The sequence below is a fragment of the Rhododendron vialii genome, chromosome 2a (assembly GCF_030253575.1).
Source record: "Rhododendron vialii isolate Sample 1 chromosome 2a, ASM3025357v1".
Classification (NCBI taxonomy): domain Eukaryota; kingdom Viridiplantae; phylum Streptophyta; class Magnoliopsida; order Ericales; family Ericaceae; genus Rhododendron; species Rhododendron vialii.
The window spans coordinates 31,030,202-31,101,622 of NC_080558.1; the positions used below are offsets into that span (position 1 = coordinate 31,030,202).

Sequence of the window (71,421 nt, forward strand, 5' to 3'; positions counted from 1 at the left end):
TGGACAAAAATGTGTACCCTGGAACCAGGCTCTCCCCAAAAAAGTGGTTGGAAGGCTCCCCACCGACAGTCCCCTCTTGTCCCAAACCAGGATCTGAGCGGGGAACTTGGGTGTCGGGTAGGACCTTTTCGGAAATACCACCAAGTTTCATGAGACTTGGTGGGTTTGCCTAATTAAATGGCACCTTGACACAGCAACTGCATTTTCAGGTTTTGCACAACATATATTTGAAAGCATCTTTGATTGTTGCCCATACCTTGTCTGACTATTTAGGATACGATGTTCTGTATTGGGCAAAAACATAGTACATACCATGTTCCATATCTTTGCAAAAGAGGTTACTTGGGTTTAGTTCTGAATTCAGTAGCGTATTAATCATCTTATCATTGAGTCAGCTGATGGCTATTGTACACCGTCTCTGCGCTAAAGCAGTCCTAAAACCAACTTGTGTAGACTATAAATACTTATCTGTTAACTCCAGAAAGAGTAGCTGAAAATAACCTATCTTACTTGGCTCTTCCTCTCTACATGCTTCTTAGTTGAACTACGGCACAAAAGTAAAACTTTAGGCTAGCAATGATCTAGATGTAAAAGAACAGGCCTTGAGATTAATATCTGGTATGCGATGGAAAATTCACACCACCCCCGTCTGAATCACCTTCTCAATGTGATGAGAGAGAAAACAACACAATTTCTTTGTCAACTGTCTAGAGATGATTTGCTGCTAGAAGTGAGAAACAAGCCATGGTGAAGAGAAGCATTAGGTTTTGCGACACTGAATCTGCTGAGCTGGGAGATGATGTCGGTTCTGAGCCGTAGACCGTTGGTACAGAGGGGGTGGTGTAAGGATTAATCGGTGTGGTTGTGCTGTAACTGAAAACATGGATACTTTATCAGTTAGCTTGAATTCTAACCAGAAAACTAATAATAAAAGTGGTTTGTAGAAGTAACCTGGGTGGTGGCGGCGACGAAGGAATCGTTGTTGGCGGTGTTGGCGTCGAAGTAGTTGCTCTCGGTGTTGCATAATGACAGTTTCCAGAACCTGCAATAGTGCCGAGACCAACCTTCAGAAATTAAAGCTAAATCATATTATTGATGCTTAGTACATGCAAGAAGTCATGCATGTAAGAAGTCATGCTAAATCATATTATTGATAGACAATTTTGAAATAGAGTTAATCTGAAAATCTTGGTGAAAATGCAGAGAGGCTAAAGCCCAATTGCACAATTTAGGTAGAACTCTTCATTACCTGTTTTCTGCTTCGAGTGTTCAGAGAACACAAAAAACTAATTTTGGTAATTTGTTAACTATTTCAGCAAACATCAACAATATGTTTTTAGTTGTCTGTTACTCCACTATTTCAGGAAACGCTACCTACTTGTTTGGCGAACAGTGATGTACTCCTGTACTCCTGTTTTCATTTTGCGGAGAACACAAAAGTACTGTTTTGCGAAAATTGTTTCCGCACAAAAGCTAAAACAGTAAACACTGAGTGCTTCTGAACTTCTCATTGGTTTTCCTTCCGAAACAACAAAAATTTTAAAATGAAGAAAATAATAGGACATAGATGTTTGGTTGGAATTTTTGTGGATATGCATATCTTACTTGGATCAGTGTAGGTGAGCTGTGCTACCCCACCGAAAACGCAGCTAGTTGGAACTGGATTCTTCTGGTAGTAATCATTGAATGCATACGAAGCATGATTTCGGATAGTGTTTGGATTGTAACAGCTTTGCCCTGCCTGAATTGCTGAACAATCTGCACCTCCATAGCCACAAGCATAGTCAAGACCCACCTGCAAAGCAGTTTCTGAAGCAGTAGGGCTTGCGACACACCAAGCCCCTCCTGATGTTGTAGGCGTGGTGGTGGTGGTGGTGGTCGGAGGCGGTGGAGCCATGGTTGGTATGGTAGTGGTTGGTGGAGGCAATGTGGTGATTAGTGGCGGTGGTGGACTTGCCGGAAGTATTATGGGTGTTGCTGTAGTTGGAGGAGTTGGGTTGATAATGGGTATAGTGTCCAGTTGGGTAGAAGCAGATATTGAAGGTGTGAATATTACTGGAAGTTGTTCATACTCTAGCTTTTTGCTTTGATGAATTGCTTCAAGAGGCGGTTTTACTGCAATGCTTGGATCTGAAGACATTCCAAAATCAGGGTAAGTTATTCATTCCTTTCTGTACATGCAAAGGTTTGCATTGATTCCATTTTATCATGCCAATGCCTGATATATTTAACAAATCGCACTTTTCATATTTATCATATCGATTTACAGTTTAGAAAGGAAATTCAAAATCGGAGTTAGATATTCTTTCCTTTCTTGACATGCAAAGTTTGTTTGATCCCTTTAACAAATAGCGCTTTACAGATTCATGCTATGTTTGGATCTTGGATTTGTTGAAGGGAGAGGAAGATGGAAAAAACAAAATATGCCTATTCTTCCTTTTCATTTTATGAACACAACCAAGCGGAGGAAAAAAATTCTAAAAAAAATCTAAACCCTTTCACTTAATGTTCTTTTCCCTTTGTAACACGCATCCAATTTTCAAATTTCATTCAGTGTTAGTTGTTAGCTGTATCGGCTTGTTAGGTAGAAAGATATAGAGTCCGGATATGGGCAATGGCCACATATAAATATCCAGGTGGTGTATATCTTTTGTTTGTTTGCATAAGTTTTGACCCGCTAACAAACGAGTTGTATAAGTTTATAGTATCAACAGAGAAGTCATGGGAAGTAAGTGTGGATATGTTTCAGGTTTATAATAAAAATGCTTTCATACTAATCTGAAATGTACCTCCAGATCATTGATATAGGGGAAAGCATTTAGGAACCATTGGATAGAATGAAAATGCAAAATTGTCATGTGAAAGATTAAAGAAACTCAATTTAGCCATGGAAATTGATCACTCATGAAAAATGTACGTGCAAGAAATGTTTAGGTAAGAAAAAAGACTATTTTTGGGAGGATTGTAAAACGAATCAAGCTATTCGAGCTTGAATTTTGCTCAACTCATGAAAAGCTGGTTTGAAATTTGAACACATTTTCAACCTCATGAATTCAAGAGTTTGGTTCGAATAAGCTTGCTAAGCTCTTATGCACATAAAAATAACAAGCTAAGCTCAAACACAACTTGTTAAGTTTTTTCAAGTCAAGCTTGAATTGCGCTACGCAGCTCAGTTCTAGTCTTTTACATCTGTAGTGTTTATCTTAGGGAGCAAGAATTGCAAGATCGACTTATTTTAGAATAAAATAGTAGATATAATTGTTGATTCATTTAATATGAAGAATAGCAAATCTTTTTGGGCTGGTTAGCCTTCAAACGTGATCAAGAAATTACCTGAACTAAGGAAAATAGACAAGAGGAAGAAGAATGTAAAACTCTGAAGAACTCTATCACCCATCTCCAAGAGCCACTTCAAGATCTAGTCCTGCAGTTTCTCAATCTAGCTAGAGCAATAGTAGAGCATGGGGTGGGGGGTTTCTCAATCAAGAGAAGCACCAATTGTTTTGCTTCAAAGAAGTTGTTTCAACTTTCAATAAAATGTGTATATATACATGCATATAGAAAACGATTGAAGAATCAGAGCTTTCTTGGGTTGAAGATGAAAGGAACAGACAGAAGGAATATGAGAAAACTTGAGAAAAGAGGCAGCGGGTTAGTTGAAAACTGCAAGCAAGAGGAGGTACCAAAACAGACGGAGGGGGAAAAAGTGCATGAAGAGGAAAAGGGAAAAGATTTAGTGATGTTTGGAATCTAAATCTGGTGTTTGCTCTCATCAACTGATAGTTAATTTAAACAGTCATGTTGTGGCATTTTCCTTTCTCTTTTTCGCTTACCTTTCCCCTATTCATATACTTAACTCAAAAATAGAAGTTGGAGAGAGAGAGGGAGAGAGAGATGGATTTTGTTCCTAGTACTTTCATGGTCTGAAACCAAAAGTTAAAAGTTACTAGTTGGGGATGCCATGTTGAAGTCATCACCGTCTCTCAGGATGATTCCAAAAATTTTGATTATGTGATTGTGGATATATACATTGCTAACCTTAACAACCTTTTAAATAGATAATCAAAAGATGATGCGATAACTTTTGATTATCCGTTTTTTATTATTCTACTGGGAATGCTTACAATAGTATAATCAAACTTAGTAACCTCCTTAGAAATTATCAAATTTTGAATTTTGGATAACCAAAACTCACAACCATTTGCCAATAATCCAAAATAATGGATCCCACATATTCTCAATCAAATATACTCATCATTACACAAAAACTTCTCACTTCTCTCTCTCTCTCTCTCTCTCTCAACAATGTTTTCAAAAAAATTATATTACTAAAAATTATTCTTTCCACAAAAATTGTTCTTTTTTTGAAAAACTGTTTTGTTTTTAAAACTATTTTTTTTCAAAACTGTAGTTACACAAAAAAAAAAAAAAACTATTTTTTAAAATTATTTTCTTTGTCTCGGGCTGGCTCATCGATCCTTAAGTGCCATCAACTATGGTGCCTCAACTGCGACCTCGGGTCAAGCAAGATTAGCCGCTGAGTTTAAGCATATCAATAAGCGGAGAAAAAGAAACTTACAAGGATTCCCCTAGTAACGGCGAGCGAACTGGAAATAGCCCAGCTTGAAAATCGGGCAATCTCATTATTCGAATTGTAATCTGGAGAAGTGTTCTCAGCAACAGACCGAGCCCAAGTCCCCTGGAAGGGGGCACCAAAGAGGGTGAGAGCCCTATCATGCTCGGACCCTATTGCACCACGAGGCGATGTTGGCGAGTCAAATTGTTTGGGAATGCAGCCCCCAATCGGGTGGTAAATTCTGTCTAAGGCTAAATATTGGCAAGAGACCGATAGCAAACAAGTACCACAAGGGAAAGATGAAAAGGACTTTGAAAAGAAAGTCAAAGAGTGCTTCAAAATTGTCGGGAGGGAAGCGAATAGGGCCGACGATGCGCACCGATTGAATGTGGAATGGGCTAAAACCCAGTCTGCTGATCAACTCGAGGTGTGGACCGGTGCGGATTGGGACAGAGGCCAAAGCCTAGGAAGTCGTTAAGCCTATGGAGACGCTTTCGCGAAGAAGATTTTAGAAGGGACCCGAGCGAAAGCACATCTTAAGGGAAGAGCACATCCAGGAAGATTTCCGACACAGGGATGTTCCCCGAGGCCCATCAACAAGGAAAAGCACATCAAGGTGCAACGGTATAATCAAATTTAGGAACCTCTTTAGAAATAATTAAATTTTGGATTTTGATTAACCAAAACGAGCAATCTATCTAGTATCTATAGGTAATAGGTGTGGAAATTCTCTAAAAAAATTGGGGAGGGAGAGTGTATTTGGAAGAAAGGAAATCAAAACTTTTCATCATGGCATAATTAATGATTTTGTTTACATTTTTTACGTAAGAAAATTTTAAAATCAGCCCAATTGGCTGACAATAAGAAGTATAAATGTGTATTAAAAAGTGTAAAAAAATATATAGAAATATGTGTTTTCCTTATCCCTTTATGTGCTTATTGTCAACCTACTGGGCTGACAATAGAAAGATCAATCATTGGTACGGAAATTGTTTTAAGTACCATACCCTACTATTATTTAATTTTAAATACTTTTCTATTTATTAAAAACAATGCTTCCCATATCGGATTAGTCCATTTCTATATAAAGTTGGTATTTTATTGAGAAAGATTAGTAACCCTATTTTCAAATTAGATATGATTTGGTGAGTCAATATTATTTTTTTCTCATTTACTTTGAAGAGGCAAAATGTCATTAGAGACATATATATCCAATTGGATCGAAAGTCCAAGCCAAGAATTATATGGTACATGTACTTCTATGACCATTGGTACATACTCACGATATCCAGTCGATTGGTACATTGATTGACCATAATTCGATAGATAAATAATTTCTACAATCTTATATTTGTTCATATTTTGATGTGTCAATGACAATAAATCAAATAAAGCTTAGATGATAAGTTACGTACTTATTAGAATTTAAAAATGATAAGGAAAATAGTAATGTGTTACTATATATTATGAACAGTATAATTTAAAGTTAACTAATTGAGTTTCCATTGCAGATGATTCGGTAAATCATCAACTTTTTGAAACTTGAATTTAGTTAATTAAATATCTTTTTTTCTAAATTTACTGATTGAAATTTGTTTGAAAACTATGAGATTTAGGCTCCGTTTGTTTCGATGTAAAATGTTTTACAATGTAAACTATTTTTCATGTAAAATGTTTTTTCAGAAAATAAACTCCAAACTTTTATTTTCCGGTGTTTGGTTTGCACTTGAAAATATTTTCAGAAATTAACAAAATAGTATAGAGAGAAAGATGGGGAGCTTAAACAGTGGAGAGATATGAGATTATTGGAATTGAACATGGGTCAGGACTGACGATCGAGGAAACTGAGCAGTGAGAATTGCAGTAGAAGGCAGCGGGTTCATTCCGAAAAATAACTTACGGAAGATTTAAGGGTAAGTCATTTTCATCCAATTGATGGAAAATGTTTTACATGTAAAATATTTTCCTTATTTTTTACACAACCAAACACCGAAAAATAGATAAAATATTTTACCGAAAAATATTTTACGTCCAAACAATCGGAGCTTAATTCACCATCTCTTTGTCTAGCTTGAACGCTTTCCTAAGTTAATGGTTTAGTTTGAAATTTAAAGTTAATTAAGGAGTAATTAATTATCCGACCTTCTCTTGACCCTCCCCAGTCCCCCATCATACCCACCCAAAACGAAGTACCACCCGCCACTGCCGCCGCCGATTCTACCCAAATGTGTGGCTGTGTGCAAATTGCAGAGATGGGTTGCTTGTGTAAAATATGTGGCTAATCTAATGGTTTCAATTTTCAACTAAGGGTATAAACTGTTTATACTTGTATAATACTGGTTTGATTTTTAGCTATGTTTGGGTTTGGTATCTAGGTAAACAGAAAAAAGGTTTGAGCTTTTTGCTTGTTACGATTGATTTTCGGAAGCGAGTTTGTAAAACAACACGACGTGGATTGAAGCGTTTTTGTTTTGATTTGGAAGGGTTTTTTCAGCGATTTTCTCAAAGTGTTTTGGAGGAATGGAGACAGCTGTGAGATGAACTGATGAAGTTTGTTTATTTGTGAATGGTTAGGGCTTTTTAAAGGGAGTTAGATCTGGCTGAGGTTATGATAAGTTTTTTCAGTCAATTGGGTTTGGAGTTGGGGTTTGCCCGAGATGGGGTTTGAAGGAGTTGGGGTTTCGCTGAGATGGGCCTGGCCGGAGTTGCGGTCGGCCAGACATGGAGTAGCCGGAGTGGGAAGGGGAGTAGGCTGTCGTGAGGGAGGGAGAGAGAGAGAGATTAGGTGTGAGTGAGATAGAGGGGAGAGAGTAAAATCTTATCTTAGCCATTGATTTCAATGGTTGAGATTGAGTATCAAAATAGGTGTGAGCGGAACCGGCTCCTATATACATGTAGCACCGAAAAATGGGATTTCAATGGTTGAGATTGAGTATCAAAATAGGTGTGAGCGGAACCGGCTCCTATATACATGTAGCACCGAAAAATGGGACTACAACATAACTCCTCCGGTAGGGCATTTATACCGCGATTAGTCCCTCGTCAATTTCGCATTCCCATTCCGAGATTATCGTAAGAGATTTTGATCGTCATCTAGTATCTTAGTGTTGTAACGAAAACCATTCCATTCGAAATTTGGGCTCCCTAATTTGCTCCCTAATTTCCTGAAACCCTAAACGGTGACAAATACATACCAGTACAGTCCAGCTGTCAACCATTGTTGCGAAATTCGTAGAATCCGATCGGCACATGCATACTTACGTGGGATAAAGTTTGAGAATGAATATTTAAAAACTCCAAAAGAGAGTGTGGATAGCAAAAAAATGTGTGAATGTCAATTCCCTTACATTTATATGTATGTATATAAATATCTCAAGATCCAATTTGATTAATTCACGGTTTCAAAAAAAAAAAAAACATGGATGAAACTATATATTACAATTTAAATTTTTTGAATACGTGTCCTGACCATTAAACCACAATTTGGAGCCAAAACATACGGTTTAACTTGGTTCGGTCCAGTTTCGTGGTTCACTGAAATTTTGTGTAGCACTACCATTAATTCACAAAATTTTAATGCAAAAATAACAAAAGCGAAAATAATTTGAATAACAAAAACAACGCTGCTACTTGCACAGCAAAGGTTGCACAGCAGCCTTGCACAGATCAATTTTGCGTCCGTCTCGGGTCTCGCAAGCTTCAAAGTTAGATGATTCGTAAACACCTTTTTCGATATCGGATTGAGGTGATTTTTTACAGGGACCATAAACGAAGTATTTTGAACAAAATGAGCGACTCCGATCATCTTTGCGAGACCCGAGACGGGCGCAAAATTGGTCTGTGCACGGCTGCTGTGCAGCCTTTGCTGTGCAAGCAGACTTTCTGAAACTGTTAGGACTCCCCAATAATTTTTCCCAGGGAGAGCATATGTCTTGTCTTTCCCTGGGATAAGTGAATACGAACAGTGCACACAATTCGTGTTTGGCCGCCGAGAAAGACGAAGAAGAAACTATCACCATGAGAGCCGTTGTTCAGCGAGTTGCCGCAGCCAGCGTTGAGGTCATTACTTCAATTCAACCAATTTACTGAATTCCCCCCCCCCGCCCCCCCCCCCCCCCCCCCCCCCCCCCCCCCCCCCCCCGTTCTCTCTCTCTCTCTCTGCACATAGTACTATACTACGTATATGTTTGCTTCATCGATTAAAGAAAGAGATGCAGGTGGAAGGGCGAATCGTATCGGCTATCGGGGCGGGGCTTCTCGTCCTGGTTGGTCTCCACGAGTCGGACGTTGATTCTGATGCCGACTACATTTGCCGAAAAGTACTCAACATGAGATTATTCCCAAATGAAAAAACAGGAAAGAACTGGGACCAGAATGTAAGTCCCCACATCTCTTTCTATAACTTTTTAGTATTTCTCGTTTTAATGGTCAATTTAACTCTCTTTTTTGTTGACCATATTCCCCGGTCAGTGGCGGAGTCAGGATTTTGATCGGGCCCGAATTAATAAATATATTTTTTTTCAGAATGTATACTTATTATATCATAAAGTTTTTGTTTTTCAATTCATTACATTTGTACATTGAAATGATTCTAGATGCAATTAAAATATACCAAACATTTTGTTTTTTTCTTTAGGCAACATAACCTGTCACGTGATTATTTTTATTTATGAAAGAAATTGAAAAATGAGAATGTAAAATAACCGATTTTTTATCAAATCAAGAAAAAATTATTAAGATTATAAGTAGCTATATACGAATAATTATCAATAATATTCAAAATTAGGTATATACCAAATAAAAATTTTAAAACTCGGGGCTAGGAGGGGGTCTGGGGGCCGGGGCCACCCTGGGCCCCAACATAGCGCCGCCACTGCCCCCAATTAAACTGTATGACATGGGCAAAACATGCAGCTTATCCTATATGCATTTGCAGGTAATGCAGAGGAGTTATGGTGTTCTATTGGGTACGTAGAAATCGTAAAAATTGAGTTGGTATTATGAATGCCATTTGTTGTTATGAAATATCCATATCTTTCTTCTTTATTTGGCTTTTATGTTTCATGAAATTGCTTATAGAAGTTCTTTTCCATCCCGAAGGTGAGGAAAAGGGGTGCACGAAAAAAATTTCCTAACATTTTCAAGCACTTTCTTAATCTCAACACTTTCTCGATCCATGTAAGGCTAATGACTGTCACTTGGTTTGTCATTAGCTTTTCTCTATAAAACACATCAAAACTGTAAAGAGAAAAGGAAATGCTAGTTATGGTGCAAATTTTGGCCATTTGGCTTTGAGGGGCAAGAAAAAAGCGTCTAAGAACATGTAAAAACTGATAGCAATTGTAGGAAAAAAGTGTCTTCGTACTCTCCTATTTTGAGGTTTTCCTCAATCCTGACCTTAAGTAGTGGGATAAAAGAAGTAGAAGGAGAGTAGGCTAGGGGGAGAGAGTACAACTGTACAAGATGGCAAATAGAGAGAAGGGCATATCTCATTCCAACAAAACCAAATGAAAATAGATTGCGGAGTCAGTTAAATGTTTCACGGTACCTCACCATATATACTAATTTTAAGTGGCGTAATCTCTTTTGTTTCAAATATCCACTTTTTTCTCTGTTATGTTTCAGAATTGTCCAACTTCTGCAAACTCTACAAAAGATGGGTTTTTATGTGCAAATTTTGAAAAGAGAAACACAGGCAATTCTCCAAAGTATTGTTCTTTTTCCATAATCCATATGAAATTTGAGCATTATAGGCTTTATCAATGAGGATCAGGAGAGGAGCTTTTCTGTCTTCAATCTTTTATGTATCGACTCTGAATTATTCGATTTTCTTTCCACTATTTCCAGGGTTTTGGACATGGTCTTTTATCTTTCATTGCTGCCGGCTTGCGTTATTTAGATTCTTAAGACACAACCCTCTTCCCATACTGTAATGCCAAATCAACCAACTCTAGTGTTTCCTTTAGCTATGTTTGTTCCAGAAGATAATGCTTTGTTAGTCACTTGTATCAGAAATGTAGAAAATGGACCCTCTCTCTTTGTTTCGGGCTTTCAAGTCTTTATCTTTATTTACTTGTGATGAAATTGACCATAGATCACTTCCCCCTTTTATTCGAGAGTATTTAATCCCGCCAAATTTTGGAATGGGGGTGAGAAGATTTTTGAAGTAGGAGTCAAGTAGGAGTGAATAAGAAAATTAGAAGATTTCAATCAGTACGATAATTAAACATAAACAAGGGGAAATGCTATTGACATCCAAATGGTGGTCGTTTATCTTCAAGGAGCCCAGAAATTTGCTTGGGAACCTTTGAAAAGTGCTTGGATTGAACTCCCGTATTTTAACATTTCCCACAATCCTCACCTTAAGGACCACCTATTGGGATTTGGATTTAAACAAAAAGAAAATCCTTTTTACTTTTGAAAGAAGTCGAATTTGGGTACATATTGGGTGTAGAGTTGGAGTGGGATGAAAGAAGTAGATATCACATTTAAACCAAAATTCGAACCGAGTAAAAAAAGACTATATGGTGCGTTTAAGGTCACAGTCACAGGGTACCTTACCTTATAGTGTCTTTTTTGTTAACATTATTTCTTTTCTTTTAAGATTAAAGCATCCAATTTCTTTGTCTTTTAAAAGGCACAGACTTCTTCTCCCTCTACCCACCCAACTCCGTGTCGTATTACAAGAACTCAACTCCTCCAAACTTCAAACGGAAAAAAAGAAGTGGGATGTTTTACTCCCCCTTAAAAGAGAAACACAATCAAATGTTCAGGAGTATTATTTTTGTCTTTGTGGAATCTGAGTATGTACAGGCTTTAGACATGGGAATCAGGAAGAGGGGCTGTTTGGTTTATATTCCTTGAATCGTCATTGTATACCTAATCTTAATTTGTTTATTTCATCCACGTACTTTTTTCCCAGCTATAGTCAGGGGGTTTTCTCCCTTTCATTCTGCCAAATGGCATTATTGTAATCATTCGTGCTCTTGGAGCACCGCCACTTGGTTCTCCAGGGACCTTGTCCACCACACTTTTGTGTGGCCCACAGAAATGTGGTGGACAAGGCCCCTGGAGAACCATGTGGCAGTGTTCTAGGAACAAAGAACAATTTTTCCTTCACAACCCACTCGCGATGCCACGTCAACGAACTCTGGTGTTGGTTGTCACATGTATGAGAAATGTAGAAAATGGAAGACATAAAGTAGGCAAGTCAGCTACAATCAGGAAGTGAAAACTTTTTTTGGTAGCGGTCGTCTAATACAATTTGATGGCAGAGACAAGGTGGGACACCAGAAGTCCTCTACCATGGTCCATTTCTTGGTCTCCTCCTTAACATTATCAAAAGATATAACTACCGTATATTTTTCTTTACATCTCACAAGATCTTCCCGTTTTCTTGTTCTCTCCAACTTAACCAATAATAATACTTCTGACTTCCACTTCCATTCCTGTCTCGTTCTTTTACCTTTTCCGTTATTATGCTTTTGGATTGCTACTTATCATAGTATGTAGATTACTGATAATGCCACTAGGTTCCTTTCAAACAACCGCTATAGAGTGAACCATATAATTGGAAATGGATTTTGAAATCTAAACTGTTGTTTTCGATCATACCACTCTCACATTTTTTTTTTTTTTGGGGAGTCGGAGAAATTACTGTGGCAGCATTGTGTGGTTCTAATGAATAATGATATGTGGATGCTTCAGTGAGTCAGTTTACATTGTACGGGATATTGAAGGGTAACAAGCCAGATTTTCATGTGGCAATGTCACCTGAAAGAGCAAAGCCCTTCTATGCTTCTCTAGTTGACAAATTCCGAAGATCCTACAACCCGGATGCAGTAAAAGGTAAATTTTTCCTGTTTCGTGATGATTTTCTCATTTGGTTCTTTCAATCAACTGTACAACAATCAATGTTAAATTCAGTGCCAGTTATTTTCTTTGTACTATTGTGAACTTATTATTCCTGAACTGCTGGATGCTTATCTTAAGATTTCGTGCAGTGAAAAGTAGCAAACTAGAAGTCCATTGAGCTGTTAATGTTTTTGTGATATACTATTTGACTATTTAAATTCAAGAATAGAAATAATGCATTTCTTGTATTCCTTCTCCTAAACAGTTGCGATTAGGATTTTGCATTGAAGTGCTAGGACCATGAATATTGAATCTTACAGCTGTTGATGTCTCTGGGATTTTTTTTCTTATGTGGTCTTGTTTTTGCGAGTGAGCTTCAGGATCGTTATGGACAATACCACTCGGCAAGTACATTGTTTTAAAAACTACTGGGATACTTCTCTTAGAAATGGAGAAGCAGTTCAAATTAGAATCACCTTACTCCTTACCAGAAATACCTAGCAAGTTTAGTGTTTTGTCCAACCAACAATGTTTCAACCTTCTGCATGTGGGTCTTTTAGTCTGTTCACAACACCAATGTACAATCACATTACTGTAAGATTCTTTACCTGTTCTTCCAAGACTTAGTTGAGACAATATCTCATTTTGTCAGATGTTAGTTCGTCTAACATATAAAATTGTATGATCTACTCCTATTATGCTGCCAAACACAAAGTGATGAATTTACAGATGAGTGCAAAGGAGATTATTAACCCTAGAGTCTTTAATTTTCCTCAACGTAGAAGCCTTAGTCTGAACATCCCCTTTGATCTGATTGAACAACACTGTAGGAGATCTTTGCACTTCTCTGAATGTAATGTTCTCCTGCCAAAGATAATAAACCATATCTAACCATGCAAGTTTCCTGAAAATGCTGTGCAAGTTTTTGGGAAAAAATTGCCAATCAACCAGTTAATTTCTTCATACTGAAAATGGCTAGGCTTGGAAATGCTGCATGCTTGACTAACCAAAAGCTACACGGATCTGGGGAGTATTCAAGGATTAAATGTGGCAGATTTTCATGGTATGGTCACACAGAATACGAGTAGAATCACTAGTAATACCTTGACCTCATTTGTTCAATTTGTTCTAGTTGCTTTCACCTGCCCCATGCCCCCACCCTACAAAGAGGTCCTGATTTATTTGTATTGTTCTTGGTCTTGGAACAGAAATTGTGTGTAGTTGAATCAAATAAGGCTTCTGGACTTGTTATTAAAACATCTATAAATGTGCTATGTATGCCTTACTTCCAGAGTAGTGTCAAAATTCTTCTGGAGTTTTATGTTGTTTACTCTTGCTTTTCTTGTGTGCCTTTCCAGTATTTCTGGTCATTTGTACTTTTAATTGGTACTCTTTTCCTTGTTACTTTCCCATCTGTTTTTTCTTCTTGGGTTTACAGTGTTTAAGGCTCCGTTTGTTTGGATGTAAAATATTTCCTGTAAAATGTTTTACTCGTTTTCCATTGTTTGGTTGAAAAAAAAAGTGCCAAAAATATTTTACATGTAAAACATTCTCCCTCACATGGGCGAAAATGTTTTCCTCCAAAAAATCCCATAAGTCATTTTTGGGACTCATGTTCGTCGTTGCCCCATCCCCCTATGGGCCCAACCCTGTCTCAAACCAATGTACCCTGATCATCTCCATACATGTCTATAGGCTATAACTATGCATAGACAGTGTATATATACATATGTTTGAGCCAGTGTTCCGTAAATATGCTTTTAGAGAAATTGAGGTTACCAAGTCCAATTTTGGTTCAGAGGGAAAAAAATTCTCTTCGTTTTTTACATTACTATTTTTGAAGTGCTAACCAAACACCGGAAAATAAAAATAAAAATATTTTTTTTGTAAAAATGTTTTAAATTGAAACAAACGGAGCCTAAATGTTGAATTGTGATAAAGATAGTGGTGCTATTTCAATTGGATTTAGTTCCTCAGCAAATTGGTTGTCTACAATGACGTTATTGATGATTATTCTCACTTCCTCTTCTTTGTTTACAGCCTTCTTTTCTCTACTATTATTTCTTCGCTCCATGGTCCATACATCTACTATTGTTTATCAATATACTGGGAAATGTATTTTCTATTCTATCACGTATTTAACTGCCTTTCCTGGTGCCCAATTTTTACCCACAGATGGCATATTTGGAGCGATGATGAAGGTGAGGTGCCCTACGAGTTTTTCGGGGGTGGTTGTAGTTCTTTATATCCAAGTTGTGTATCTCAGCAATAATTGCATGTGTTTTTTTTTTTTTTTTTTAATGGTGGAAAGGTCAATTTGGTCAATGATGGTCCTGTGACAATGCAGCTTGACTCTTCACAAACATCTAGGTGAGTACGTTCGAAGGAAAAACTAGGCCAGTGGATTTGAACTTCTACGCTATTCCTTGACTTTTTCCCTATCAGAATGCTCTGGCTCAAGTACCGGTAGTCCACAACTGACAGCTTATTGCACCATTTCAGGACTACAAATGATGCCATTGGAGAACCCTAAATTGGTACCCTTCAGTGTAAGATGGGACGCCTTGGAAATGAAGCTGTTATTTACAGAAGGTCCTTTGGCCTTTTCAAACAAAGAATTATGATTTGTGGAAAGACGTGAGATTACTTTGCTGAATTCGCTACATTCAAATCTAATTGATTTGTGGTGTCCATCTGAGTCATTCGCGCTGTTGATAGTCTCAAGAATTAGGAAAAAACTTTTTTTTCTTTTTTTGCCCGATGGCATAAGAATGTTCATTCAATGGTTTTTTCATGTATATTCTGAGTATGACATGGGATACTACAGATGGGACCATGAGAGCTCCAAGCAATGCCTCATGGACAATCAAGAAAACTTTCAGATTGAGGCCCGATGCACAGCCTTGATCAAGTATGTAGTTGGAGATGGACACAATTTATTTGTAGCTTGATAATTGGCATATCCTCTAGGTCGTCTTCACCAAAAATATGGGGATATCATTGTCTTCTTCACCAGGAAATTTTCAAATTGTTTGGTTTCCCGGTCATGTGCCGAGATGGCCATAATTGAATGGAGTGCTATCTTAGGCTGTTTGTTGGGGGATCACCACTGATGGCCAATCATCACCACTTATCAGATGTCCATACTCTGTTGGTGTTTGGAACCACTTGGAGAATGACAGATAGAACTGCCTTCAATCTTCCCAATGAAGATGTATGGGGTATACAAAACAGAAGTGTGGATTTTAAGAGTTCAATTTTCCAGCTTTCCAGGGCTGCAGTCCTCTACAAAATCTGGTGTGAGCGGAGCCAATAAAAGAAAAATAAAAACATCTGGTGTGAAAGAAACAGAAGAATCTTTCAAAAACAAAGTCTTATACTATGGAGATCATAACCAGATTAGGTTTGCTACTGATTTGAGTGCCTGCAAGCATATGGAGGCATGTGAAAAAGCTGATGCAAAAAGGCTTAGGCTTGTCCATTTCAATTGGAATGCTTCTTTCATTGTTCTTCCCTGCAACTAGCTCCACGGTTTTGAGGTAGTTGGGCTTTGTTTCTTAGTTCCTCCTGGTTGTAGTTCCTGGCATAAACCAGAGTGCTTTGCTTTGGTTGGTCTTGTTTTCCAAGGTATGCTCTTTGATCCTATATTGGTTGGTTATCAATGAAAGGATATATTACCAAAAAAAAACACATAACTGCAGCCCTACTTTTAGTTTGTTGGAATGCATCATGTATCACGTCCTACACAACACCTGTGCCAAAACAGAAACTTGTTTTCATGTTCACCGGCCCCTGCTTGCAATATGGTTTCCCTTTTGTTCATCTCAAGTCAAAATGGAATCAACCGGCAATAGCTTTTCTCCTCCTATGATTTAGTTGACAGGATGGTTGCTGCTGTAAACAATGCTTCTTTTCCAAAAGGCAAAATTTCCACCCGCCTGCACCATGATGTGTTAGATTACAACTGAATGCGAAAGCGAAAAGGACAAAAGAAAAAAGATACCAAGTAACAACACAGAGATTAGCGTCAAGAGGCTATAAAACCGCAGTTGCCAACTAAAAACTTCTCCATCAAACAGAAAAATATAGAACAAGGAACCTTTCTGCGGACATGAATGAGACAGCATACTATGTATCATATGCGATAGTTGTAACAATATAAATGATATAAAGATCCCGTGTCCTCATTTTGTGAATGAACTAGTTCTGGCTAGAGAAGAAATCTATGAAATGAGGACATATATGATTTTTCCGTTCATTTCAACAATCAAGAAATAAGAGACGTAGTATATCAACTTTATGCATAAAGAAGAAATTTCCCATATGTAACGTCCTACTATGCCAGCAATATCCCCAAACTTCTCCTTCGTTTTATGATTGGCACTTGGCATCCTCAAAAGTTTTGCCTTGAACCTAACGTTAAGAGTTGAAGTTCTAGGGATGGACAAAAGAAGCTGAAGGACAAGATTCAAAGTTAAAAATGGCACAGGAAAAATACTTCTTTAGAAATATCGATCAAAACCAAGTAAGCTCAAGTTATGTCAAGTACTCTTCTCTTGGCACTAAGAATGCATTCGTAGGTAATCCGTATACTAGCATACTCATGGAAACAAGTTTTTTTATTTTTTTAATCTGTCGTGGGATGAAGTTAGCTAGTATACTTTTGATGAAATCAACTAATATTACAGAAGGCAAGTAAGAAGCCGTTCTACAAAGACAAGTTTAAATGCTAACAGAACCTATCTAAAAACATAATCGAATCTTACTCGTCAATTCTTCTAAGATTCACAAAAGCAGAAATTATGTTCTTGCAAACTTCAGCCATGGAGCTGTCTCTGACATCTTCCTTAGACTTATAGCTGGCATCAGCAGAAGGTTGGAATGATAATGATAAATATGCCTGAAAGAAAATTTCAGATTCTAACGGAGTCAAGAGTATGGAAAATGAAGTGCTCAAAATGACCTGAGGAAACTCAGTAGAGCATAGATGTTTGTACAAAACTCAAACTATGAGGAAACTTCTTTTTCCTTTTTAGATAAGGGAGACTTGGATGAAATTATTGAAATTCATGTTTTAATTAGCTAAGCTTAAAGGTAAGACATTAGCATCTATGATCCATACCCCAAAAGAGACTGTAAAAAACCTTAGGTTATTTCTTCTACATTTATTTAGTAATTTGGACTGAAGGCATCAAGAGACGGATCCAATAGTCACAATAAACAAAATACTGTTCGCAGAGAATAGGAAGAAGAAAAAAAAGGTCAAGCAAGATCATTTCTGTGGACATACAAAGTACAAAAGCAGACTATTTGCTAACAATCACCTGAAACGTGTGTGCCAAAAGCAATTGTGCTACTTCTATACTGATTTTCTTTATGATACTCTTCACACTGTTGATATTTGAAAAGCACTTCAAAACTCCATCAAAAGTTGCATCTTCTATAGGCTCGCTTGACCTCCGCGTGAGGACTGAAGGCTGCAATTTCAAGATAAAATGAATACTAAATCTATCTTTAGAGGGAAGAGTAAGCTTTCCTACATCAAAATTACTCCCGTCTGGTATTTACAGAAGCCTCTTTTCTACGATTTTCTTTGCATGCATAAATGGATCCCCTTTCTTTACTATTCTTTTTTGTTTTTTTTTTTGAACGGCACTATTCTTTTTTGTTACTTTATTACCAGACTAATAGAGTTGGAGGCAACTTATGTAGATATCCATAGCTCACTTGACTGGCAGTAAATCAGCTGGATAAGAAATAACAAAGTCATGGAATGAACACTAAGAGCTATTCTCGAGTGGTTAGTTGACAAACAAAATTGCAACGCAGAAAACTATTGAGGCTCCAGGGAGACCCATTGACCAGTAGAATACATGTAGAGTCAAGAGTGTCAAAAGCAAAGTTTGGTTTGCTCGACTGCCCCAAAGACTTTTACCATGACCCCTGTAGTGGCTCCGGAAATAGGGCTCGGACCACTCACCAAGCCACAATGCACCGAGCTAGTCCAAGAAGACCCCCGCTCCACATCCAGCATAGGGTCCAGGGATCCCGCCATGTCCCCTTGGAACGTCGCTCGGTTGAAAGAGACCGCACAGGGTATGTTGCTATCTAGGGGGCGTGGAGCGTTCCCAACTCCCCTCGAGGCCGCTTGAAGAAGACAGATACTCTGGGAGGGCCCCATACAGTTACGCCGGGAGAATAATCATTGGGGTCTAACCTAGCCATGTGCTCCGTAACTGCCTTATACCCTACTTCGTGTATGACGTCACCCGAGGCGGTTACCCGAGCGTATCCTCCACACGCTAGCTTAGAGGCCAAGCAAAGCAAGGTCTATAAATACAAAAAGACTCTAACCTAGAGAGGTATGCCATTCTACCCTAACCCTAGACCTATACACTTCTCCCTACATCTAACTTGATCATCGGAGGGTCACTGGGCTTCCACAGCCCTAGTGACTTGTTGCAGGTCATGCGGAGCAGCGAAGGAAGGAACCGGAACCGACCCACGATCAAGATCCCGATAAACTGAACCCCTACAATTGGCGACTCTGCTGGGAAACTAATCGCCTTCTCAGCGTTCCATTTCTTCTCCTTCCCAAGCTCCGTTCAAAATTCCTGAACCAAGATGGTGGAGGTTCCAGATCCACCCCTCAGCGATACGACCCTCGGACTCGGACCCCTCGGAGATCCTCACCTGGGCTCCGACAAAGCCAACATCCTGGGCACAGTGTTCTAAAAGGCGGGATTAATTGCCGATTAATGGGCGATTAATCGAAAATTTGGGCTGACCGATGAGATTAATGGCTAAAAGGTTGAATTAGGCGGCTAGAAGATTAATCAGACTTTGGCGGCGATTAATCGCCGCTTAATTGGTCGGCGTGTAGGCGGCGATAGGCGATTAATCGATTCATGGGCGATTAATCGGCTAATGGGCGATTAGGCAAGGTAAATATGAATTTTTAGAAAACGAAGGGGGTAACTGTTATACTCATACCAGGTTATTTAGGGCTTCGAATTACTGTGTTAGGGCTCTCATTCGATCTGCCTCTCATCGATCTGGGTCTGGGAAGAAACCCAGCCATCGCCTACTGCCGACGCCAGTACATCAACGATCGCCTCTCATCACCGACACCGGTCATCGCCGACGCTAGTCATCACCAACGCCTTTCATCACCATTCACCGCCACTGCACCTCATTGTTGACTGTTGTAACTCTCGATCCCTCTCTCTTGATCCCCCTCTCTCTTTGTAATCTCTCTCTTTGTGTGTAATTTATCCCTCTCTCTCTCTCTCTCTCTCTCTCTATGTAAATTCTTGATCCCCCCCTATGTAGTGTGTAGTATTTTTTTTTACAAAATTTAACACTTGAGTCTGAGTAGCAAAGTAGTGTAGTATTGAAAATTTATGGTTTGGACCGTTTGGTGTAGGCCGTAGCCGTGTAGACCGGTAGACGTGTAGTAACTAGTAAGTATTGATGGTAGAGAAGATATATCACATCAACTAGAAAAACTGTGATTATTGATGGTAGGGAGGTTGTAGAATATTTTAAAAAAAACCCGACTAATTGCTAAAAGGCGATTAATGGCCGATTAATAGGTCTCGAAGCTTGAAGGTGGTCGGCCGCCGACCTAGCGCCGAGCGCTTTTTCGAACATTGCCTGGGCAAGCACCACGTTTCCATTGGGGTCGAAGCCGGCACATCGACGCCAGACGCCGGGCCGTCCTCCGAACTCCACACTACATCCGTCACCTATAGCGGAAGAAAAACGACCTCACGACGGTTGTAGAGCAGAACCAGCACGTTAGGGACGAGCTGGCAGAGATCAAGCACCTCCTCCAGATCTCTCCACCTCACTCCGTCGGAAGCCGTGGAGCGGGCCCCTTGGTGGAACACAGATCACGGCCCTCAACAAAAGATCGCCTCGACCCACCAGAGGAGGCATGCCGCACTAAAAAGAAAGAACGGCGCGGGGAGCGCTTCCGTTCCCCTAACCCAAATCCTAAAGGACACTAGGAAGCGATCCACCTTTGAGAGGCTTGGAGCCGAAAGCGTCTCCGCCTCCTCCACCTTAGAAACAACAAGAGGCACATCGAGCCCACCCCTAGTTTCACGAAAATCACAAGGGAGGATAATAGCCTCATGGAGATCCAAACCAAGGGGTACAGCGAACGCCTAAAAAATGGACGTGAAAAAAGCCCGATCATCAAGCACCCCAAAAATGGTCATGACAAAAGCCCGATCACCGAGTGCCTCGAGCACCACTCTCGAGATAGCTATATATCCAATAGACAAAAGGACCAGCACGAACACTCCCCCCAGAAGTCAGGGAGTGTTCCACCGAAGCGAAAAGATTACGAAAAATTGGACCATCTCACTCCAAAGAAGTGTTCCGCAACTGAGCGTCAGACGGTCTTGACCGTTTGATCCAACCTCATCGCAACGCCCGTCTTGAGAGACTCACGACCTCTCCATTTACGAAAGCGATCGATTCAGTCACCCCCCCCCCGAAAGGATTCACCCAACCCAAGTTTACCTAGTACGACGACAAGTCCGAAGCTTACACTCACTTGGTACACTACAAGCACGTTATGTCCCTATTCTTCCGGAACGAGCCCTCAGACGACACTTTCCTGTGCAAAGTATTTCCCGCAAGCCTCGGGAACCTGGGCCTTACATGGTTCAACCAACTTCCTTCTCGGTCCATTTCCTCGTTCGATTCCCTTTGCGACGCCTTCATGGCTCAGTTTGTCACCATCAATAAGCATAAGCATGAAAAGGAAATTGACTCTCTCCTCGCCTTACGCAAACAGACTGATGAGATGCTCCGCCTGTACGCTGGTCGCTACTGAGAGCTCTTTAACGAAATTGAGGGATGCGACGAAGTTATTTCGGCCCAAGGGTTTAAGCTCGGTTTCACCACGCAGGACGAGCAGGTGTACAATGACCTGGCTCAAAACAAACCAAGATCCATGAAAGAGCTCATGACCCGTATCGAAAGGTGGTGCCAGCTAATTGAGTCCAAGGCAGAGCGGGAAATCGGGAAGCCGGTGAGCCTAAAAGTCCCTGTCGTCTCAGTAGCCGTCGCAGCCGCCGTGCACGCCCCGACCTCCAAAAAGCAGGTCAATAACATAAAACAATCACCGAAGCGGGGACCGAAGCCGAGTGATTTCAACGCCGAAAAAATAGTCTTCACCGTCTCCATCTACCGAATCATTGACCAAGTTAAGGACCAGCCTTTCTTCTTCTTCCCGAACCAGAAGCTTGGCACTGAGAACGAGAAGATTGAGAACCCAATTGTCTGATGCAGCTACCACAACGAGCAAAGCCACTTCACCACCGCTTGCAAGCCCTTCAAGGCTTACTTGGAGCAACATATAGTGGGTGGCCACCTCGGTAACCTCATTGACCATGAAAAAACCAGGGCTTGGGCCCAGCAAGTCGAGACCCAGACTGAAGAAGTTCAAACGATTCACGTTATCCACGGTCCCCTAGACACCGAGGCCACACCTATCATCCGTGCCGAGCTTAATGATGCTTCATCATCTAAACAAGTCATGATGGTAGGTCCCGTGCCAAAGCGAGGATTGGAGCATGTGCATTGGAGTGTCACAATCTCGCTCTATTTCGTTTGGTACTATCGACAAATCCAGCTTCGAGCTCGACGTCCTTGTCCACAAAGTCCTCAATATCGAGCTTGGACCGAGCTGGATGGACAAGATCGTCAACTACCTACGGGATGATATCCTCCCCTTTGACAAAAAGGAAGCTCACCGACTTCGCAACAAGGCTGCTCTCTATTGGTTGAACCCCAATGGCAAGCTACCGACGGTCCTTCACCGGCCCGTACTTGGTGGCACATCCGCATCAGGAGCTTGGAATCATCGAAGAGCTTCACGCTGGCGACAATGGTTGTCAGTCGGGTGGTCGTTCCCTCACACACCGAGCCATCACTAAAGGTTATTAGTGGCCCACAATGAAGCACGACTTGGAGAAGTACGTTAAACGGTGGAAGTGCCAGATGTTTTCTCCCATCATCCATTAGCCTGCCCGAGACCTCAATCCTCTCACCAGTCCGTGGCCATTCTCGCAGTGGGGAATGAACATCGTTGGAAAACTCCCAGCTGCTCCCGGCGGATTCAAACTTCTCCTAACTGCCACCGACTACTTCTCCAAGTGGGTCGAGGCCAAGCCCATGGTTACCATCGAGGAAGTCAATGTCATTCGTTTCGTTTGGCGGAAATCATTTTCCGCTTTGGCGTATCCTTCACTATCATCACTGACAACGGGAAACAGTTCATCGGGCAAAAATACCGGGCCCTCCTCGACGAGTACGGCATCAAATGGGACACATCCTTTCTGGCATACCCCCAGGGCAACGGACAAGCCGAGGCCACCCAACAAGGCTATCTCCACCGGACTTAAGCGCCGACTCAAATCTCGACGGGGCAAGTGGGCCGAAGAATTACCGAGGGTACTCTGGGGCTACCGAACTACCCCACGACGCTCCACCAGTCGCACCCCTTTCTCCCTGGCATTTGGAATGGAGACCGTCATTCCCCTCCACGTCGGGCTTCCCACGATCCGGACCAAAAAACTTTGACAAGGTGGTTAATAACGGCACAATCGCCTCGGACCTCGACTTGGCAGAAGAGGAGCGCGAAAAAGTGTGAATCAAGCTCGCTTCGTATCAACAAGAGGTTGCCAGAGGATACAACCGAAGCATCCGCCTCCGATTGTTCAAGCCCGACGACCTTGTTCGAAAAAAAGTGGTCGAGACGTCCAAGAAAAGGAAGCTTATGCCCAACTGGGAGGGTCCATTCCACGTCCTCAAACACTTAGGCTCAGGAAATTACAAGCTCGAAAAACTGGATGGCAGTCCTATTGCGAAGTCCTGGAACGCTAATAACCTCAAGAAGTTCTATGGTTAACAGTTGCCTCAGTGCAAAGCCCGTCGGCACCCCCTATGTTTCTTTGCTTTCTTTATTTTTCAAAAAACTCCCATTGTAATGGTAGTATTTGGGCAAGTATCAATGAAAAACTATCTTTTCTTTTCTAGCACTTGTTCTTACTTTTACTGTTATTTACTCTACATCACTCGGTTTACTCTCGCACAAACCGTTTTATCACGACTTTCGGCACTTGGCCCTCCGAAAGGTAAAAAACCTTCTAGCGCATTTCCCACCAAGTCGTCCCGACCAACATGGTCGTTCGGGCTTTCGATAGATTGTCCTAAGGATACTCGATCTTTTTCCCGAGTCCCTTACCACAATCTATCATAAAGCCTCTCACTGCTCGGATAAGCTGCATCCCGAATCCCTGGCCGACGCCAGCCCTATGCGGGACCCCAGCACTTATCCCCTAGCAGACTTGACCTAGCGTGTGACGTTGCTTGTCAATTACCATACTTCGAGCAGCCCCGTCGGATAGCCAAGGCAACCTAACCCAAAGCAGAGGCTCGGGAAATTTAAATTTTTTTTCATCTAAATGCTTCGGCTTAGCTCGCTCAGTTCCAATCAAGCCCGCCCGAAGAAAGGGCACCAAAAATATTTTTCTTCAAAAAGCTCCTATTCTGCTTTGGTTCCAACCTTGCCAGCATATATGGCAAGCCCGCCCGAAGTAGGGGGCACTGAAAATTCAATTCTTTCACACTTTTGATCCGCTAATTCTGCTTCGAATAATACTTCGGTTAATACTTGTTTACATGACTCTCAAGCTTACCCGAAGCAGGGGGCACAGGCATACTCTAACAAGGAACAAAAGTATTCACAAGCATTTCGAAACAACACACAGCAACTGGGAATAAAGGCATCTATGTGCAATAATGCAAAACAAGGCATAAGGTACCAATTAAAACCTACCGAGGATAAGGTTCGGGCCCATTGTTCAGCCCCAGTCCAACTCAACTACTACAATGATCCGGCTTAGGCCAATCGTTCGGCGCCAGTCACACCCAAATTAATTACACAACTCTGGAACGGCAAAATCAAAATGTACAGAGCTGTCCAGTTAAGAGTTTGATTGGAATCTAAGTGTTTCTCAGAAAAGAGGGAACGGGAGTCATTCTAAGCGTCGGGAGCAACATCAGTGTTAGGGTCGGCTTGATCCGCAGGGTTGGCTTGGTCCTCGGGATTTGGCACCACCCCGTCCTCTTCCTCGGGCAACACAAACTCCTCAGGGGGTGGCTTGGGGATAACGCGAAGCTCTGAGTCCTCGGGAAGTTCAAGTCTGTTCAACAGCAGCTCATAGCCATACCTAAATCCGTCTCGAAAGCAGCCCCCGTGCAATTCAGCATCAAACTCCCAAACCTATTTCTTGTATTCCACCGCGGCTTCATCAAATCCCTCGTTGTAGCCCTTGTTCCCTACAGCCTCGACCGTAGCTCTCAGAGCATTCAGAGCCTCCTCGGCATTCCTGGCTCGGTTCTCCGTAGTTTGCCTCTCTTGCTCGGCCTTCCAGAAGTCTGCCCGGTAAAGATCACAAGCTTTCCGAGCCACCTTCAGATCCTCCTCAGAAAGGAGTATTGGCTTTCCCTGGTATGAGCCCATTTCTCTGTTTGGGAAGAAATCCCTAGTCAGACCTCCTTGCCAAGGCATTCTTTAGCTCTTGAATCTCCGAGCCTTGTTCCTTGTACCTGTCGTGGATAGCCAAAGCCCAAGCGCCAGCCTGCTATCAGGAATGGTAAAAACATTACAAAAAGCTCTGCATTTGCCAGAAGGAAAAAACGAGGGGATAGGGGAACGTACATTGAGAAGTGATTGCACTAGCTCCCCCACTAGATTTTTGGTGCTCCCAATGACAAGCTTGGCATCCCTCGGAAGCATACAGGCTCGGAGTACCCCATAAGCCGTCCCGATGTTCCGAGACGCGCTGTCAGCATGATGGATCAAGCGACCACTGTAATGACGGAACTCGGGGGCCCAGGGGACGTCCCTCGCCCGAGCCATGCTCTCAGCCTCGGACTCCTTCCCGACGGACCCCCCGTCTTGCTCCTCCTCTGCACCTTTCATGATTTTGATTGTTTCCTTGTCGTTTTGTCTACTAGTATCCCCCAGCTCGGTCCTTGTCCTCTTCACTGCTGGCTCCTTCAGCGAAATGGGAGCGGCCACCGAGGTTCCTGAGCCTATTGCCCCAGTCCGAGAACTGACGCCTTGTCCCCTCGGCCTCTGCCTTAAGTCTCGTACCACTCTCGCAAGCCGCATCGTCATTTCTCCGCTCAATCAGGTCCGCTCAGGAGTCTCTCGGTCCACCTCCTTGTGAATCCTGCCTAGGGGGGAGAGTTGCTCGCCTCGGCTTCCGCTCCACCGAGTCCCCTTCCTCGTCCTTCTCTCCCTCTTCCTCTCCGTCGGCCTGCCCTTGGAACCCCCTGCTGTCTCGGTTTCTTCTCAAGTAGCACGTGTACATCGGGACGTAACCTTGCAAGTCCGGGGAGAGTCGGTTTGCGAGAGGGATGGCGTAAGCAGCATTAATCAAGTCTCGGCTCGCCCTTTCCCGAAACCTTTGCACGACCCCTTCGCCTGCAAGGGATCACCGAAAAAAGGAATCAACATGTGCGCAAGGGAGAGTAAGTAATATGCAATTCTTGAAAGAGGGAAATCAACTAACCAGGTGTACCGGTCTCAAACTGAACGATCGTGGCCGTATCAAGATTCTCACCGGGCCCAAACATTAAATTCACGCTCACTGAGACATAAATACTTGCCCACTCTTCGGAATCGGGCAGATGGTCGATCAGGAACTCATCGTACCCCGACCAACAGGACAGGTACCAGCGATCGTAGTCTCGGTGAACCCCGACCTGGTAAACTCCGAAGAGCTCCTCTGAACTGAACGTCAGGTTGTATTGCCTCCTCAGCTCTATGACGCTCGTTATGACCTGGTAGGAGTTAATCGAGAGCTGGGAAGAGGTGAGAGTTAGGGTTTGAAGTATGCGGCGCACAAACTGGTGAAGGGGGAATTTGATCCCGCCCTCTGTAATGACCATAAGGGAGAAAATTAGCTCCCCCATACGGTGCAACAATTGGCGAGGATCGGTGATGGGAAGTCGCCGAACCTGTACGTCCGGTGGAATGCTATAAATCCTCACAAATTCCTCATAAGCGCCCGGTGCACCGCTGAAGAATTGATTCTGATACGGGAACGGCCTCACCGGCCTCTTGCGCCCCTGAACCTCTTCCTGAGAGTTCGCAAATGGCCCTGGCTCATGATCGAAAGTTCTTAGAGTTTCCATATCCAGAGGATCGAACGCCATGACCGGGCATGGGATGCTCAACGGGTCGAGGGCTCTATATAATCGATCGAAGTGTGGTAGAACGCTCGCATCCGAAGGACTTCTCGTATTAACTCGTCGGCAGCGGGAGAAGAAGCCAAGCTATTGGAACTGTCCGAGGAGATATCAATGATCATCCGCCCCAACCTAGCAAAAGGGATATGCGACCTATTAGCTACATGCTTAGGGGGTTAAAAGATCTAACGCTCGGGATGAACTGGGCATCACTCCTCGGATCCCTTAGGTCACAGGCAATAATAGGATATCCTTCCTCGAGAAGAACACCTGGGGCCGGGAATTATCTCAATGGCCTCAAGGAGAAGATACACGTCAGAAAGAACATGAACAGTGCAATGAATAGTGCTAACCATGTTTAAGACGATGGCAAACTGCGTTTCCGCCTCATCGCGCCCAAAAAACAGCGTAAAACGCAAGAAAATGTCCAAAAACTAGAGATTAATGCAAAGAGATCAACATACCTGGGATTCGTGAGAAGATCCGTTGCCAAAACACTCCAAAATTCGATCTGAAGACGAAGAACAGCGACAACAGCAACAGAGCGAAGAGAGAGAAGGGAACTGTGCCTCCCTCTCCACCTACCCTTTTATAGGGGAGGATTTGAAGGGGCGTGGGGGAAACGAAGCGACGCTCCCCAAACCGTTAGATCTCCAACACGTGGCAGCAATCGGACGGTCCACACCGAAAAACCTGCATAAAAGTCGGAGTGCCTCTTACAGAGCCACTGGGTGGCTGACACATGTCCCCAACGCGACATATTGTACCAATCAACTGACACGGCACGTGCCGAGGCACTTGCCACCGTACGAAAGCCTCGCGATGATCGACATGTGGCTCCTAGGGCTGGGGCTATGCTCCTGGCAAGCACCGAAGCCGCTTTACGCTTTGGTTAAGGGCTGCAAGAGGTCTCCATCAATACGGCAGAGAATGGGCACTATCAACTCCCCTGAGCTTGAGGAAGGCGCTCAAGCGAGTTGAGGGGCTATTGTAGTGGCTTCGGAAATGGGCTCCAACCACTCACTGAGCCAAAATGCACCGAGCGAGTCCAAGAAGACCCCCGCTCCACATCGAGCATAGGGTCCCCCATGTCCCCTTGGAACATCGCTCGGTTGAAGGAGACCGCACGGGGTATGTCGCTATCTAGGGGGCGCAGAGCGTTCCCGACTCCGACTCCCCAAGGCCGCTTGAAGGAAGAAGGTTACTCTGGGAGGGCCCCATGCAGTTACGCCAGGAGAATAATCATTGGGGTCTGACCTGGCCATGTGCTCCGTAACCACCTTATCCCCTACATCGTGTATGATGTCACTCGATGCGGTTACCCGAACGTATTCTCCACGTGCTAGCTTGGAAGCCAAGCAAAGCAAGGTCTATAAATACAAAAGGACTCTAACCTAGAGAGGTATGCCATTCTACCCTAACCCTAGACCTATATACTTCTCCCTACATCTAACTTGATTGTCGGAGGGTCACTGGGCTTCCACAGCCCTAGTGACTTATTGCAGGTCAGGCAGTGGGCGAGCGGAGCAGAGGAGGAAGGAACCGGAACTGACCCACGATCAAGATCCCGATAAACCGAACCCCTACAACCCCCTGTAAGCTAATGTACATGATACTCAAGTAGATTCCTGTCAATACAACTCTAATGGGAACTTCGCAATGTTAAACCCATGCAAAAATTGAAGTGTAAGGAATTGGTAGGAAAATAAGTAGAATATTACCATCAGCATGAAATGAAAAAAAAAAAACCAATTAAAAGCTCTCCAATATTTCTATCTCATAAAATGGAAAAGGAACTAATCCACAATCTCTTTCTCCACTGCAATGTGGTAGTCCCACTCGAAGAGCTTAATATATCTAGAGCAACAGAACGCAAATTCATGTCCTTGAAAATTTTAGTTCATAAGGTGATCAAAGTATCCATCCCCTCTTGAATAATGATAAGTACACATCTAATCACAATGCGAAAGGATATATCCATCCCCTCTTGAAAAATGATAAGTACTAATGTGCCTCGCTCTTTGGAGGAAGTGGACATGTACAAATGGCTGCATTTAAGAACCATTATGAAATGAACGAGGAAGATACAATGAATGGAGCGTAGGACTCCACTCTCCTAAACTCAAATTCCAGGGGATTTTCTAATACTTCACTTTGGAAGCAACAGGAAAACATCATGGAGAAACTTTCAAGCCTTGAAGACATCACAAATCTACTGCCTTTTGTAGTGATCTGAATTTGCATGGGTTTGTTGTGAAAAATCAAAAGACCACTTACTTTAGCAATATACTTCTGAAAATACTGCAGAAGTATTTCCATCTTCCATTGGGGTTCATTAAAGACCTGCAAAACATTCCAAAGGTCAGCCAAGGGAAAGGGGGGGAAAGGTAAAAAGAACCCTGAGTAGCATAAGCAAGGCTTTCCACAAGCAACAGTTTGAAAAGCAAGTAGACAGTCATGCCACTGTAAACTAAAAACATATGCATTTCTTGGGAAGCTGGATGGAGCAACAATAGGTATTGCTAATGTAATTGTGCAACTTCCAAGGGTGAATGTTAAATATCAGATTACAACCATTTTAAGGAACAATAGAAGTGATTGAATGTTGATATAAGATGTCCCCAAACTGTCCAAATCTGGTTATGTTCAATTGCATAAGAAAATAGCAGAGTTGGTATGGCCCACAGCTTTCGTATAGGAGTGAATTTAGTTTAATCCCTTTAAACTAATGCTAGTTGGCAATCGCAGAGTGATTATCATGGGAAGATAATTGACAAAAGAACATGGATAAGAAATGACAGCTCTTGAGCAAAACTATAATATGCAAGTAACAACGAAATACTCTATTATAGGAAATGTTAACACAGCACCTACGCAAAGATACCCATAACACATCTGCGCGCGCGCACTCACACATAGACTTTCACCTGGAAAAATGGGGAAATTGCATCTCTGTTGTAAGTAAGTTCATCTTGAATAATTTCCACCACAGGGGTCCTGCACCATATCCAGTAGCTTTCACATTTCTTATCTTGACAGTCATATACGCAGGTGAAGAAAAATTCAATTATCATTTTCCAGTGCATACATGTGAACACGGGCACAAGTGCACAACCACAGAGAGAGAGAGAGAGAGAGAGAGAGAGAGAGAGAGAGAGAGAGAGAGAGAGAGAGAGAGATTTCCCATAAAACAAGTAAATACCTCACACCGTCAGCTCTGGTAGTAAGACCTTGAATATCTGCTTTCTTCCTTGATGTATCCAGCTCCATGGCCTAAAGGGTCCAATCTGGTTATGGTTAATGCTCAAAACTACAGATTCTTGGTACCTTTGAGCAAGAACGGTTTATTGACTCTTACCATCAGCAGAAATTTCTGCAAAGCTCTCAATAAACACTTTCTTACTTCAGGAAAAGAAATTGCACCAGCAGTATCAAGTGATTTGAATAGCTCCGCTGATGAGCTTTTTGGTAATGTCATGTAATCACTGTGTTCAGCATGAAGATGAGACATTTCACAGATAATTGATAGGCAGCCCTTAATTAAATCTTTGTAACTTATCCTTCTAGACCCCTGCAAAATAAGTTTCATAAAGAAATGCTTATTCAGAGGTATAACAAACATTTTTCATTTCAATGTATGACAATTACGAGGGAGATACTGTAATAGCAACCAATCTATAGGAAACAAAAGAGTAAAATTCATCAAAATTCAAGTATGCAAAACATAATAGCATACCAGAATCGTGTTGAGCAATGACACCCTGAGGAGGTTCCAATCCATATTTTCTGCAACAAAACAGAGAATTGCTGAACCCAGAGACCAAATAGAAAAGGAATTGATGACTTGACCAACCAACTTACCTTTAAACACAGAATTCCGAGGAACAAAATCGCCTTCAAGAACACTGATGAGATACTGGAGTAGTACCATATTCCTTAGGTACTGCCATATGGATTATGATTAAACTACTAGCATACTAAAGTTGTAGATTATGTAGTGCTGCAATAACTATACAAGGTTCTAGTTTCAGTACTAATAACAGAATTCATAGGCAATACTTGCATGAAAAAGCAAATAAATAGTTATGGATATCGCAGGAGGAAAGGACAACTTCACATTTATTATAATCAATGTTTTAGGTCCCTTGCACAATACAACAAAAAGGGATATAGGATAGATTCACTGATGTTTCTCTTTTCTTTCTTTTTTTCATTCGTTATCTTTTCTCGGGGTGCAGAGGGTAAACAAGGTTTCAAAGTAAAATCAACTGAAGAGGAAAGATAGATGAAGCCAGGGATAGTGGCCATCTACTGTACACTAGCCATCTACTTATCTTTATCATCACAAAAAGGGAAATTGAAAATAGCAGAAGTAGTTCAAGCATGAAAACAAGGGAACGTACTCATTTCATCTCACCAGGAATGTAGCATTTGTACCCATGGAAAGGACTATGGTTTCATGATAGGATGTAAGTGTTGGGAAGCTTCCTGTGATAGGATGGTATAACTTGCAACTTTTGGGTTTTTTGGACTCACAGCACACCACAGAACCATGAAATAAAATATTGCACACACCTTAAAGAAAATGAAACACAAAGAATTACGTGGCTCAGCCCAAATCAACCTACAGGCTCGAGTAATAATAAACTATAACATAGTTATTATACAAATGAGACAAGAACATAACCCCGAGCCCTAGAAGTTGTACCCACTTCCTCGCTCTTCGAATTTTTTTGTGACAGACCCCTCTCTTGCAAAGTCACACTTGACGATGCAAATATGCGATTGCCTGCGATATTTTTCTCTGTTCTCTGGCTTTCCAACCCAATAGCCATAGGCTATTTATAAAAGTCAAAACAAGAAATCAGCACAACACATAATATTGAATATTATTATTTTATTTTTATTTTTTGAACGGCCAAAAAATTTCATTAATCTTTGAAATTATTACAGAGACTAATAGGCTAAGGAGAATGGCAACAATGAGCCCAATTCGAGACCCAAACCCTTGGTTGGCAAGATGCCAACCAAGGAATCCCCTTTTGTATATTATTATGCTTAATATATCTTATTTATTAGATTATTATACTTATTATTAATGTTTTAGATGATATTGTGCGTAAGTTATGTTTTTATTGATTCCAGGTAATTTAGTATAAAGTGCATCTGTTGGCACCGAAATTTGGCTTGACCACTCGCGCGCACAAGAAATGAAGCTGACGTTGTCATCCCAAAATCCAAGTCGAAACAAAAAGTTTGACAGTCTCAGGGTCCCGATGGGACACCATTAAAAAATAGATCGAGAGCAGCGCAGAACAAAATGGTGCACATCAATGGGCCATTACTACACCTTTACGTGTAGAATTTTACATGTCAATAAAAGGAACTGCAAATATCAAATGCCCAAAAACAAAAGAATCCAGATGTTAAAAAGTCATGGGATTTGGATACAATTGAAGGCAAGACAACATGGAAAATGGAAATCAAAGCTCCTGTGCTTTGATTACAAAGGCATTCCATGACAACCATATTTGAGTCAGGTGGAAATATTATTGGGTGTTGTAGAGATCAAGTTGAAGGCATCAATAATGGGATCTTTACTTTATTGCAAGGCATCAGGTCCTCTCAAGCTCACCCCCATCCAACACTAAATCATCCTTTCTCAAGGTTGCATAGCACTGGATCATTTTTCCAGTCCACTCTCAGTCACTGTGCAACGGATGGGAACACAGTTATTACACATGGGTCAGAGCCTTTCAATTCGGCAAGGATGGAATTTAACCCCAGGCCACGTGTTGGCTCCCAAAGCATCCGATCGTACTTTGGTTTGGATCTCGGCCGTTGATCTATATCTCTCAATCCAATGTGCACACCACACCACACCAGATTCCAATTCCGTTTTATATTTCTAGTCTGTTAAATTATTAGCTTAAAAAGTAAAGATTGAGGTTCGGTTGTGAGCATTCGCAAACTACTCGGCTATTTCTCACACCAAACCCGAATCTAAGATTAGTCCTAGTTGTGAACTCCATCCAGATTGAAGGTTGAGCACCTTTGACCAACTCTGCCATACACATCTTTTTGGTACACACTAGTATTGATCTTTTCTTTAATCACTCAAAAATAATTATATTTATAGTAGTTTTTAGCCTTTCCTTGGCAAGTCCTTTGCCAATGGAGGGGTAGTCGTTATAGGCTCGGCCATGGGGTGAATACCATCCTTGGCCTAAGTAGTTCGATAATTCTCACCATTAAAATTAACTGTATGTAAATGTGTGGTCGAATTTCTCCTTAAATCGATTCGAAACTCATAAGTGTTAAGCCTTTGATTATGCGTCGACAGTCAACTCTGGCACGCATAATGCTTGGGTCGCTGTCCTTTTGAGGGTTCGACCAACTCCTTCAAGGAATTCAATCACATTTTAGCATAATCTTCCGGTCAAGCACACAAATTACCTATGGGACTTGATTGTGTAAATTAGTGAGATTATTGGATCACTTAGGCTATAGGTGGTGTAAACCCTTGGTCCAAGCCTTGCGGTAAAATACTTGCAAATCGTAGTTGAAAATCACCAAAAATCACTTAAACTCTAGGGTTGGCTACCTACAGCTACAAACCACCACTTAGACTGATTAAGCATCTCACTCCGATAACCAGCTCCCTGTGGATCGATCTCGGTCTTACAGAGTTATTTTGCAAGCGATTAGAAAGCCCTACACTTCCGGGCTAGACACTCAGGAATACTATCTTTGGTTGCAAGTAAAAGTCATCCAGTAGGCCACCTTCCTTCCATTTTTCACATGGTTTCTAACAAATCTATTTTATCAATCGTGAATGAATTGGCCTTAAGGCCCTAAATAGCCAAGGCCCCACATGACCACTATCTTGATAGCAACTATTGTTAAACATGGTTATAGTTGATGAATATGTTTCAATCTGCCTGCAAAAACTACAAAAATGGAGATGGGAGAAATGCCCAAGACTTTGCAAGAATAACTAACATAAATGTGACCACAAGTACTCAGAAGTCAAGAAGCCAATATAGGCTGGTTTTGGACCAATAAGTTGCTTTGACTTATTGGGTTGCCTTTATTCCAAAAAAAAATATCGCATTTGTTACTTTTATGTCAAACTTTTGTAGATTATTGATTCTTCTTGGCAAGAGGAATCGAAAAGTAAAATTTATGATCAAAATTCTGAATTTCAAAAATAGGTCAAAAAAATTCAGAATTTTGATCATAAATTTTACTTTTCCGATTCCTTTCGTCGAGACGAATCAATAATCTGCAAAAGTTTGACGCAAAACTAACAAATTCAAACTTTTTTTAAATAAAGACAAACCAATAAGTCACTTTGACTATTGGTCCAAAACAAGCCATGATGGCTTACCAAAAAGGTACCACAAAATCTAGCCCAAAAAATACTCCATTCCTTTGGTAGGTGCCTAGAAGTGGATTCTAAACAAGGCCTTATTTATCAAGCCTTTTGGAAAATGCAAACCAACAATTGGGCATGCAAGCACCCAAAGTTTCATGTAGCTATCTAAGAAATGTATTGTCACAAATTAGATTAATAAGTGACACTGAATTAAAAGCAGAAAATTAAACCAACCTTTGTTTCAAATTCTTCCATCTTTCTTCCAACAGCCGCTTTAGCTAGGTCTTGTATTAGAATTTCAAAACCCTGAAATTGAATGTGAACTTCAACAAGGGAGGACAACATTAATTGAGCTACTACAACATGTTAGGAATTGGTTAAATAAGTCTTGTATCGTTTTATCTCTTAATATAAATAAAAAGTCTTCATGTTAGGATTAATTAAAACTATACAATTTTTCTCTTAACCCTTACAACATGGTATCAGAGCCCCCTTTACCCTAACCCTAAAAATTTCTCTTTAACCTACTACCACCCATCACCACCCATTCGCCGCCGTCATTCCGCCACCAGTTCTCGTCTCCTGTGACCCTTGTGTACCAAAACCCTAGCTATCAGCCAACGAAACCCAAATTCAGCCCTCGAAATCAGCCTCAAAAACCCTTAATATGGTTCAACACAACTCCAAATCATGTGATTTAAGCTCGAAATAGCCTCAATCGTGTTCGAAATTTGTACCCATTGCTCGAAGCCCCACGCCCATTACTCGATAACCAATGTTCTAAAAGTCGCTAGGCGGTAGTCAGGCGGCTGGGCACCGCCTAGCACCTAGGCAGATTAAGTGGCGATTAATCGGCACCTAGACATTAGGCGGATTTTCTATTTTTCCTAAAAAAAAATTAAATATTCTCCTACCCCTCCCCAAGTTTTGAGAGCAAATATAACAACATAAGTAGAACAAAAGATTTTCTATTTTTTTAAATGGTTATTTGTTAACCATTTTGAATAAGGAGTTAACTGCTTTCTAAAATATGGAGTTAACTCTTGAATAGACATTTAAGCTAAGTACTTTCTAAATACCTTGCTGCATTTCCTTTCTAAGAAGAGAGAACGAGAATGAGACTTACAACCCCCAACCCCTAATGAAAAAGGAGAGAGAATGAGAATATTGAAGAGAGAGAGAGAGAGAGGGGAGACCGAGAGTTGCTCGACTGGTTGGGGCTTTTCAAATCGTTCCACTGTTTAGGGCTTTGATTTTTTTCGAACTGTTCGAAGACCGGAAAGAGTTATGTATGTGAAATATTACACCATAGGCCCTTATACTATATTACCATGACACTAAAGGGCTTAATTTCTTTAAAAAAACACCGTCGAGCCGCTTAATCGTCTGCCTAGCCCCGCCTAGCCGATTAATCGCGAGTTAGGCGCGACGGTGGGGTACCACCTAGCGCCGATTAATTGGCCATCTAGGCCGTCTTTTAGACCACTGCCGATAACCCCTGTAAACCACCCGAAACCACTCGGGACCACTCGAAACCCAAGACCCAGACCCTCCCCACCCTCATTGGCACATGAATAGTGCTCGTCAGCGCCGTCGGCGCCTGAACAAGTGTTTGAGACCTTACCCACCCCTTGTCGACTTCTTCTAAGCCCAATCGGGGTTGATTTCCACTATGTTGTTGTTGCATTTGTTGCTTCTTGTTCTCGGGTGATCTATTTCTTGTGTTCTGCTGCTCGATCTTCTCTGGTTTCAGTGGTTTGGTTCTACTGATTCATGGAGTGAAGTCTAGTTGGTAATTGCTTCTCTCACTATTTGACATTTCCTCCGTTGGTTGTTTATTGTTTCCTGTTGCTTCATGGAGTACACACTTGCTAATAATAGTTTCTCAAGTTCTGTGTTGGCATTTGAGTATTTTCGTTGTAGCCAATCCGTAGATTTCATGGCTACCTCTTGATTATTGGTTCAGTGTATTGTTGATTGGTACGTTTATCTTGGTTATGTCCGTTGGTCATCAATTGGACATTTGTATCTTCACTTGATTGGTGGTTCATTGATTATTGGTTCTTTTGGCTGTTTGTAGCGATGGGCTGCGGTACTGGTTCTGAATCTGTTTCTAGCTCTACATATGTTGTTATCTGGTCCTCGATTTCGTGAGAGGTTGTCCATTACCTCCATACTCTTGAATGGTCAAAATTATGCTATTGGGGCTAGGGCTGTTGAGGTTTATAATCGAGGTGATTGAGGTGAGACACAATTCCATTACCTCACTAATGATCCCCCCAGCAAACTGCCACGACATATGCTTCATGGCCAGTTGAGGATGCTCGGATTCGGGTTATGGAATAGTATGGGAGATCATATTAGTAATACTTTGGTTTTCTTAACTACGGCCAAACTTGTGTGGAAACAAGTTCAGCAGATGTTTTCTGGTATTAATAATCTGCGTCGCACATATGATGATCATCTAACATTTTTCTCTCTTGAACTTGATAACTTATCATTGGAGGTTTATTATGCCATGTTTTGCAGGGTTGGTGAAGAACTCAACATTTGCGAGCCCATTTCTTTGGATATTTAGGTTATGTAGCCCCAGCGTCAGCGCTTGCAAGTCGCTCAGTTTCTCTCAAGTTTACTTTCCTCATATGAGCATTCGGTCTCAGTTTCTGGGCGCTTGGGATTTACCTTCTCTCAGTGAGGTGTTCAGTCGCCTTCGCTAGGCTTTTGTATGTGATACTCATTCAGTTGATTTGACACCTTGTGCCCGGCCAGTTTTGATTACCATGGTTCCTAATGGTGGTGTTTTTTCTCGTGGTATTAACCGTGGCTGTCGAGACTCAGGGGGAGGTAGTTGTGATAGTTTCGGTCGCGATGCAGGTAGAGGTGGTCGTGGTTTTGGTTGTGATTCTGGGAGAAGTGGTCATGCGCCAGGCAAAGGCGGCCATCGCCGCAGTCGTGTGCCTTGCCATTGCACATATTGGAATGGTGATAACCATACTATTGAGTACTATTGGAATCTTCATAGCCGCCCCTCTGCCCATCAAGTAACAGTTTTTGAGGACAATGGACAAGCGTTGCCTAGTTCATCGACCAGCTCAGCTCTGCGTGTTGTTACTATTCCAAAGGATGAGTACCATTACCTAATTTCACCGCAGACTTATCATATGACATCTTCCTCCACTGCTACGTTCACTCAAAACATTTTCTCTTTTGCTAGTCTTGATTCTAATAATTCATGGGTTATTGATTCTGGTGCATCAGATCATATGAGATGCATCTCTACTCACTTATCTGGCTCTCACTCTCTTACAAAATCTTCTCGTGTTACCTTGGCGGACGGTTCCGCTACTAATATAGCTGGGTTGAGGTTCTATTATTCTAAATTATTTTCTTACATAAAACTATGTTTTACATATCCCTCGTTTTCCACAGTCTTATGTCTGTCAGTAAGCTTACCCAGTCCTTCAACTGTTCGATCACATTCTTTCCTAGTTATAGGGTTTTCCAGGATCTCCACATGAGGAAGAAGATTGGTGGCAGAGTTGAGCACGGGTGGTCTATACTACTTTGTCAATGGCGAGCTCCCTACATCTGTTGCACTTCCTTCCTCAGTCTCCCCATGTGAGAATCATTATCGTCTAGGCCACCCATCTCTTCAGAGCCTCAAAGAGTTGGTTTTGTCATGTCGTCGTCTTCAGTCTTTACCATGCAAAGTTTGTGAGTTCAATAAACATCATTGTGTTTTCTTTTCCCCTTAAGCAAAGAGTCATGTGTCGTGTCCTTTTCATTTAGTTCATTCAGATATTTGAGATCCTATACATATTCTATCACGTAATGGTTTTCAGTATTTTGTGATTTTGTGGATGACTTCCCTAGGCTTACTTATGTTTATCTTATGAAAGAATGGTCGGAGTTGTAGGTGAATATTTCTATAATACTGTTTACATTTTTTGATGAGCATGGTATTCTTCATCAATCCTCTTGTTCTCGAACTCCACAACAAAATGGGGTTGCTAAACACAAGTTGCGACATTTGTTGGAGGTTGCATGTGCTCTCTTATTCCAGATGTAAGCACCCAAACCCTTTTGGAGTGATACTGCTCTTGCTGAGGGATATCTTGTGAATCATATGCCCTCTCGAGTTCTTGGAGGCCAGATTCCCTATAGTGTTTTTCATCTTGATAATCCTTTTTTTTCTTTACCTCTTAAGATTTTTTGGTGTACTTGCTATGTCTATGCTCTTGATCCCGGTCGGGATAAGCTTGATCCTCGATCCATCAAGTGTGTGTTTCTCGGTTACTCTCGCACTCAAAAAGATTACAAGTGTTATTCTCCTACCCTATGTCGTCAATTTGTTTGTGCTGATGTTACTTTCAACAAGTTGTTACCCTATCTTTTCGTCTTCCTCTCCAAAGGATCAGTCTGAGTACATGCACATATTAGTCCCTTCAGGTATAACCCCACCGCCTAAACCATTGCAGATAAATGTTTGTCGTTATAAAGTTGCACTAACACCACCTCAGCCCACCGTTTCATCCTCTCCCCAGTTTCGAGATCTGGTTGCCGTTGATCAAGATTCTCTTCCCATTGCCCTTCGTAAAGGTATTCGGACTTGTATTACTTCCCATCCTATTGCTCAATTTGTTTCCTATGATCACTTGTCCCCCTCCCTACATGCTTTTACCACTTTTGTCTTTGTTCCTAATACTGTTTAAGGCCTTGTCTATTTCTGAGTGGTGGACAGCTATGGAGAAGGTGTCTACTCTACATGATATGATATTGGGATTTGCGAGTTGGTCCCTCTTCCTTTTGGAAAGTCAACTATGGGGTGTCGCTAGGTGCTCACTGTGAAATATCACCCGACGAGTCTGTTGATACAAAGCTCGCTCGTTGCAAAAGGCTACATGAAAACCTACGGTGTTGACTAAGCTAAGACCTTTTCTCTTGTTGCGAAGCTTGGCTCTGTCGGCTCCTTATTTCTCTTGCCGCCAATCATGGTTGGCCCTTATTTCAATTGAATGTCAAGAATGGTTTCTTTCATGGCGACCACCTTGAGGAGATTTATATGGAGTAACCACCTAAGTTTGTTGCTGAACGTTCACAAGTATGTCGTCTTCAGAAAGCTCTTTATGGGCTTAAACAATCTCTTAGGGCCTAGTTTGGCAAATTTAGTGATGCAATTTTGAAATTTGGTATGAGTCATTATCAATCTGATCATTTGATTTTCTCCCTCATATCTGACTGAGGGAAAGTATTATTGATTGTTTATGTGGATGATACTATTATTATTGGCGATGATCAAAAAGGTATTGATGAGTTGTAGGTATTTCTACACAGTCAATTTCATACAAAAGACCTGGGAAGATTGCGATATTTTTTTTGGGTATTGAGGTGGCACGATCTAAAGATGGCATTAGTTTGTCACAGAAAATATGTGCCAGCAGCCAGATACTCTTGATGAGACTGGTTTATTAGGGTCAAGGCCTATGATACTCCTTAGGGTCAAGGCCTATGATACTCCTATGGTGGTTTATTAGGGTCAGGCCTATGATACTCCTTAGGGTCAAGGCCTATGATACTCCTATGGATCCTAATGTCAAACTGTGTGTTGATCAGGGGGAGTTGCAATCTAGCCCTGACCAATGTCGTCCCTTGGTAAATTAAACTATCTTACTATTATGCGTCCTGATATCTCGTTTGCAGTTAGTATTGTGTGTCAGTTTATGTCTACTCTACACCTTCTACATTGGGAGGCTGTTCTTAGAATTGTAAAGTATCTCAAGGCTCATCCAGAACGTGGTCTGGTTTATCGAGCTAATGGTCACCTAACGTATTGAGGCTTTTACTAATTCTGATTGGGCAGGAAGACCATCTGACAGGAGATCCAATACAAGATATTGTGTCTTTATTGGTGACAATCTTGTCAATTGGAAGAGTAAGAAGCAAATAGTGGTTGCACGGTCTAGTGCAGAGCCATGTGAGATAATACGGGTGCAATCTTTTCTTGAGGAGATAGGATTCAATGTGCAATTGCCTATGAATTTGTATTGCGATAATCAAGCAACAATTCACATTGCATCCAATCCGGTATTTCATGAGAGGACTAAGCATATTGAAGTTGATTGTCATCTAGTGTGTGAGACGTTAGCTGGTGGTGTGGATAGCTACTCCCTTTGTCTACAAGTGTTCAGTTGGTTAACATGTTACTAGGTCATTGTTCAAGTCCCGGTTAGAGTTGTTATGTAACAAGCTGGGACTTTGTGATATCTATTCTCCAGTTTGAGGGGGAGTGTTGTACCGATTTATCTTTTAATATAAATAATAAGTCTTCGTCTTAGGGTTAATTAACACCCTATTTACTCTCTCTCTTTTCCCTTACAGCAGAGTTGTACAGACAAAAGACTTTAAGAATTAGGCAGAAACAAAACTGCCATCTAAAGTATACAGAAAAAACAGTACAATATAACTCAAATAGTGCACAGAAAAGTTTTTATTTACAATGAACTCGAATGTAAAAATGAACTACAAAATTTAAGCAACTCACAGCGAAGTCCAGTGATCCAGAATTTTTATTAGCATCCTCTCTCTCGCTGTCTGAGCCAGAGATAAAAGGTGACCAGGCCTAACATGCAACAGACATAGCAAGGACTACAAAGTGACACACATGCTAGCTCATTGCAACATAAAAAATAAAAATAAAAATAAAAATGTCATACCTCTTCAACCACAACCAGTTCAGGAACACTACTAGGTGACGGTATCTCTGACTTTTCCAATTTGGATGCATACACACGAGGAAAGTGCTGCAACAAGGATAAATGAAAAACAGAGGTGCTTAAATATTTGAGCTCGTAAAACATGAAAATTTCCGAAGGTGAACAAGCAAGGACAATTAAATACCTTATCTAGCTCGGTTAGAAGCCGATAACTTGCCATTATTAGTTCAAGTGAATTATCTTCCTTCAAGATTTCAAAAATTGCCTCACACATTTTTCTGTTTGACCAATTTGCATATAATCAGATAGTAGAGAGAGATGTCATAATATATAATAACAAACTGGGCCACTAAAACTTTGCATATCCCGTAGTCTCAAATCACAATAAGCTCACAGATCAGTTGTAAAAGAAATACAAGCAAATTGTGACCTCCTGCAAGACATAAGTTCCTCAGGACCTCAACATAAATGAGACCTTTACACAAACCCAAACCATCCAATTGATGATCAAATATGAACATCACCTACACGGTAAAAAATACTACTCCCTCCGTCCCATAATATTTGTCCGGTCCGCAAAACGGAGACGTAAAAATAATACTATTTTTGTAAGAAAAGTTGAAAAAAAATTCAACAATTTACTAGATCTCGACGAGTTCTTTTAACTTATGAAAAAAATTTTAATTTTTTCTCGAAAGAAATGCATTATTTTGTAGTCCTCGTTTCGCGGACCGGACAAATATTATGGGACGGAGGGAGTATTAGTCTCGGAATTTGGTATAGCCACCAGGGAAAAAAAAAACTGTTTTTTTAAGAGTTTAGCGACAAGAGAAAATCAGTTTTCACTTCAGAGCAGAGGCGAAAGCAAAACAATCTAGAAATTAAACTATCCAGCATCTCCGCCTCAGAGAGCACACAAGTAAAGAGTCCATTAAGGTATATCAAGGTGCACCTTGACCAAATATGAGGATTCTTTATGCTGAAACACACTAATAATTCCCAAAGCATGAACTGCCTATGACGACAAATTTAGGTTTTAGTAATGTTTCAGCCATGAAAATATCAACTGAAGTGCAAGTGGCACATTCATAGAAGCACTCAGTTCTAATATCTCGAGCCAAGGTCAAAACAAATACAAGCATTGTACTGTTTCAGTAGCACCACAAATCACACCTCTTCATGATAAATTAACCTACATTATCCAAGGCCTACAATTTTCCTGAGCAAGGTAACAAAATTCAACCATGATACAACCTTTGGAAGCTAAAACCTAACCATCACATGGCTGAACAAGGAGATATCAATGAAAGCACAGACTGAAGTGAAGAGTCATGCTACAAACAAACATTTCAACAACATCAATTTACAGATCGTGTGGTAGTTGAATTGTACCTATCATATAGAGGAAAAAGATTGTTCGATACATTTTCCCATAATAAATTTAAAAAAAAAAAGAACTTACTTTGCCTGTGCAAATGAACTACTGTTTATATATTTTTGTTTCACTACTTCCACTCTTTTTCAAACAAAATTTTTAAGGGAAGTTTATGCTTAAGAAAACATCACGGTGAGTTGGCCATAGCCATACCAAGATGGGTTCTCTTTCCAAATATTGGAATTTGGAAATTATCAAAACATTCAATTTTATGCTACTGCATGTAACCCCTCCCATATAATAGTAGTGTTTCGGCATGCCACCTCTGGTTCTAAAAAATATAACTTTACGCTAAGGAAAGTCGATTAAGTACTTATCAGTATCCGAATAATATGATTTTTCCACAATTGTTGAAAAATAGCGAATAGAAGATACACGGTTCGATCGTGAAAATATTATCTCAATGAGTCTGATTTAAAGACCGCAAAATAGTTGAACCAAGCCTTTATTAACAAAAAACAGAATCCAAGTCAAAGCTGATTTTAGGTTTACCCATTCTTTTCGTATTTTAACAAACAACATGCAACAAATTGAAGTGGACTGGACTCCCATCAAGCCGCGCCACCCCGCATCCAAATTCTAGCTCTGCAACTATACAACATCTCAGAAATAAATGTCTATCCACATTATGTGTGTGTGTGCGTGTGTCTATACACACACACACACACACACATATATATATATATATATATATATATATATAGAGAGAGAGAGAGAGAGAGAGAGAGAGAGAGAGAGTACTTGGTTGGGGCAATTCCATTTTCTGGAGCGATAGAAGCAGAGCGAACAGCTTCAATAAATGCAAGTCCTGTACGATAGTGAAAGGAACAAGTATACGTTCATTCATAAAGAAACACAGTTGCAAAATTCGGTCAGAAAGAGCTATGTGTGTGTGTTTAGAGAGAGAGAGAGAGAGAGATGTGTGTACGCACTGTCGTCTATAAGGTCTTGGGTGTCTTTCTTGAATCCGGAGGCATCGAGTATGGTCATGGTGTTCACTTCGATTCCTCTGCTTCTTTTTATTCTCTGGTTCTCCATTTTCCAATTCTACCGAAGAAACCCTAGCTAGTTCTTCTTCTATAATCTCTCTACAAAGTAGGAGTACTACTAATACGAACAGTCACTCAGTAGTCACGTCAGTCTCTGTAACACTGACGCCAAATTGATTTCGCGCCTAAACTGATAGTTATCGCGATCCGACCTCAAAAAGGTCAGAAAAAAATGGTAGGAAAAATGCAAACCCACGCCCATAAAGTATATGATAAATGCAAAAAGTACATCATCAATATCAAAAAAATGTAGAGTGATATAAGTGAGATTTGTATTGATATTCGAACATATTTTTTATTATATAATGAGAAAATTTTAATACACACAAGATTATAATGACAAATTAAATAGAGACGGAAGAAGTATTATAGATAGCCAAAGGGAGGTTAGTTATCGCTGGGAGGGTGTATTTTTTGGCCTTAACTTAAACTTAAATTTAAAATGAGAATTTATTTTTATTTGAATTTTTTTCGCATTTGTTGGTTTTGTGCCAAACTTTTGTCGGTGCGAAGAATCGAAAAAGTAAATTTTTTTTACTTTTACCCAAGTATTTTGATAAATAACCACTTTTTAGCGCAAAAGTGACAATATCCGACAAAAAATTGGCGCAAAACTAACAAATGCAAAAAAAATTCAAATGAAGACAAAATTCTCATTTTAAGTTTAGGCTCTGTTTGGAACTTTGGAAAAGGAAAGGAAAATAAAATAGAAGGAAAATGAGAGGAAAATGGGAGAGAAAATTTACTATTCACTACACTCAAAATTTTTATTTTCTTTTCTCTTTCTCTACAATCAAACAATAGGAGGGAAAATTCTTTAATTTTCCTTTCTTTTCCTTTATTTTTCCTGAGTTCCAAACAGAACCTTAAGTTTAGGCTAAAAGAATGCACCCATTAAACCTAGGTCTCTGGGATGGAAACCGAGTATTTGTATTCATTGTGCCCGTAGATTAATTATTTCTATCGTTATTTTAATTAAGATTTTCCCTTCCTTTTGCGTGTCTTTTTTGCCTTATCTGAAATTTACATGGTTGGGGAAAAAAATTCCAACGGTGAATGAAGGAAAGAGTGAGGGAGAGGGGATTCATCGAAAAGTAAAAAGATGCCGAATATATTTGAAAAATGTCCCCAAAAAGTATCATAAGGTCTAAATTTGAATTTCCTTTTCTTTTCAATTTATTTTAAATTGGGTTGGGATTTTCCCTTTTTCAAATAACTTTAAACGAGCCAAATCAGTTGACTCCAAAATATGGACCATAAGGTTTTAAAAGTTCAGCATAACAAAGAAGTTGTGCCGGGAATTTTTGGTACAATTCAACCAATATTGCCAGAAAATACTCTTTTTATCTCAAATTGCCGGCCGCTACTAGTAGTATGAGCGATTCGCTTATAAAAAATAATGTACTTTGTATGCAATTTTGTAATGATTCAACTCAACTGACCTGCTAACCATTCGTCTAATTAACTACACGGCTCAAAAAATTAACCTCAAGTTATACAGTAGCTGGCCGGCCTTAACTTATATATTGCTTCAACTTCCACTTACCCACCGATGTGGGACTTTATTCCCAAGGGAGTTCTCACAAATTTTTCGAATTTCGTTACACCAAATTAAAAAATTATACACCAAAGTATTCTAGTTTTCAATCCAAAAATTGTTCTATATTCCGAAGGAGGCCGCCAATTTGAAACACAGGGAGTAACAAAATAGCACTGTTTTGACAAAAGGAAACTGGCTTTTTCTGTGACAAAACTTTCCAGTGGGTTAATCAATATTCAATAGAGATAGTTTGGAACAAGCCTTTTTAGTTCCAATCTCATTTCTTCACAAAGCTCATAGACGAGGTAGCTCAGATGACAAACAAGATAAGCCCTTGAATGGCTTATTTATTTTTTTGGTCCTCAAAATAATACTTTTGTCTCATTTTCGTCCCCAATATAAACATTGAAGACATTTAGTCCCCAACGTATTAATTTTGTGCCAATCAAGTCCCCAAGTCTAATGCCATGAGTCCATCCGTTAAAATGAGAGGCATCCTCGTCATTTTGCCCACCAAAAAATTTCTGTAATAGAAAAACACGAAAAAAAGAAAAGAAAAGAAGGCAAGTTTGGAGCGACAGCCATGGTCGCCGGCTACCCCCACCATCCTCCTCTCCTTTTCTCCTTCCCCTCTCTTCTTTCTCTTCCTCATATCCTCTTTCCCACCTTCTCCTCTCTGCCCCTCTTTCTTAGCCCTTTTGTGACCGAAGAATACAAGAGCATCCGCTAGATTTAAATCAGCCACAGGAAATAAATCCAACACCGACCTAGAATTCTTTACCAAATCAATTAGCCATGTAAGAGCATCTCCAGCCTTCATCCATATTTTTCTTCAAATTTGAGTCAAATTTTGGGTAAAAATCCATTTTGGGTAAACACATTTCCAACCATCAAACCCAAATTTTACACATCTCTCTCTTTTTCTCTCTCTCTAACTAGCCATTGAAGAAATGGGTCAAGGCAAAAGTTGTCTCAGATTTGGGCAAAAAAATGAGTAAAACACAAAATGGGGAAATGTTTGGGTCAAAGATTGGAGAAAGATTTTTGTGATTTTTACCCTATTTTTAAATTTGAGTCTTAAAATGGATCATGGCTGGAGATGCTCTAACCTTCAATTAGCAAAAACAAACCATTGGTGTACAATGTTCTTTTTTGAAATCTCTGCTACCATATACACGGGGTTTACAGTAGTAGCAATACCGCCGATTGCGATGACTGCGATGAAACAGATGGGGAATTGGATTAAGTTGGGGGCGAAGATAAGGACGACGTCGTTTTTCTTGATACCAAGGCATGGGAGAGTTCGGAGACGGCGGATTTGAATAGGGAGAAGGTGAGGGTGTGCCAGATTCAGCGTCGACGAGGTCGGGTTTGTCGGATAAGGGGAGTTTTCGGAAGATGAATGAGACATAAAGAGGTTAGGTGCGTTTGATTGGATGGAATAGAATGTGAATAGGAATGAAATAGAATTGGAGGAATTGAGAATGGAATAATCATTCACATTCTTATGTTTGGTTGTGCTTAAGAATAGTCATTCTCATCTTCAATGGAATAGTGTGACAATAGCAATTTTTGGAGTGGCAATAGCAATTTTTGGAGTGGCATTTGTAATTTTTGGTGTGGCAATAGTGAATGTTGGAGCGGCACTAGTAATTTTGGCGTGACACAGAAATGGAATAACAATTCCTTAGTTTTTTTTGGATGGAATGACAATTCATTTACTAAGGTGAATAGTGATTCAATTTGGAATCATTATTCCATTATTCAATAGTGAACCAAACATTAGAATAAGTAAATCATTAGAATGACTATTCCACTCCAATATTGATTCCATCTAACCAAACATAAGGTTTGGGGCAAGAAGTAGAGGAAGAATGACTATTCCACTCCAACCTTGATTCCATCTAACCAAACATAAGGTTTGGGGGCAAGAAGTAGAGGAGGGCGAGGTGATTTGTCTATGCATCTTGCCCATAACCAGATTTCTCCATCTGGGCTTATTGTAGTTCTGGATTTTGGAAGGGCTCAAGGTCAAGGGGGTGTTTCTACAGAAATATTAACAGGGTATGTTTGTTTGTCCTTCGTGGGTGGGGTGTTCCGGTGACTATGGCGGAGAGAAGATAGGGTGTGCAGGCGACCATGGCAGAAAACTTTTCATTTTCTTTGACAGAAATTTGGGGTAGGCGAAATATTGAGGATGCCCCTCATTTTAATGGATGAGGCTCACAACGTTAGACTTGGGGACTTGATTGACACAAAATTGATATTTTGGGGACTAAATGTCTCCAATGCTTACATTGGGGACGAAAATGAGACGGAAATAATACTTTGAAGACAAAAAAATAAATAAGCCGCCCTTGGATTAAGTGAAAAAATTAGAGCCAATACCACAATCAAGGCAATGTTGGTAGTATATATGGTTACTAAGTCAAGAGCAAAGATATGAACACGATTTTAGAATACAACTCCGAACAAATTGTGTTTGGAGTTGTGTTTTGAAATCGTGTTCCTAAACTTTTTGTTAGTGTAATGCCGTTTGGTTAATGATGTGTTGCTCTAACCAAGTTTCATTTTTGTCAAATACACTGTATCTTTTTTTTTTGGGTAAAAAAAATACACTGTATCTAGTCTCCCACACAAGTGTGTTTTCATCAATCATTTTGCTTCACCAATAAGCAATTAGGTGACTTTTGCCTGAAATACCCAACTGGTAGTTTATCCCTCCCTTTACTCTAGGTGGTAACACTTGAGCCCCCGAAAATGGCATGAGTTGATTTTTGCAATCTGAAAGGATACACATGTATGGCTGTGTTTGGATTGTGGACATGGACATGAGGGTGTTTAATTATCTCAAAGGAAAGAAAATAAATTGATATCCAAGTATCCAACTATGAGAATAAATTATATATACATCACAAGAATTACATGACAATTTTATCGACAGTTCAACTATGTATCCACAGAAGTACGACTAAGGGTAACAATCAACATCAAATACACTAGGTACGTAGAGTAACCCAAGAAGGAAATCTACGGGAGAATTGATCAAACTCTTTAAACTTCGGTAGAGATTGATCCATGACCTTTCACTTAAGAGTGCATTGGTGATCAAATGAACTAGTCTAGTTGATTTTAAAGCACAACTAAAGATATAAATACACCCGCCATATTAACTTGTTAATAGACTTTAACCCAATGGGAAATACTACAATATACACCACTTATTTGGGTGTGTATTATATGCACCCCCCAAAATATTATAAATTATAGAGAAAATGTTACGAATTGTATAAAAGTTACGAGATACACCAAAATATTACGAATCGTACTGTTGAAAGGTTATGAATTTTAGAATAAAGTTACGAAACACACTAAAATGTTATGAATGAACCATAAAATATGTGCATATGATACACCATTTTAAAAAGCGTGTATTGTAGATTTTCCCTAACTCCAATGGGTACAACAGGTTGTAAGTGACCACACTACTTAAGGAAGTAGACCTGGTAATTAAACGCCATGCATAACCATAGCTACGGCTGTAACGGGTCTTGATTTTGCCAGGTCTACGCGTGTGGTAAGGTGTACATAGACCTAGTAATTCCCTCGCTATTGCTTATCATAGAAGGAAAGGGTGAAACATACTTCACTCGAATACCTTGTCTGGAATCAATTATCGATCCCTGGGCTCTAGTCATGCATATTTATATAGTCATGTGTTTGAAGGGAATGTCTGGTAACCACATGCAGCATGGCTTTGAACCCTTTTTCTTAACCAAGAATGCCCATGGAAGCAAGGATTTCTGGTAGCCCTTGTTAAGTGAGAAGTAACTCCCAGGACATACATTACTATCTTCAAACATTCCCTCTCTTCCCCTGTTTGTCATATAAGTACACAAGCAAACACCCTTAAATTTGTAGCAACATGAAAATAATAGGTCAAACATGATCGTACTTTGTCGGGTATTACTAATGCCCCTGGTAATGCAGATTATTTTCTTTTCATCATTCCTCACTTGTAAATTTCTACAGATTTTGAAGGTATTTCGTGGCAATTTTTAAAACGTACAAATAGATTTTAGGTGGCAGCTTTATATAACAAGTGCATGACACTAACTCCATCCCATAATTTAGTCTCTTAAAGAATAGCTGTGTCATTTTCGCACAAAAGATAAATGTTGTGTTTGAATGGGTTTTTGAGTTTGGCTTTTGGGGTAATGAGTAGAGATAGAAATTAGGATAATGATTGGAGATAGGGATAATAAGTGGAGAAAGATAGAGAAATGATAATAATGATTGGAGATATGTGTAATAAGTGGAGAAAGAAATGAGAATAATGATTGAAAGTATGGATAATGAATGTTTTTTTAGTTGATTTTTTTTTTTTCAAAAAGCAAACCAAACAAAGCATTACTCCAATTTTTTAAATTACTGCTGAAATTTTTTAAAAATATATATGCACAAAAGTGCTTTATTTTTAATTTAAAAATAACACAACTTGCTGTAGTGAGCTGAAATTATCGGACGGAGAGAGTTAGGAATTTGATGTCATTATCCCTGTCCTGGTAGTCTTTGTAACAACTTTAGAGATTAATGAAAATTTTCTTTGCCATTAAAAAAAATAAGAATACACCAAAAAAAAGGGGTTCTATTGCGAAGACAATAACAAATTCAACCAATACACTAACGAGATTGTCCAATTCCCTGCTCTTTTTTTTTGCTTCTTATGACAATCACCATTGAGTGCAGGAAGAATTTCCAATAGAATAAATAAGAAGATAGCTTCTACATAGAATAAATCCTTAAGAATGATGAGTACAACCAAAGTTCAACGAATGACCATTAAAGTATAGCTCTAAATGTTAATATCCTCCTTCAATATATTTAGCTTGTCCTTCAATTTAGCTTGTCAATAGTTTGCAAAACAAGTTTCTAACTGTGTTCCGATTCTTTGTGTAGATAAAGCATATCCCTGTGGCTGTGGTTATAATTGTAGAAGGAGAAAAAACGCAACTTGCACTATGTATTACGCGTAGAAATCTCCTTAATCCTCTAGTTCGTACAAGTTAAAGGAGATTTCACTTCATGGGAGACAACATGGCTGAAGCATCCTCCGAAGCAATCTTAGAGGACATGTGGGCGAGTTTCATTGCCCAGAAAGAACGAGAAAGGAGCACGAAGAAAACATCCCAATTGCCCAAAGAATTGGAAGAATTGCCGAGTCTTGATGCCAGAGATGGATCAATGGAGATCTTACAAAGGCTTCCAAGCCTTGGGAGGTGGTTATCAATGGGGGCCGAGGCATGGGAAGAACTTCTAAAGGAAACAAGTACTCATCCTCTTAGCAATACAGGACAGTCACTTGGTCTTGATTTAAAAAGCAATGATGCAAATTTGAAACTGAAACCGAATGGTATGAGAGTAGACACGGTCACACGGCAGTTACTAAACGTTATAGGGGAATGAGAAAGAGGCCGTGGGGAAAATACGCGGCAGAGATACGGGATTCGACGAGGAAAGGAGCTCGGATTTGGCTAGGGATTTTTGAAACAGCTGAAGAAGCTGCTTTGGCTTATGACAAGGCTGCAATAAGAATTAGAGGCACCAAGGCATATCTCAACTTTCCACTTGAGACCATTGCTTGCTCACAAAATCATGGTTTGAATTGTTCATCAACAAAATTCCACCGAAGCAATTCCTCTGCTTACCCGTTTGGTGGGTGTGCCAAAATCAGTTCAAATCCCAGAGAATACGAAGAAAATACGGGCTTTATTGTGACTGGACAATCACCATTTAAGAAAAAGGAAACACTTGCGAATGGCTTTGATGATGTTTTGGAGTTACAGGATTTTGGGAATGATTATTTGGAGAGTTTGCTTTCCTTTGCGTGACTAAAATCCTCTTTAACTATGTGTAGCCATATCCGTAGAATTGTACATACCCAAAATGCATGTACATGTGTACACAGATACAGTTGCAACCTGTGTGAAAATAATCTTATCCAGACATGTGTACAGGTTTCATGAGGTTGATTGTGAGCAGAGAAGACTACAAATTTACCCTCCATGTGGCATGTATATAGGAGTATCAAATCAGAAGGTTGTATATTACAGTATGAAGGATTTGAAGTTTGAAGTTTCTCATCACTTATGTTTTAACTTAGAGGTGGCAAATGGACAGGTTTGGACGAGTTAAAATGGGTCGTGGGTTTAATATGGACGGGTTGAATACTCGTCGATAGGATACGGATTGAAATGGGTCAGGTCAAGTTTAGGTCAAGTCATACTCAAACCCAACCTGTTTTTTTCCTTTCTCTGAAGGTGGTATCTAGCTGTTAGACTCTTTTTTCTGGGTAAGTCTAGCTGTTAGACTCTGTTTCTTTTCATTTCATCCTTGCCAAAAAAAAAATTACCTGCATCCCCCATTGTAATTTCCAATACAAAGCTATCTTCATTTCATCCTTGCAAATGATCAACGTAAGTTACGTAATCAGATATTTTAGGAGAATAAAGCTATGGCGAAGCTTTCACTGAAGCAAATACTGGAGCTTGTTTTGGCTTAAAAAGTATAGTGACTTTTTCGTTTGTCTTTATTCAAAAAAGAATTCGCATTTATTAGTTTTGCATCAAATTTTTGTGACTTATTAATTCATTTCGATGAGAGGAATCAAAAAAGTAAAAAATTATGAACGAAACTCATAACTTTTTGAATAAAGACAAAAATAAGTAAAAAAGACGGTCTATTTTGACGGTAGCTGAAATCCGGCCTTTTCTTGTTCACAGTGGAATAGTTCCTTAACGCCGCATTCCAAATTCAATATACACTCTACGATCTTATAAATTCATTGATTTTAATATAGTTTTTAACAACTTTGGTATTATCGGACAATAATTTTTTTTTCCCAATTTTATCTCCAGTATTTATACTAGCTTTAATTTCAAAAATTCCGGAAATGCAGTGATTTTCCCAAAGAAGACGAAGAAGATAGTCCAGTGGACAGGGGAGCTAGCCATCTGCTATCAGCAACGGTAGACAATACTTTCGGGAATTAATTTGCAAACCCCAAGTTTGGATTTTTTAATTCTAGCCCACATTAAACTCATTTTCAACCCATCTAACCCATTATACAATACAGGTGAGTTGAGTTCGGTTATAAGTAAACGGATTCGGGCGGGTTAAAAAAATGGGTTGGAATTGTCACTTCTACTTTAACTATATCAAACCGCACCTCGAAAAGGGGAAAAAATAAAAAAAAGATTAATGATGAAGATTTTAGATCCCTAATTGGATTATTGAGGTTGGTTACATGATTTCTCTTTGGCATTCCAATCTTGTCTTTAACCAAACCAAATCAAACCAATATCTCCTTACTCTACTGTACCTCGACTTATTTTCAATCGGTGTTCGTGTGACCCAATCAATTCATGAACTTTTACATTTCAATTTCTCTCTCCTAGTTTTACCTCGAATATATGATGTGTGTGTATATCTACCTAATAAAACACAAGGGTGTGAGAATCACACAAATACAAGTTGAAAGAAATGGCTGAAATTCATTTGATCCAAGGGTTGACAAGGAACTTTGCAAATGTAATGTAAGTGCCCACATTCTTTGTAGTAATTGCACAAATGTCACCGATCTTCCAATTCCAAAACTCTATACGCAAATTGATAGTTCTTTGTAGCTAGCTTAAAAGTTTAGTTGGAGAGTGCCGTAAGTACGAGTAATTCTCTTTCGTGCCACTAAGAAGAGAATCACATACTACACACTAATGAATCGATTTAGTGTTTAAGCCACTAGCTAGCATGTGCCTTAGGCACGGGCAATTCCAACCGGGGTGCATAGTATCGTAGACACGGGTAAGCACTAGTATGTGTGTGTGTATACATATATATATACACACAGTGTGTTTGAAACATGTTCGGAACGTGATTTTATGTTCCGGATTTCTTTTCAGATCCAATCGCCCAGATTTTCTTATGTTTCGGATTTCTCATTTCCCAATCGATTTGCGATAATTCGAGCCGCTCAATGTATTCGGAACGTGATTTTAAAGGTACCCCCAAGAAATCAAAAAAAAAAATTGATTGGTAAGGGCTTGATCCGAGTAGTTTTTTACTAAACCGTTCAACAAAAAAATGTTCGGATCAAGCCCTTCCCGATCATTTTTTTTGCTGATTTCTTATAGGTACCTTTAAAATCACGTTCTGATCACATTGAGCGGCTTGGATCATCGAAATTTGATTGGAAAATGGGAGGTCTGGACGGTCCGAACCGTAAGGCGTCTAGACCTGAAAACAAATAACACAGGTTTTGGAATAACATCTTAGCCATTGAAACAAATGGTTGAGACTAGAAATACTCCTTTTCTATCCTCTCTCCATCTCACCTGATCTCTCTCTTCCCCGTCCCCCTTCCCCACCTCACGCTCTGGTCTCTCCCCTCCCCCATATCTCTCTCTCTCTCTCTCTCTCTCTCTCTCTCTCTCTTGTACGTCACCATCTTCGGTGAGCCTCCCCCCTCCGATGAGCCCATCTTCAGTTCTAATTTTCTGATTTGTTTTTATTAAAAATTATCTCTTTCCTATTCTGATTACGTTATTCCTATATTTGAGAAACATCTTGGCAATTTCTCAACCATTTTTAGACATGTAATTGGGTCTGGTAAGGTAAAAAGAAGAAGAGAGATTTGAGTCATAAATGATTGCATCCTTCAATTAAGGAGTAAGCAGAGAACTTGTGAATGAGAAAGCATCTGGACTAACATGTAAACATGAATTTCTATCTTGACATCACAAGTACAGAAAAATAAATATAAGGGACTAGGGGAGGGAAGAGAAAGAAGAGAGGCTCGTCGGGATAGGTTCGCCGAAGAAAGTGATGTACGGAAGAGAGAGAGAGAGAGAGAGAGAGAGAGAGAGAGAGAGAGAGAGAGAGAGCAAAGGCCAGAATGTGAACGTGAGATTGAGGGGATGAGGAAGAAATCAGGTGAGATGGAGAGAAGATAGAGAAAGGATACTTTTAATCTCAACCATTCGTTTCAATGGCTGAGATATTGTGTCAAAACATGTGTTATTTGTTGTGTCTCTAGAACCAGCCCATATATATATATATATATATATATATATATATATATATATATATATATATATTACAATCTCGTTTCAACTACAACCATTCCATTTTTTATTTATTTTAGCTTCAACTGGCCTAACAAAATTATATGCATGTTTATGAAGTTGCAGCATGTCTTCGCTTTTGTTTTTTTGACCAGAGCTACTACCCACACAGACATTTTGCACACATATTGGGCACATATCACTGTGTGGGGCCCACTACAAGTCTCACACAAATTATTCAAACCGTTAATTAAGTGTAAAATATTTTTTTGAGGGTCCCCTCAAAAAATTATTTCAATCCGATATCTACAGATACTCGATCCAATCATCAAATTTTTCATTCGAATTTTAGGATAATGAAAAGTTAGATGATTGGATCGAGCATTTATAGGTATTGAATTGAGCTGGTTTTTCGCAAGGACCGTTGAAAAAATATTTTACATTTAATGAACGACTTGGATTATTTATGTGAAACCCATAATAGGCTCCACATAGTGATTTGTGCATGATATGTGTGCAAAATGTATGTGTCAAACACACCCAGGGGTTGCCCTAATGGTAAGGGCGAATGACTGACTTTGAGAGTACTCCTCTTGGTTAGGGGTTCGATTCTCCACCAGGTGAGTACTCTGATAGTAAGTGGGGGGCCGTGACTGGTGTGGCCGCGCATTCCTCCCGAAGTTTGGGTTGTGCAGTCGGGTTCAATTGTGGCTCGACTGTAAGGTTGTTCCTCGGTTATAAAAAAATAAAATGTATTACGTGCCAACAGACTTTCTTATTCAAAAAGCAAAACAATACCGATGGATCAAGGAGAGAGAGAAAGAGTGAGATATCAAATGAAAACTAAAGGAGAATTTAGAGGCTGGCTCCATTTTCTAGGTTTAGACTTCAAATAGTCTTAACAAAAATTTCTTCTTTATTTCAGTCATTTGTTTTGACTTTTCATGCATTTTTACTATTTTGCACATTCTTCTTAACTTTTTTTGTACATGTCCATTTTTAATACTCACTCCGTCCCTTTTTAAGTGTCCTGCTTCGTAACTCCAACTTATTAAAAAGACATCATCATTATACCTTTCACATCAAATTTTTCATCCACTTTCCCTACTTACCCATCATCATTACACTTTTACTCACTAACTTTTTAAAATGGAATATACTTTTAGGGACAAAATAGACAATGCACCAACTTTTACCCACTAACTTTACAAAATGGACACTTATTAAGGGACAGTCCAAAATGGAATACTAGACTCTAAATAAGGGACGAAGAGAGTAAAATTTATATTTTTAAAATCAATTCCTGACCCATATTATTTTGGACAAAAATACGATTGGCTACGTTAACTGGTTATGAGAACTACCAATTTTCATAATTAGTTCTATAAAAACTGCTCAGTTGCTATGAGAACTGGCAATGTGAACTGCAAATTCTCATAGTCAGTTCTATGAGAACTGTCAGTTCTCTATGCTATGTGAATAGGCTATAAAACTGGGCTAAGTGAACTGAAAAATACACAGTTCACATAGTCTCACCATACACTAAAACATCTCATAAAAAATACATAATTTTTATAAAAAATACACAGTTCTCATAAACAATTCTCATGGATAATACACAGTTCTCATAGAAAATATACAGCTCTCATAGGGAAAACATATAGTTCTCATAGAAAAAAACACAATTCTCATAAAAAATATACAATTTTCATAGATAGTTCTTATGAACAATACACAGTTCTTATAGAAAAATACACAATTCTCATAGAAATACACATACGAACAAAAATTAAAAAAGAAGAAGAAGAGTAATCAAAGGTTCAAACCTTGTGGGAACATAATCAAAGGTTCAAACCTTTTATTACTCCTCAAGCTGTTGAATTCTAGATTCTCAGTACAAAAATAAATCGATGATCTAAACAATTGTCATCTAATAAAATCTTTATACCTTGCATGTAAGCCACGTACCTAGCAGCAGGCCAGCACCCTAATTGTGGTATGCCAACTATCCTTGTCTTTGAATACTATAGTACTGCCAAAACAAAAAGAAGAATAAATTCTTTACACTGTTGGTGTAAACATTTGTTTCCTCCAAATCAATTACATTGCGTCACGTTGCAAAACATTGATCCCAATCAATAAAACATGATGACATGGTGTAATATAATTGATTTGAAGGAAACAAATGTTTACACTGACAGTGTAAAGAATTTAATCTCAACAAAAAAATGTTTCCGATCAAGGAGAGAGGACTCGAAGTTGGAGCGAGAGACGCCGTCAACATCATCATCGTTGGTGATCAGCGACTGCTTGATCTTCTAGCGGCTTCTACTTTCGATAACTCCGACAGCTAGGGAGAAAGCAATGTCGCCGCTCCAATGACAGAAATTAGCAAAGAATGCAGATCAGGGAATGAGGACATCGTTGGCGCCGGCGTGCCAGTGGTGGCGTTGAAGTGGTGTTGGCGAATGGTGGTAAAGTGGAGGTGAAGAGGTGGTGGTAGCTGGGGTGTTCCCCCCCGGAATGAAAAAGGGGAGATCGTTGAGATTATCTCCATTTGGTTGAGCTCGGGGCAAAAAAGTCATGACATAACATATCCAAACATACACAGGTTTGGAGATAATATTCAGGGTTGGAATCAAACCGAATCTAAAAATGAGAGCCGGCCTCTAATTTTCTAAAAACTAAAAGTACCGAAGATAGTTATGTGTGTATTGTGGGCTAAAATTGGGTAGGAGTAATATTTTAGGCCCATCGCAGGTTTTCCTTAAGTTAATGGGCATATAAATAGAGAGAAACAAATCGGAAAATGACGGCCAACGACGTATTTTGATAATTAATATCCGTTAAGGACATTTTCAACATTAACAATTGTTCTTAGCATGTCTTTGACGGGTATTAATTATCAAAACACGTCCTGGACCGTTATTTTCCCTTTTAGTTCTGCATTGGCCGAATAGGGTTGCTTTAGTTTACCCGAATGAATTGATCCACATCATTTGTCCATCACTTTTCCCTACGGGAAAACAAAAAATAAAGAGAAATGTTATTCTCTTCATTCATAATTTTGAACAACTCTTTTACCACCACACACATTCACACAAATCCTCTCACAATAATGTGTGTGTGCCTCACCCCTCTTGTGAGAGGAATGTGTATTTGTGTGTGAATGTGTGTGGTTATAAATTAATTGCTTCAAGACTAATAGTTATAGTAGTTATTAAAAGTTATAATGCCAACCCCAGTATTTTAACAGAAAGTATAATGGTATAGATTTTATATCTGTACCAGCGCTTACAAACCCTTTTTGGGTGTCAAAAAAATGATCGGAGCCGCTCATTTTGTTAAAAATACTTTGCCTATGGTCCTTGCAAAAAATAAGCTTAATCTGATATCGGTAAGGGCATATACGAAACATCCAATTTTGTTTTAAAATTTAAGCCTGAATTCTGGAACAAAATTGTACGTTTCACAGACGTTCTAGCCGATACCGGATTGAGCTTATTTTTTGCAAGGACCATAAGACAAGTATTTTACTCAAAATGAGCAGTTCCAATCAATTTTTCGGAACTCAAAACAAGCCCAAAAGGGATTTGTACGCGCTGGTACAAATTTTAGAACTGTACCAGTAGCACCTTCGGTTTTTTAATTGTTAAGAAATTTTTGGGCTTCTATGTGGGCTCCACTTCTCTTGTGAGAGGAGTTTGTGTATTTGTGTGTGGTTATAAATTAATTGCTTGAAGAATAGTAGTTACGGAGTATTAAAAGTTATAATACCTACCCCAGTATTTTAATTGTTTAGAAATTTATGGGTTGGGAGATTCTCCATTCTTCCTAACTTTTGCGTCGTGTATTTTTTTTTGTATTTTTATTATTTTTTTGTAACTTTTGTTTAGAGTTTCATCGTAATTTCTGTGATTAATTATTTGTCTCGAAGAGATGAATCAGAAAAGTATAAAAATGTGAATTGATTTTAGAAAAAGTTCATATAAGACGATGCTTTAGACAAAAAGACAGTTGTTTGGTATTTTTTCGTTTTTAATGAACTTTTTGAACTTTTGGTCATGAATTGTTACTTGTTAGACTCCTCTCGTCGAAAGATTTGTGATAAGTGATCTTCCCAACTATCCCGAAAGTCCATCACGCAAGCCCGAAGCATGTCCTCCAATATTTGAATCGTTCTCTCAGATTGTTCATTCGTTTGACGATGATACACCGTGCTAAACAAAAAATTTATGCCGTGAGCGGCCTACAAACTCTTCAAAAAACGAGTGGTAAACCGTGGATCTCGATTAGACACAATAGACACCAGAATACCATGTAAACGAATGATCTACCAAATATACAAACAACTAAGCTCGTCAACTGAATCGGTAACCTGAATCAGTAAGAAATGTGCTAACTTAGTTAGACGATCAACTATCACCCAAATGGCGTTAGTGCCCTCGACGATCTCAGTAAACCCGTAACAAAGTCCATTGCCACGTTCTCCCATTTTCATTCGATGACGGGCAAAGGTTGTAATTCTCCCGTGAGTCATTGATGTTCCGCTTTCACTTATTGATATGTGAGACACTTCGATACAAAATGTCGCAACATCCCTCTTTGTTGGATTATTGGAAAGTCCACCCGAGACCAACCAAACCACTGGTCGGGCTCCGACCGAAATGTGGTCGGGTTGGATTTCTCGGGTTCGGTTAGGTCGTCGGATAAAAAAAAGGAACTATATACAGAAATCAGAAATGTTAGGAGAGAAAGTGATCGACAACCCATAATCCATATCCAAGAACACATCATTTTTTCTCTTTCACTTTAAAAAGAGAAATACATACTGAGCACATCAAACTTCAAAACATAAACAATAAATACGTACAGAGCACATCAAATTTCAAAAATGGCCGGTTCAACAAGTCAATGCACTCCGAGAATGGCGTCGTCGTCGACAAAGCACCGTCGTTGTCAATCAAGGAAGAAGAAGACCAGAACGGCTACGAATCCATACGTAGATTGAGTGATTTTTGAAGCAGATAGAGAAATCTTGGTGTGAAAATTTGGAAACCCTAGGTTTCAGTTAAGGTGGAGATCGAGAGTGGGGGGTCGATTGGATTGGGAGAGAGAAGGGGGTGGGGGTTTAGGGCTGGGGGTGGGGGTGGGTGTTGGACGACTAAGATGTATAGATGTGTGTGTGTGTGAGAGAGAGAGAGAGAGAGAGATAGATGAGAGATGGCGGAACTAGGAAGTGAGGGAACGAAAAGAACTGGGAAGATTTAGGTTTTTTTTTCCTTTTATACTTCTGTTGTCGATCGAGTCGGTCATCCAACAAATTATATGGTACGTCCGACACCCGACCAACCATTTGCGAAATCCGACAAACTAGACCCAAACTTGACTGAACAGGGAAATTAGAACCGTCCATTGGGTCAATTTTCGGGTCGGGTCGGGTGTGGGTCGGGTTCTTAGACAGCCTTGGCATAAGGGAACACCCTCTCGAACCTCCTCAAAATGCATGGCATAAAACCCCAAATCTTGTATCATCTTCCAGTCGTGAATCGCTGGACTTGCAAGTTGTGCCGGTGTTCTACTCAATGCATCTGCTACCATATTCGCTTTTCCCAAATGATATTGTAGTTCAAAGTCGTAATCCTCTATATGCTCCATCCAATGACGTTGCCATAAGTTAAGCTCATTTTGAGAAAACAAGTATTTCAAACTCTTATGATTGAAAAAGACTTCAAATTTCTCACCGTACAAGTAATGACACCAACTCTTCAAAGCAAAGACTACGGCTGCAAGTTCTAAATCACGTGTCGACTAATTTTGCTCATGTGTTTTCAATTGCCGAGACTCATACGACACCGCTCGTTCCGCTTGCATCAACACGCATCCAAGTCCCTCCCTCGAGGCATCGCAATACACGAAGTAGCCAAATCCACATTTGGGCACTATCAAGACAGGCGTGGTAGTAAACCATTTCTTCAATTCCTCAAAGGTCACCTCCGAAACTTATCATCGGTCTTCCTGATCACACCGCCGCACCAGATTCGTCGTCAAGCATGGCCGACGGCTATTTTGTTGTTGTTAGGAATCTTTTGAAGTGCCACACAGTGGAGTAATTTTTTTAAAGTGCCGCATGGTATTTTTGAAGTGCCGCACGGTACAGTGTGATAGCACAACACACCGAACTTCACAAGGGTGCTCCAGGCTTCAAAGGGGTGCTCCAGGCACTCCCGAACTCGAATTTGAGCGTGGTTTAATTGAAGCGTTGAAAAACTAGTTGAGTCCTCTTTCTAACCCAATTGGTTTCACTCAAAAATATTTTGTACGTTAAAATATGTGCCTATTTTAGCCTCGGTGTGTCATGAAAAAGTCATTTTTGACAAAGCGATCGCATCTTTCTTCTTTAAAATTGAACCAGGAGCCACCCTAGATGTTTGAAAAGGGGTTTTCTTATGGTTATTGAAGGAGTACTTGTAACGATCCGGATTTTCGACCAATTTTTTTTAATACAAATTTATATTGTTAAATTTCTAATTCAATAACTAATTAGATTGAATAATTAAAATATATTATTATGTGTACAATTGATATTATTTGCACTATTGTATAAGATATATATTTAAACTTTAGATATACAGGGAATCAAGGATTCATATTCATCTCTTATCTTTTCTATCTAAACCCTAACTAAAACTCTATTCAAACTAACTCTCCACTTCTCTCTCTCATCCTATATATACACGTGTCCACATACATTCTCATCCTATATATACACGTGTCCACATACATTCTCACCACATACATACACGCGTCCACATACATTAGAATTAAAGAAAATCCCACCAAATGTGGCACTTGTCCCCTATCCCTCTTATCATTATCAGTATTCCTCTCCTTCAATCTCCTTCCCTATTCCACCACTTCCACACTTATCCTCTCACCTTCTCACTATCTTATTCTCTCTCATTATACATACCCACATAAAATTCAAAAATTGAACACCAGTATATTATTTCACTCCCAATTTATTGTTGAGTCTAGAAGAGAGAGAGAGAGAGAAACGGATTTCTACATAAAATCCCTTCGTACATCATATTCAGGTTCTCAATCAATCACTACATCACCAAGCATCCACAAACCACCTTCCAATCATTTCGAGTCAGCCCCAAGTCCCCTGCTGCCGCCGCCATCTTTTTCATTTTACCGAAATCGTCCGCAAGCTAGTACCTGCTTTTTTGACCAGATTTAAGGTAGATTAATCTCTATCCTACTCTCTCCTAAGTATATTAAGTCCTAGTATTGTGTAATGATGAGATATAATGTTAAAAATGGAGCCCATCCATCAAAACCCATTAAACTAAATTATACTCTATTTCTCTGCAAAATGAATGTGAGTACTGGATGAAAACAGTTTGCATGTGGAGTGTTTTATTACAGATTGGTCCTTGTATTGTGTGAATATGTGAATTGAATCCCAATATCACTTACTGTCATAATAAAACAAATCGATCCATGCATCAAAATCCTTAAAACTACAACCTGTTTTTTTTCCTTTTTTTCCCCGAAAACTAGAACAGTGACCTCGTGCTTGATTTTAAATCATTGGGCATTAACAACACTAAGGTTCCTCTTGTATGAATAGCTTACGGTTTTAACCTATAACAATATTTTTTTAATTAGTTTATAATTACTACTGTGAGAATTTAGGTGTATAAAAATATTGAATGTACTTATTAACTCCACTACTATTATTTAAATATATGTTGATATTATAACTAATAAACTAAGAAAATAATTTCAAGAAGTCAGTAACTAGTACGTAGACATCGTAACTTATAATTATGTTAATTTCATATGATAGTAAAGGTACTCTCAAGTCCCTATTAAATTACAGTGCACTTAAATTTGATAAAATTTAATTTAATAGAAGCCTAACAGTAGTAAGTTACGAAAATTGCTCTAGGCTTACGAAATAATTAATTAAACCCTCAGGTGAATAAAAAGTTTGATGAACATAATTGTTCGATAAAAATCTTAAGCAATCCAAAAGGCATCGGCCCAACCCAAACCCTTTGTGTGTTCAATTATTCGTACATATCAATTGTTATATTTGTTATCCCATTGAAATGTATAATTTTATGAATTGAGCTGTTGTTGATTGTATCATGTTGTACATGCTAGAATGGACTTAGATTCACTAGGTGGTTACCAGTAGTGACTCACGTAGACGATGTTAAGTAAATGAAAATTGGTAAAGTGTTGAAAGTGTGATTGTGTGGATTGTGATTTGAGCCATGGTGATGGCAAGGGTAACCAATGGGGCCCTGTGTTGAAATGGGTTACCTGCGGGGCCCGGTGTTGTGACACTAACGTATGATACGTCATGGGAAGTTTCTCTTCGAGGAAGAGAATGGGTCCCATGAGACGGTTATAGTTAGTGAGACGTTAATGTATGATACGTCGTGGGAAGTTTTTCTTTGGGGAAGAGAATGGGTCTCATGAGACGGTTATAGTTAGCGTGGTGTAGACACCCCAATCTGACTTCCCGATCGTTTTACTTTGTTCTTCGGTTTCTTGATTCCCCGATGATGAGTCAGGTCGAAACAGTCCCGAGAACTTGGAATGGCTTGAGTTTGGCATGTGAGGAACCCATCCTTAGCCTTAAAACCTTAAATCAGAACCTGAACCTTCGGTTTTAATGTCGCGCGACATACTGGAACCCTCGCGCGATGGTTCATTTGCCAGGTGGTGGTCAAAGTCAAAGCTTTGACCATTGACCCTCGCGGGGTTGGCTGGAACCTCGCGCGATGGTCTCACTTCATCGCGCGATGGTCAACACCTGTCATTTTCACACAGATTGCGTGTTGGTCAGGGGGCTACAGACCCATGTGACCCCGTTTTCTCGGCTGAACAGCGTTCTGGGGGGGCTCCCCTTGCACCACCTCACCCCCCATTCTCCCATCACCTTTGCCACCCACTCCTCCATCAAGCATTTGTAACCAGCATTGTTGGCTGGTTACAAGGGCTTGGTTAGCCATCCACTAACCCCCTTCTCCTATGAATACACCCCCCATGCTCCCTTGCAAAGGGTTACAAAAAAAGCTCTCACCAAGAAAGAAGAAGAAAAACTCAAGCACAAACACTTCACACCATTCATTCCCACATAATCACCCTCCAAATCTCACCATCTCATCATTCAAGCCATCTCCAAGGCACTCAAAGCAAAGGTATAAAATCTTTCTGCTCACTGTTCGATCCCCTGAGGGGGGCTGGCAGGGTCAAGGCTGGTAATCGATACCAGTTCTGGCCCTAAAGCCGGCAGAGTTTCAAGGGCTGTTGGCTGGGAAACCCTCGCGCGATGGTCCCGTATCCTCGCGCGACGATTCTGTCTGCGTGAGAATGGACCACGTGGGGAAGGGACCCTGGTCTTTAAGTTTATTATTGTGCATATAGCTCTTTTAAAAGTCTCTAAAGGAGATTTAGCCCACTGCTTTGCTGTTTTGCATGTTGAAAATCATTGTTAGGCTTAGTTTATAACATCTCTTGGTTTGGAATGCTCTTGGGATGCTCTTGAACATGTCTCAGAGCCCTAAGTATGCAAAGCAATTCCTGGAAGTCCAGTCAGAACAATCGCGCGGCTGTCTCATACTGTCGCGCGATGGTTCTCTGTTTCCCAGGTACTGCCCTTGCATGAGCAACCTGGCCTTGGCCTCTGTTTAGACACCCCCACTGTTTAGGGGTTGCATTTTCATAATATTTCTATCTGTTGGCTGTAATATTGTCTACTTTCAAGTACCCATAAACTGCTTGGTTTGCACCTGGGTGAGCACTGGTCCTTCCAGAGCCCAGAAGGGAATGAAATTCAAACCATTGGTGAAACATGAATACTCGCGCGAGTGTATGGGAATGTCGCGCGACGGTTTGCTTGCATGCGGATGAACTCACGCATGCAAGCTGGCTGTTTCTTCATGCCAAAATCATACACAGCGCTGTCTTGATGTATGATCAATGTTTTGAACTTCGTTCTATTTATTACTCGTCATCTCGCTCATGCATGCTATCCATCACATCCTGCAAACTGTTACAGTTTTAATCCCCGATTAACTGTTCCCCCGCCCTAATTGGCTAAAAATTGATTAATGAAACAGAATCGCAAACAAACATTTTTCGCAAATGCTTAAGTAGAGACCGATCTCCGGATTGGGCGAGAGGGGTGCCATAAAACCCTTCCCCTCTCGTAACCTGGCTCCCGAACCCAGATATGGTTATGACGGACTAGTTCCTTAACTCTTTCAAATCAAACAGCGCAGCAAGTGCTTCGAAATACGGTTCCTTGGGTGCTGGACCTTCAAAACCCGAGTGGCGACTCTGTATTTTGCGAGCGCTTGCTTTCCCCGCTCGCGCTCCCTCGACCTGGGCCCCTTGCCTCGCGTCTCGGAATCCGGAAATTCCGAAAACGGGCACGCATGCCCACAGTGGCGACTCTGCTGGGGAGGCGAACCAATATTGGTCTATGTTTAGATTTCAATACATTTGAGGAACAATCCCGCAAAAGTTTGTCAAAACGGTGAGCTTCGCGCTGCCGAAGGTTGGAATGGTGATTTAACGGGACCTCGTGTCCGGCCAATCCAATCTGGGACTTTTCCGATTGTTCTCTCGTGTAGTTTTTTCTAAGCATTGATTAAATAAAGTGAGCCAAATTTGAAAAAGGCGTTTGCGAATTTGCGATTCTATTTTCATTAATCAACTTCTTTAGCATCTTCATTTGCATCGATGTGGGATAAAGCCTCGTTGGATCGTTTTGATAATCCGGCACGGTTTACCGGAGCTCGGGGACCCCGAATGACCAACAACCTTCGACGATGATGAGTCATTCTACCGTTTGACTGTTGCTCTACGATTACGCGGGCAGCGGGAGGTATATCTTGGCTTTAGTCCGAGGAACCCGTTACAAGCCAAAACCAGCCTTTGCATATATAAAGCACTAGAACTCTCCAAACTAGGACAGGTACCTGCAGGGTAAGATCTACTTGCATCTAACCCCCATATACTGTCTATGTGTTACTGCTTTTCCTATCGCATGCACTGTACATACATACCGTTTTGCGTAGGGGCATGTTTAGGGCGGCTTCTAGGTTGTCTCTCTTTCGAGTCTGTCTTATGTTTATTAGGACGCTGATAGGTCCGATGAAGAGTCATGCATCTTCGCGGTGCATGTTGTCAGATTTTCAAAAGTCCTAGGATCAACAAGACTTCGAGAAATCGAAACTTTCTAAGTCCTTGTCCATGTCCCGATTGAAGTCTCAAACAGAAAACAAGGAACGACGAAGAGAATGCCGTGATGCTCACACCACCCTGGTTATCGTGCGCAACACGTACACCGCTCAGGCTATGGCACTGTGTTGCCTACGCCGCCCCGGTTAAGGTGTCACGTCATTCACCCCGAGTCATTCCAAGTTCAAAGTTGGAACTTCAAGAGCGGAAAAATCAAAGGCCTAGACTATTTTCGACATCTCTTAGTATTATTCGATTCAAACGAGGATACGCTCTCAAAAAGAAATCCGAGGATTTTAGCAGCGTCCGAACATCATGAGACAGACCCGTCTGTAGTCTTAGAGTCTAAGGGCGACACTGACGACGATGGCTGCATTATCACTTTAAAGTCTTTTGCTTCGAGTAAGGTTGCTGCAGGGCCCTTATCGAACCTTTTCTTACAGCAAAGCAAAACAGAATTCTGAACCATTGCGCCGCCAAGGAAAGTATCGAGGCAGAAAGCCAAACCCACTTGGGAACGTCTGCATCAGAATTCCGTTCAAAGGCTAGTCAGGTTGCAAGCTCAGTCAGTCACAACGGAAGACTCTCCGGGCTCTCTTTTGGCCGCTTTACGATCAGGATCACCGTCAGTTCTCCAGGAAATTGAATCTCCGGCGTTACCAACCTCCCCGTCCTCATCAAGTTCATCCGGGACCTCCATCATGGCAGATCATCCGCAACCACTGAGTCTCGAAACCATGCTCATGAACATCCAGAATAGCATCGCGACCATGCAGCAAAGGGGTGCTCAGACTGATGCAAATCTCGCTAGGCTCAATGACCTTATCAACACTCGTCTTCCACCAGCTGCAGAAGTAGGAGGCGAGGTCGATGAGGACGACCATGCGGAACAGGTCTTTGTTGAAGACCCTAACCATGCGGGGCGGATCATAATTCAGCCCAACCCGAGAGAGGCTCACCCGGAGGTTGCGAATCTGAATCTCGCTGTGGCAAGACCCGTTCTGGATCCTAACATGACTGCTCTCATGGCAAAGATCGTCAAGCTAGAGGAATCTGTGTCCAAGTCTGAAAAGATCAGCGCCGGGGGAATTGATTTAGATCGCCTCTGCTTGTATCCTAATGCTAAGCTCCCCGACAAGTTCAAAATGCCTGATCTCGCCAAGTTTGATGGAAGTGGCGACCCGAAGACTCATCTCTATGGCTACCATGCCGCCATGAAACTCTTGGCTGTTGAACCCGAAGCCATGTCCCAGCTCTTTCCTCAGACTCTCTCAGGACCTGCCTTTCACTGGTTTTTGTCGCTTGACATTGCTAAAAGGAGGACGTGGGAAGACATCGGTGCTGCGTTTATTTCGCAGTATAGTTACAACTCCCAGCTCAAGATGACAACCCGAGAGCTTGAGTCCACGAAAATGGAGGTTAAGGAATCCTTCGCAGATTTTGTCAAAAGATGGAGGACGAAGGCTGCTCAGATGACCGATCGCCCGAGTGAGAGAGATCAGCTTCGAATCATCTCTCGCAATCTTCAGCCTGATTACGCAAGGCATTTGGTTCTTGTCCAAGCCTCCTCGAACTTTGATACTTTCTTCGAATCTGGGTTGGCCATCGAGGATGCGCTACAAAGCGGGATTCTGTCAAGAGGGGAGTCTTCTAACCCTTCGAAACCAAAGCCTCGGGTTTACTCAGGAAACACCAATGCGTTGTTTGGCAGTGGGACATCTTCCAACACAGCAACTAGCGGCACTAATGCTTCCTCTTCCAATACAACCAATCGCGTCGCTGAGATTAACCAGGTGCAAACCCCACAAAATAACCGGCCCCGCGGTCAGTCCCGCAGTTTCTCCGCGTTCGAAGCTCCACTGTCATCCGTCATGGAGAAGTTAATCCAGTCAGGGCATCTGAAGCCCCTTGACCCGACTCCTTTGCCTAAGAACCCTTCACCCAACTTCAAAGCCAACCTTTATTGTGCCTACCACCAAGGGGTCGGACATTTTACGGACTCCTGTTTCCGCCTCCGACATGCGATCCAGGATCTCATAGATGAGGGAACTCTCCATGCTCCACCTCCACCAACCCAAAAACCAAACATCCTCTCCAACTCCCTGCCAAAGCACAATGCTGCTCCCCGCATCAACCAAATATCCATCAGCTCCACTCATATCAACCCTAGCTCCACTATATTCAACCCCACTGACCATATAACCTCAACAAACCAACCCAGGCCGGTCGTGCCCATCCCTTCTCAGCCCGAAGCCGAGATTTTCTACATCCATCTTGAAGAAGGACAGTCGTCCAATCCCGATGTGCCTCTCGCACGCTTGCAGAATGGGGCGTTTGTGTTCAACGCCTCCATCAGCGAGCTGTTTCACCAGTCCATTCCTGCCGTGCAGCTCAACTCTGCTTCTTCCTTGGACAGCCCGTATTTTGATGTGACGGATCCAAACTCCTCTCCGAATTTGATAAGCCGCTTTAGGTCTGCCGTCCCTTTTCTACCAGAACAGCAGGTTGATATGCAAGCAGTAGGATGGGCTATCGCCGATAATGATGATTATGCGGCCCCCATAATCAATGAATGGACGGAGCTAGAGTTAGACGGTTTCCCCCAGAACCCCGAATATGTCCCATTTAACCATGCTTGGTATGACGCCTGGATGGCTAATTATGAGGCAGGCATGCTTGACCCTTTGGATGGATTCTCTTTGAACATGCTTTTTCAACAGCCTGAGCCCGTTCTGCCTGAGGAGGAGTACTATTGGGATCCCGAGCCCGCGTGGCAGTTTCCATTAGAATTCGACCTTAATCCTCCTCAAGGATATGCTCTGCCCGATCACGAGATTCAATTCATAGAAGAAGGTTTCGTTCAGGAGGAAACTCGCGTCTTGGGGGAATGCTTTCTCCCTTCTACTCTTGACAGGCTGGTGGGCTCTGTAACCAACACTGAGTACGATCCTACATTCTACATCATTAGCGAGGAGCTCTCGCGCCCCGCACCGCACCGCCTTATCCGACCGAGGAAGATCACAGCATTATGGTTACGGACCTTGTTCCGCCAGCAGATCTCTGGGATGTAGATGATGTGGTTAATATCCAAGTTGGGTCTGAGGTTTGGACTGTCAACCGCTCTCTTGCCGATGGGGGACTCTGGGACGTCCCGTTTATTGCTAACACGGAGCCTGTTGGGGAGGCTGTAGCTGTTAAGGAGCCAGATTTCTGGGAGTCGCTGCTGTGGAATGATTTAGCTCAAGACCTCGATCTAGGCATGGAAGCACCTGTAGCCCCACTGCCTTCTGACAAAGGAAAACGCAAATTGGGGGAAGTCCCTGCTGATCTTTGGGATGACCGTCAAGACCTTCAAGCGATACCCTCTTCAGAGAACGTTCACAACGTTACGAGGAGTGGACGAATTTTTCAGCCTTCCAATCTTCAGGCTAGGAGCTCGTCCAATCCTTCTAACAAAAGGAATGAACCTTCTGCGTTCTCAAGGTCCGCACCGTTTGAGGCACCTCCTAGCTCCCCGAATGATGACTTGATTCAGAGGCAGCTGGAGCGGATTCCTGCTGCTATATCACTCTGGGGACTAATCTGTTCCTCCCGCGAGCATCGTCAGAAGTTTTGCCATACTCTCTCTCGCCTTGAGATTCAACCTGATGTCACGCCTGAAGCTATGATATCCATAATTCTCCCGCCTACTTCGAAGCACACTGTGGTCTTCACCGACAAGGATCTACCGATTGAAGGGGTTGATCACAATCGCCCCTTGCACATCACTGTTAAGTGTAAGGGACTCTGGATTCCAACTGTTCTGATCGACAACGGATCAGCGATCAATGTTTGCCCGTTGAGAGTGGCTTACCGCTTGGGACTAACCAAGAAAGACTTTGCACCTTCCAATCTGGCTGTTAAGGCATACGACAGCACTCGTCGCGTGGTCGAGGGCACGCTCGTGCTCAAACTTGACGCTGAGGGATTCGAGATGGATGTTGAGTTCCATGTGGTCGACATCCCCGCCACCTTTAATCTTCTGCTAGGAAGGCCGTGGCTTCACCGATCTGACATTATGGCTGTACTGTCTACTCTTCACCAAAAGGTTATGTTGGGACTGCCTACTGGAACTTTGACTATTTGCGGGGACTCGGGCATTCGCCCGCTTAAGGAAGATGGCACACCTGTTCTGGGGATTGCACACGGCGAGGAAGACGTTGATCTCGGGGGTTTCTCTTTCGACACTTCTGGTTCGGTTTTGGCTATCAACGTGGATGGGGACTTCATCATAAGCTCTGTTGCTTTAGACATCATGAGAAGGATGTCCTATCTGCCTGGTCTTGGCCTTGGCCTTGGGATTCACCAACAAGGGATCCCTGAGTTCCCTGCTTTTCCTTCCTGCGAGGGCCGCTTTGGTTTGGGGTACTCTTCCTCTACCAAGGATGCCAAAAGAAGGAAATGCACGGGAAAACCTCGATCTCTCTATGGTGAACCCGACAGCTATTTTGTGCGCGAAGTGGGGAATGACGTCTACACCGGACAGCCTGAGCCTTTTATCGATTCAGTCACTGGGGATTTGCTGCCTGGGTTTGAGGTTTTCGCTGATGACACTTGGTCCTCTAGTGATGAAGAGCCAGCAAGGGCGGAGTTCAAAAGGAAGCTTAGCCAGCCTAAGCTAAAGACTGATTGGCTGATGTCTTTTGATCAAGGGAGCTTGGAGCAGCTATTTTATGAGTTCTCCCAGGTGGGTTTGGCCAAGGAAGCTGAAGAGGCCGAGGTGTTCATGCTCGGTTCCGACGATCTCAAGGATCCCCTCTCCCTCATCACAGAAGCAAAGGGTAGTCTTAAAAATTGCATTTTCAAACCACGCCTTACTTGCATTGATGATGTATCAGAGTCTGACACTGAGTCTGTTGAGTCCTCTGAGTCTAAGTCTAGCTCTGAGTCGGAGTTTGAGCCTCTTGGCCCTCCACGTCATGTCTTTTACTTTGAGTTTGATTCCCTTGTACTTGGCGACCCTGCAGGGTCTTATGAAATGAAGGAATCCTCTTCTGACTACTTGAATGATCTTTATATAAACTGTGTCGACCCCAACGATGAAGGGATAGATTTCGATGGGGACATTCCCAAGGAAATCCGTGCCCTCATCGAAAGGGAAGACGAAAGGCATGCTCAGCCGTTAAAAGAAGAAATAGTCTTAATAAACTTGAAAGACGAGAATGATCCCCGAATGGTTCAGGTGGGCTCCACTTTATCTCCAAAGGAACATCACGATTTCAAAGAGCTGCTCTCAGAATTCAGCGACATCTTCGCGTGGTCTCATCAAGACATGCCCGGCATCGACCCAGAGATAGTGGAGCATCGAATCCCCTTACTACCGAATGCCAAACCTGTGAAGCAGAAGTTGAGGCGGATGAGGCCAGATTGGGTGCAGAGGATCAAAGAAGAGGTCACTAAGCAGATCGACGCCGGTTTTCTCATGGTTTCTCAATACCCTACGTGGGTTGCCAACATTGTTCCAGTTCCTAAAAAGAATGGGCAAATTCGAGTGTGCGTGGATTTCAGGGATTTGAACAAGGCGAGCCCCAAGGACGATTTTCCCCTGCCTCATATCGATGTACTGGTTGATAATACGGCGGGCCATGCCCTGCTTTCGTTCATGGATGGTTTCTCCGGATATAACCAGATTCTTATGGTGCCGGAAGACTGTGAGAAGACGACTTTCATCACCGAATGGGGGACTTATTGTTACTTGGTCATGCCGTTTGGTTTGAAAAATGCTGGTCCCACCTACCAGAGAGCCGCTACGACCATTCTGCACGACATGATGCATAAAGAAGTTGAGGTCTATGTGGACGACATGATTGCTAAGTCAAAAACTCGGGAAGGGCATGTTCCTGTACTGAGAAAGTTTTTCGAGAGGCTCCGAAAGTTCCGCATGCGTCTCAATCCACAGAAATGCACCTTTGGGGTCACGGCAGGTAAGATGCTCGGTTTCATGATCACTTCGCGTGGGATTGAGGTCGATCCATCCAAGATCAAAGCGGTGCTTGAAATGAAGCCACCAGAGACTGAAAAGGGAGTGCGAAGCTTTTTGGGGAAGGTTCAGTTCATCAGCAGATTCATCGCCAAGTTAACTTTGACTTGCGAGCCGATGTTTCGTCTACTCAAGAAGGACACCCCGTTCGTATGGTCGGACAGATGTCAGGCAGCCTTCATGTCCA

General features: G+C 41.1%; 4 protein-coding genes across 9 annotated transcripts; 2 read left to right on the top strand and 2 right to left on the bottom strand.

Annotated features, from left to right (window-relative positions):
* Positions 1–364: 364 nt before the first annotated feature.
* On the bottom strand, positions 365–3,658 carry LOC131315951 (PLASMODESMATA CALLOSE-BINDING PROTEIN 2-like). The gene is made up of 4 exons (XM_058345202.1): positions 3,334–3,658; positions 1,606–2,130; positions 952–1,042; positions 365–873 (listed from the first exon to the last, which is right to left on the bottom strand). Exons 1-4 carry the CDS (start codon positions 3,395–3,397, stop codon positions 708–710), a joined length of 846 nt encoding a protein of 281 aa, XP_058201185.1. The 5' UTR covers positions 3,398–3,658; the 3' UTR covers positions 365–707.
* Positions 3,659–8,471: 4,813 nt separating this feature from the next.
* LOC131312158 (uncharacterized) lies at positions 8,472–15,132 on the top strand. Of its 4 annotated transcripts, none has more exons than XM_058339928.1 (7): positions 8,472–8,635; positions 8,794–8,952; positions 9,513–9,543; positions 12,284–12,424; positions 14,606–14,631; positions 14,742–14,800; positions 14,933–15,132. In XM_058339928.1, exons 1-7 carry the CDS (start codon positions 8,594–8,596, stop codon positions 14,961–14,963), a joined length of 489 nt encoding a protein of 162 aa, XP_058195911.1. In that variant the 5' UTR covers positions 8,472–8,593; the 3' UTR covers positions 14,964–15,132. The 4 variants fall into 4 exon arrangements, with proteins under 4 accessions (XP_058195911.1, XP_058195910.1, XP_058195912.1 ...); XM_058339927.1 differs by having other exon boundaries at positions 8,474–8,635; positions 14,471–14,631; XM_058339929.1 differs by having other exon boundaries at positions 8,474–8,635; positions 14,778–14,800.
* A 56-nt stretch (positions 15,133–15,188) lies between these two features.
* Positions 15,189–43,434, bottom strand: LOC131312142 (negative regulator of systemic acquired resistance SNI1). 3 transcript variants are annotated; one of them, XM_058339908.1, is made up of 15 exons: positions 43,169–43,432; positions 42,978–43,044; positions 40,986–41,079; positions 40,802–40,888; positions 40,630–40,707; positions 34,323–34,394; positions 30,572–30,653; positions 30,447–30,496; positions 30,069–30,281; positions 29,913–29,983; positions 29,638–29,707; positions 28,988–29,053; positions 17,755–17,907; positions 17,197–17,330; positions 15,189–16,368 (listed from the first exon to the last, which is right to left on the bottom strand). In XM_058339908.1, exons 1-15 carry the CDS (start codon positions 43,272–43,274, stop codon positions 16,296–16,298), a joined length of 1,416 nt encoding a protein of 471 aa, XP_058195891.1. In that variant the 5' UTR covers positions 43,275–43,432; the 3' UTR covers positions 15,189–16,295. The 3 variants fall into 3 exon arrangements, with proteins under 3 accessions (XP_058195891.1, XP_058195898.1, XP_058195903.1); XM_058339915.1 differs by lacking the exon at positions 17,197–17,330 and having other exon boundaries at positions 43,169–43,434; XM_058339920.1 differs by lacking the exons at positions 42,978–43,044; positions 43,169–43,432 and adding an exon at positions 42,729–42,827.
* A 6,338-nt stretch (positions 43,435–49,772) lies between these two features.
* On the top strand, positions 49,773–50,970 carry LOC131316301 (ethylene-responsive transcription factor ERF091). The gene is given in 2 exon segments (XM_058345627.1): positions 49,773–50,252; positions 50,255–50,970. Coding segments are annotated over 2 exon segments (804 nt in total). The 5' UTR covers positions 49,773–49,910; the 3' UTR covers positions 50,717–50,970.
* Positions 50,971–71,421: the final 20,451 nt, after the last annotated feature.

Excerpts from the sequence above, each read along its gene's own strand:
- LOC131315951 (XM_058345202.1), bottom strand. The coding sequence starts at position 3,397 with ATGGGTGATAGAGTTCTTCAGAGTTTTACATTCTTCTTCCTCTTGTCT. Across the intron at positions 1,043-1,605 it reads GCTCACCTACACTGATCCAA|GTTCTGGAAACTGTCATTAT; the intron begins GTAAGATATGCA and ends GCACTATTGCAG. Across the intron at positions 874-951 it reads TCGTCGCCGCCACCACCCAG|TTACAGCACAACCACACCGA; the intron begins GTTACTTCTACA and ends CCATGTTTTCAG.
- LOC131312142 (XM_058339908.1), bottom strand. The coding sequence starts at position 43,274 with ATGGAGAACCAGAGAATAAAAAGAAGCAGAGGAATCGAAGTGAACACC. Across the intron at positions 40,708-40,801 it reads AACTGGTTGTGGTTGAAGAG|GCCTGGTCACCTTTTATCTC; the intron begins GTATGACATTTT and ends GTTGCATGTTAG. Across the intron at positions 30,497-30,571 it reads TCGGAATTCTGTGTTTAAAG|AAAATATGGATTGGAACCTC; the intron begins GTAAGTTGGTTG and ends GTTTTGTTGCAG.
- LOC131312158 (XM_058339927.1), top strand. The coding sequence starts at position 8,594 with ATGAGAGCCGTTGTTCAGCGAGTTGCCGCAGCCAGCGTTGAG. Across the intron at positions 8,636-8,793 it reads TTGCCGCAGCCAGCGTTGAG|GTGGAAGGGCGAATCGTATC; the intron begins GTCATTACTTCA and ends AAAGAGATGCAG. Across the intron at positions 8,953-9,512 it reads GAAAGAACTGGGACCAGAAT|GTAATGCAGAGGAGTTATGG; the intron begins GTAAGTCCCCAC and ends ATGCATTTGCAG.